The 53920-nt window shown below is 44.0% G+C and overlaps 2 protein-coding genes and 1 long non-coding RNA gene across 3 annotated transcripts; 1 reads left to right on the top strand and 2 right to left on the bottom strand.

Moving 5' to 3' along the window:
- Positions 1-2747: 2747 nt before the first annotated feature.
- Positions 2748-5246, bottom strand: LOC138774959 (uncharacterized). The gene is made up of 3 exons (XR_011360444.1): positions 5167-5246; positions 3990-4074; positions 2748-2932 (listed from the first exon to the last, which is right to left on the bottom strand). It is a non-coding gene; the product is annotated as an uncharacterized lncRNA (long non-coding RNA).
- A 15360-nt stretch (positions 5247-20606) lies between these two features.
- Positions 20607-36765, top strand: LOC138774957 (ribosome biogenesis protein WDR12). The gene is made up of 13 exons (XM_069955728.1): positions 20607-20902; positions 23356-23450; positions 25402-25496; positions 25987-26093; positions 26192-26307; positions 26738-26892; positions 28490-28535; positions 29386-29471; positions 29662-29802; positions 32505-32610; positions 33014-33146; positions 33409-33481; positions 35694-36765. Exons 1-13 carry the CDS (start codon positions 20748-20750, stop codon positions 35769-35771), a joined length of 1386 nt encoding a protein of 461 aa, XP_069811829.1. The 5' UTR covers positions 20607-20747; the 3' UTR covers positions 35772-36765.
- Positions 36766-39746: 2981 nt separating this feature from the next.
- LOC138774958 (MAGUK p55 subfamily member 4-like) lies at positions 39747-45173 on the bottom strand. The gene is made up of 3 exons (XM_069955730.1): positions 45096-45173; positions 40935-41069; positions 39747-40047 (listed from the first exon to the last, which is right to left on the bottom strand). Exons 1-3 carry the CDS (start codon positions 45171-45173, stop codon positions 39865-39867), a joined length of 396 nt encoding a protein of 131 aa, XP_069811831.1. The 3' UTR covers positions 39747-39864.
- Between the last annotated feature and the right edge of the window lie 8747 nt (positions 45174-53920).

Below are 53920 nucleotides of genomic sequence, written 5' to 3'. Positions count from 1 at the left end.
ATTCCTGATCTATAAAATGATTCCTGCAGATTGGGCTCATTTTCAACATGATAGGTTCTCTTTATTCCTCCTTCACACGTCAGGAAAATCTGCAGCCAATCACTGGTTCTTAGTCTCATGCTATCTACTGCTGAGGCAAGTGATAACCTGCAGGGTACATGGGCATGGGAAGGTTAGTATGGCAGATTCTTTCTTTAAAGACAATAACAAGGTTGTGATTCAGAACACCTTTAAGGTGTCATAGTGGCATCATTGTTCATGTGGGGGACTCCCAAAATTAACCATTGAATCAGGACCCATTAGCCTTTAGCTGTGCGCCCAGTAAGCAGAGTTTCCCTGCCACACACCCTACAACAGCCAAATATTATATGCACAAGCCAAAAAGACAGAAATGGCTGCACATCGCACCCATGGCTGACACGAAAGCTTATTCAGCTACATTTAAAACCAACATCAGAAGTTAGTATATAATTTGCCAAACCATATTGCCTCATGTACCACGTGCAGGTCTTCTAATACACATGAGTCCCTAACCAAAAAACATCACTGTGCCGGTCAGCGACCACAATCCCCGCAAAACGTGCGCAAGCAGAGAAGGGGGGCCACGGAATGGCCCTGCAACCCCATTGTGACAGGACCAGACCCCAAAAGGCCCCCCCAGACCCCACAGGCGCCACCGGCGGAAAAAGTGGACGCCAAGCAACACAAGTGTGAACAAGCTCTTACCTCTCTCTCCATTCCTCTGCAGGTAGAATGGGAGAATACTAAGAGATCCTCCCCTTATGTACACAGGTGCTTCCTGCTAATTTGGATCACATGGGTCTTACAAAGCACGAGTGCTAGCCAAATATTATATAGATGTGTGAACTTAATGGGGTAAGGTTGGTTACAGAGCTTATTAGACAGCTCAATAATCGTGTGGTCTAGCTATGTTCGCCCAGCCCTTTACTTTAAGCAGCTGCTGGCTGTGCATCTACTACTACATGGAGAGATGTGCGGATGACTGAAGAATATTTTTAAACATGTTGAAAGACAACAATCATCTGATGAGCGATTGTTTGCTCCCTAGTCCGCTCACCGTTGTCTCTATTATACAAAGAGGTAATCACCCCATGTAATAGGACCTTTACTTTTGACAACTAAATGTTTAAAGCGTAACTCTAATTTAAGCAGCAAAAAAATGAAATTTCTCAAATAAAAAGCCCATGTGATACGCTTTAAAAAGAGCCCTAACCTGCGTTGATAGCTTGTGCGCTTGCTGAGATATCACCAGTTGTTTGGCTCAGAGGAATAAATGAATTTTTCTCCTGGCTGAGAGATAGTGGGCGTGGCCTATCCCTCATCTCTCTGGCTGGGTCCCTCCATTCACTGACCAGCACCTTAGCAGATGTATCACACATAGCAGGGTCAGATAGAGCCCCAGCATACAGTATCACAATATAAGATTAGATACAGCCCCAGCATACAGTATCACACACGATGTGATTAGATACAGGGCTGCATAACAGTAAGGTGTGGGACACTGAAGGGGAGTGGGGGCTGGGGGACCACAGTACTCTTCCCTCTTATTTACTCCGATGTCTGACAGGAACACATAGCAGGAGGACAGCGTTGCTCTCCTGCTTACTACAGGACTGAGGAGAGCACCAGCACTGAAAGGGTGTCAGCCTGAACGGAGGAGGGAGGGGGAGGGGACCGGAGTGCTGCTCTTTCTATGTATACAGATACCAGATCACATAGGAAGAAAGTGCAGGAATCGGGGGAGGGGACATAACAATCAAAGATACCGGAGACGTGCCTGAGCTGCGGAGGGGGCTGCCGTCCAGTGCAGGATGAGAGGAAGCAAGGGAGGAGTGACCTCTGAAGTTCTCCTGTGTTTGAGCTGTCATGAAGCACATGGCAGGGAGAGTGCTGGGGTCTCCTGCTTACCATAGGCTTAGTAACAATCACGGAGCTCCAGCAGTGGCAGCAGGGTGATCAGGAGACAGGAGAGGGATGATGCCTCCAGGGGTTGGGGGAGGGGGGGTCCTGTCCTCTCCAGGCATGCATTTATATCTGAATGACTTCTTGCTATGTGCCCGATGTGTGAATCATCCCCGAGCACATAGCAGGCAGAGCGTACCTCTCACCTCCTCACTGCCTGTCATGTGACTTGCTGAGAGCCCGTACCTAACTGCCACTTAGGCAATGGACGGATTTTCAGGAGGCTGGGACAGTTTTGCACAAGTAATAGAGAGGAAAACACACAGCTAAGGGGACATTCCGCTTCATATATTTAAAAAACGGTTCAATTTAGGTAAATGATCTAAATTGCAAATATTCTTATAATGGCCTAAACTAACTAAAACTAAATTGTAAAAATATTTTATAGTTGCGCTTTAATTACTGTTTAGTCACAAATACCAAATTATAATTTCTACTCGAAGGCCACATTCACGCATCTATAGTGCAGCCCAGGGCGGATGACTCCACTATGAATGTGCATAAGCAGTGCTCCGGGCTTCAAACAGTACTACATTGGCAGTATATTGAGATAGAGATCTGTGCGACAAATCCCGGTCCACACTACAACATGTAGTTTTTTGGGGGGTTTTTTTGTGGCACAGATCTCAGCCCTGTGCACATGTAGGGATGCACGAATGGGGCGATTAAAAAACACTGGTCCTACGGATGTGTGAGTGTGGCCTAAAGACGGGGATTTGTTCAACCACAGTTAAAGATATACAGATATACATTGTGTACCTGCATTAATAAAGGGGATGCCATCATAAGGGACATACTGTGACTTCCACATAAGCCGGGTGGCAGGTTTGGCTGGGCTTGGAGATTGTCTGGTCCCCCATACACTCATTGTGTGTTGCTTGTGAAGACCTAAAATATTCATCAGTTCAGCCTCACTCAAACAGTAACCACGATAAGAATCTCCAATTTTCTGAAAGATGGAACATCAATGGAGAATATAAGGTCAAGTTCAATAATCTGACGAGTCATTCTTGTGAAGGAGCTGTAACTATCAGACACATTTTTAAAAAGGGTCTGATTTTTCAGTGAAATACATAAAGCTACAAATTTTATTATTTTTTCAAATGAACTCGTGTCCGAAAGTTATACAGATTTGACAGAAAGGGTACGTGCACACTACAGATTCCCGGCGGATCACCCTGCGCGGATTCTGCAGCTAATCCCCGCTCGCTGGCGCGCGCATCTCTGCTGTTCCCATAAGCTTCATTCTATAGTTTGCCAGAGTCTACCATCTGCACAAAGAATGAACCTGCTCATTCTTTGGGCGGATGGCGGAATCTGGCAAACAATAGAATGAAGCCTATGGGACCAGCGGAGATGCGTGCAGCTACCAGCGGCCACGAACGAGTGTGAGCTGCAGAATCCGTGGCGGGTGCAATCTGCAGAATCCGCTGCGGGTGTTCCTTCGGGATTCCTTAGTGTGCAAATCCCCTAACTGTCCAAAGCAGGAAAGTTTTTCTGTGGAAGTTTGCTCCTGCTTTGAAAAGTTTCTTTCACGGACAGAGGTGGCAGCAGAGAGAACTGTGTCAGACTGGAAAAAATACATCCCTTCCTGGACGACATATGGCAGCTGATAAGTACTGAAAGACTTGTAAATACAAGTAAATTACAAATATATATAACTTTTTTATACCAAAAACTTTTTATAAAAAAAAAAAAAAATAAAAAAAAAATTCCCTGGACTATCCCTTTAAAGAAGTATTCCCTTCTCAGCTTCTTACCCCATCCATTGGATAGGGAATAACAAGCTAATCACTTGGAGTCCAACAATCACGGATCCTGTAAACAGTTAGTGCTCCATTTATTTTGGGGACAATTGCGTCCCTGTTCTCGGAATAGGTGGGGTTCTTCACGATCAGACTTCCAGTGATAAGCTTGGTATCTCCTATTCAATAGATAGGGGACGATAGGCTGAGATTGGAATGCCCTTTATATGTCTTGCTGCAATCTTGGCAAAGCTAGCTTACCTCACAACTCCTAAGTCGGCGTGCCCAAACAGGAATGTTAGGTGGAAGTGGTTGAAGAGGTTTTGGAAACTGTTCTACAGATAACCTAAAAAAAAAAAAAAACAGGTTTAAATCATCTTTCTATGCATAAACCTAAAAGAACAAAATCAAGAGTCAGACTTTAAATAAACACAAAATGGTGGTGAAAAATAGATAAAGTGGTCGGACAATGTCGTCGGATTCACATGAGCATAATACAGGGGTGGTTTTGTGCCCACATTGTTGCTTAAGTCCTGATCCAACTCCAGATCTATTGACTTGAACTAACATCATTGTAGAACAGCATGCTGTCTGTTCAGGTCATTAGACCCCTGATCAGACTGTGCCTAGTGACTGTAATACATGCAGACAATTGTATTATGCTTATTTGAACTTAGCCTCAGTGTATGACCACATTCAATGAATGGAGTAGGACCTCCCACATGACTACTCAGCCCAGAATGAGCAGAGATTTCCATGATTATTAACATGTTATCCTGGAACCATAGATGAATCTGCACAGCTCCTTCTGCTCTATAACATGATGCCTGCAGATTAGACTGCATCTATTATATGACCGGTTCCTGTGTACTAGTTCTCTCCATGTGTGAATCTGGCCTTAGAAACAGCTGTTCCTCCTGACTCCTCTGTAAATGTGCAAATCTGCAAAGGGTTGACCCAGCGTGCATGATTTTTCAGGCAAACGATAATAGGTTACTGCCAGACTTCTCTGGTAGCAGATTACCTCCTGTGATAGCAAAGAATAGGACACACAGACATATAATATGCAGAATACTTCTTTAACTTAATATCTGGCAGAGTTGGGAAACCCCCATATATAGTAGATAATCAGCCAATTTCAAGACATTAGCAGGTTCAGATTATCCATTGTGTATAAATCACCTTTTCTACTGAAGTTGCTCATGTGTATATGCATTACTGTTGAGCAGGGTTATGTGTCTGTCTCTTCTTCGCTAAGTGTACGCAACATCTCATACACACACTGTGGCAAATATCAGTAGTGTGTACATTTGTTTTCATGATTTTACGTGTAGAATGAAAATAATTGGCAGATAAACTAAATGTAAAACTAAATTTATACCAGTGTAATTTTCACCATGACTACATAAGTACGACAGCCTGATTTTTTATTTTCTACCTGGCAGCTGATTTCTTAGATACATCAAGTGCAGTGCCGGAGTGGATGACGAGGCTGCCGGTGCCTTCGGGGACAGCATTCCTGAGATATTTTGTACAGTCTGCAGAGTCTCTCTTGTCTGGTTGTGTTCTACAGGCTCTTTAAACCATTAAAAACAATTGTGCGTTAGAAACACATTAAATTCAGCTTTAGACGTCCATATTATGCTGGGGAAAAAACTCTTCAGGTAGAGAATGTAAAGTCTAAACATTAAACCATATGTGTCTTAAATAGGTTACCCAGGATTAGAAAAAGTCATCTATTTTTATCCAAAAATAGAACCACACCTGTCCTCAGTTTGTGAGTGATATTACAAGTCAGCGCCATTCACTTTAATACAACTAAGTTCTAATACCGCACACCCAAACAGGAGGACATAAGTGGTGCTGTTTCTGGAAAAAAAGAAGCAATGTTTTTCTAAGTCTGGTTAACTTCATAATTGAAATACATGGACAACAAATAATGTAATTAACTTGTTATGAGGTTAAATTGGTTCACTATTGAAACTTTTAGGTTATGTTCACACGCTGTACAAACAACGGCCGTTCCATAATGCTACTTATGGCCAGAATTTATGATTATTAATTCCGGACGTAGGTAGGGTTAAACAACGGCCATTCATGACGGAACATTTGTACGTAGTTGGAACATAGCCTTAGGCTATGTTCTCACAATGCACTATTTTTTTTTAAAGAACGGTCGTTGTTTTCCATTAAAGCAACGGCAGTTCTTTTTATACTGCAAAGATATGCACTGAAGACAATGAAACAACATTGTTTTCACATTATGTATTGAACAACAGCCGTTGATTTGAGTGCTAAACAATGGTCGTTGTACAATGCATTGTGTAAAAACAACGGACGTTGTTGCATTGACTTTAGTGCATATCGTTGCAGTATCTAAAGAACGACTGTTGTTTTAATGGATAACAATGGCCGTTCTTTTAAAAAATAGTATGTCGTGTCAACATAGCCTTATACTGTTTTATGCCTATTGCATGGTTTGAGGGGGCAGTGCAGGACAAAGATTTTCAAAGTAGCTCTCTCACACCACCTTGGAAAGATGGCTTTTCCTTCAAGTCAATATTTTACTCTAACCAGGAGTCTCAGAACATGACCAGGCATAAATGTCAAGCCAAAAATCCCTCCAAAAGGAAAAGAATACCCATCTGCAGACAGATGTTTTGGGGTTATTGCCCTTCCTCTCCATACATATCTATGCTCTCCTTAAGTAGAATTGGGGTCCCTTTGGTCCAATGACAACCGACCTCTCAACAGCCAGCTAGCACCCTGCTCTGTACTGACAAGGGGCAATAACCTCAAATTAGCTGTCTGCAGATGGGTATTTTTTCCTTTTGGAAAGATTTGGGGTTTGGGTTTGGCCCATTCATGTTCTGAGATTCCTAGTTGGAGTGAAACACTGACTTGAGGAAAGTCATTCTTTCAATGTGGTGTGTGAAAGATTTTATGCATATTCTTTCTTCCCAAATTCCTAGTGTAGCATGAATGGCCTGTAAGTCTCCATACATCTTTATGACTTTCTCATCAAGGGGAAGTAGTATTCCATTGTTCCCAAAGATATTCCAAGTACACCAAAGAGAAAATCCATGTGCCATGTACAGGGAATTATATATTGGTGTCACTGGTTATTTCTGTATATAGGTTGCTTTGTGCAGTGGCAGTATGATGGCAATATTTCACTGCATGTTGGTAACTGTAAGATACATTTAGATTTCCCTACATTTGCTGTGAATGCACCGAACATTATATATGCCTATGTATTTTGTTTTGCATTATTGCAAATATTATACTGCCCGACTGCTAAAAATACTCGCCAGAAATGCTTTGAGAAGTGTTTGTTCTCTGCTGGATAAAATATAGTGTGACTTCAGGTTACATGTCCTACAGGGCTATTTGCAACAGTTCTCTGCATTGGTAAAAGGGGTTATGCAGTTTGTATACACTAAAGACTTTTCAACAAAAAAAAAATAATATATATATATATATATTTTTTAAATAAAAAGGATCGGTAATTTTTTTTATCCTGGATAACCTCTTTGAAAGTGTTTCACTATTCATTAATGAAAAATATTTCAAAGGGAAACTATCAGCAAATTAAAAGTATCTAATGTGCTGATATGTCCCTATAGTGCACAAAGTGCTGAGAATGAAGGTAAATTTCTTACCTTGATCCTCACTGCCGTTTTTGGGATATTAGTAGTTTCATCCATATGCCACTGTAGGATTTGGTGAACTGTAGGCAGAACTACCACCCTCAGTGCTCCAATCTTCCTCCAGCTAGCCCCCTCCCTCTAATAAATATTGGAGGGACACTCTGCAGTGATGTCACCCATCATTACAGGGCATCGGATGAATATTAATTAGGTGGGGGGGCCAGCCGAGGGCAGATTGGTGCACTGAGGGAGGTAATCCTGTCCCCAGTGCACCAAACTACCTAACTAGCATATGAAGGAACTACTAATATCCCCAAAACAGCAGTGAGTGTCAAGGTAAAAAACTTACCTTCATCCTCAGCGCCCCATGTTTTATAGGAATATATAAGCAGGTTATATAAGTTGAGAACACTTTTAAAGCAGCATTTGTCCTTGAAAGTTGTCTTACTCATTGTTACCTTGAGGAATAAGAAGCTGAGCTGTTGTCTGGTTGGAGGGAATGACATTGACATGAAACACTTGTCCGTTCTCTGATTCACTGGCTAATATCATCTTTAGCAAATAGAAAAACAGAACAGGAAACTGATCAGTATACAGCAATATAACAATATACATAACTATCTTCCTAGGACCTAGTGGAATGACATTCAGGAAGTATAACATTATAAAGAAGTAATGCATTTCATGGAGTATTATGCTTATCTACCCTGTCATCCATCTGCAGTAGACTACAGGAATATATTGTACGGTATAATTATATAACTATTACAAAATTCACTTACCATCTGAGGGCTGGTGCCGGGCAATGCCTGAATTTCATAACGGATGGCATTCCCATCTTGATCTATAAAGTGATATTGTTCAGTAAGGGTTGAGATCTGCTGCTGTGAGGCATCCTAAAGAGAAAATGCATGCTGTATAGTAAGTAAAATAACATGTAAATGGGGTATCCCTTATTGTTCCCCTGATGTAAAATTGTGTGTATTAACCTTTAAGTTTATTCATAATGTGTATGTGTGATGTTGTGTAGCGTCCCACATTTGTGCACCTATAGCCCTTGTGTTGTAAAATAACAAAAGGATCCGTATTACTATACAAAGTGTACAAAGTTTATTAACAGCGTGCAAGGTGCAAGGCCAGGTATATACAAAATATAGCACCTCACTGATGCAATATAGTGAATAATCTTTATTGCCACAATTGTACACTTAAACCCTAGCCAGGATCTTTTTCAATGTTGCAGTGGAAGTCGTAGTGGAAGCGCTCCTGGAAGCGCTCCCTTCATCAGGAGGAGGGCTTCTGATGAAGCCAATGTATGGGTGAAACTAGTTGAGGGGCTGTGCAGTTTATTTTAAGTGCATTGCTCTCATAGCCCAGTTAGATATTACTATTACTACTAGTTAGTCAGTAGTCTGCAGCTACTATGACTATATAAATATAGGTACAATCCACTCTGGAAGGCTAGGGAAGCTATGTGATTTTAATGAGCACAACTTTATACGTATTATTTTCTATTTGAAGGCCATTAAAAGTTACGTTTTACTCAGTGGTAGGTGTTATTGGATGTGATTTGGGCTTTTGGCCCTTACAAGTTGGCTCTGGTATTGATACCATCCATATTACCTAGGGCACATTATTTTTGTCAGTTCACAAAAAGGCTGACTTAAGGCCCTATTACACAAAATGATTATCGTCCTTATTCAACTAATAATCGTCCCGTGTAATAGAAGGCAACGATCAGATGACATGAACTATGTCGGCTGATCGTTGCTGTCGTTTGTCTTTCAACATGTTGAAAGACAAACGACCTAGATAGCAGTGATCTGAAGCTGTCGCTCCACGGAACAAGAGCAGCGGCAGCGGACTGCCGCGATCCTCTAGCGATCACCCGGCATGAGTGCTGACAGCGTCTGTTTGCTCCTTAATATCGCCCCGTGTAATAGCTTTACTGACCTCGAGTTCCAGTTCATGCTCTCCCGACTGGGTGTCTGCATTTGTGCAAGTAATTAGCAACTCTGTGGGGTGTGCCATTGTGTCACATTGTAGCCCACTGCTCTCCATTTCTGTGTGACCTGCGGATATAAAACAAAACATTAGGTAGAATTAGGTAGGATCTTAAAAGGGTACTCCAGTGGAAAAAAATGTAAATTAACTGGTACCATAAAGTTATACAGAGTTGTAAATTACTCCTGTTTAAAAAATACTCAAGCAAGCCTTTCAGTACTTATCAGATGCTGTATATCCTGCATGAAGTGGTGTATTTTCTCCAGTCTGACACAGTGCTCTCTTTTATTTTTTCAAACATATATTTATTCAGTTTTGCAGTTTTACAAAATAAAAAGGTCAGTTGGCGAAGGAAACCTCACGCCTCGTTCCTTCTGGGCATATGCAAACATTAACCCCTTAAGGACAGAGCCAATTTCGATTTTTGCGTTTTAGTTTTTTCCTCCTTGTGCTTAAAAGGCCATAGCACTTGCATTTTTCCACCTAGAAACCCACATGAGCCCTTATTTTTTGCGTCACTAATTGTACTTTGCAATGACAGGCTGAATTTTTGCATAAAGTACACTGCGAAACCAGAAAAAAAATTCAAAGTGTGGTGAAATTGAAAAAAAAAAAGCATTTTGTTTATTTGGGGGAAATGTGTTTTTACGCCATTCGCCCTGGGGTAAAACTGACTTGTTATATATGTTCCTCAAGTCGTTACGATTAAAACGATATGTAACATGTATAACTTATATTGTATCTGATGGCCTGTAAAAAATTTAAACCATTGTCAACAAATATACGTCACTTAAAAATCGCTCCATTCCCAGGCTTATAGCGCTTTTATCCTTTGGTCTATGGGGCTGTGTGAGGTGTCATTTTTTGCGCCATGATGTGTTCTTTCTATCGGTACCTTGATTGCTCATATATGACTTTTTGATCGCTTTTTATTACATTTTTTCTGGATTTGATGCGACCAAAAATGCGCAATTTTGCACTTTGGGATTTTTTTGCGCTGACGCCGTTTACCGTGCGAGATCAGGAATGTGATTAATTATAAGTTTGGGCGATTACGCATGCGGCGATAGCAAACATGTTTGTTTATTTATTTATTTACTTTTATTTATAACCTGGGAAAAGGGGGGTGATTCAGACTTTTATTAGGGGAGGGGGCTTTTTACTATTAACAACACTTTTTTTTTTTACTTTAACACTTATACTAGAAGCCCTCCTAGGGGACTTCTAGTATAAGTGCTTTGATCTCTCATAGAGATCTCTGCAGCATAGATATGCTGCAGAGATCCATGAGATAGGCACTCGTTTACTTCCGGCTGCTGCAGTCAGAAGTAAACGAGTGCCGAGCCGGGGACGGCGCCATCTTGGAGCGGTCCTTGGCCGGCTTCAGAAACGGAGATCGCTCCTCCGGGATAACATCCCGGGGGAGCGATCTCCGCCACTAGACACCAGGGAACGGCTGAATCCGGTAATCGGATGCAGCTGTCATGTTTGACAGCTGCATCTGATTACTGTATTAGCGGGCACTGCGATCGGACCGTGCCCACTAATACCTACGGTCCCGGGCTACAAGCGGCACCCGGGACCGCCACGGTTCAGAGCGGGGTCGCCGCGCGGCCCCGCTCTGAACGTTCTTACCGGCATCAGGGCGTAAATTTACGCCCGATGTCGTTAAGGGGTTAACAAGGCAGTTTAACACAACAAAATATAACAACATCTGGTCTGGTAGGGGTAATTTGGCACCCCAGTATTTAAACAAAGAGGGCTCTGTCCCCTTCAGTGCTGCCTGTCATAATGTAGCATGCAAGTAGGATACAGAATGGGTTGACATAGGAGTCCGTATATATACTGATATGGGATTGGATGTCGACTCACTCTGCCGGTCTCGCAGTCTGGAGGAAAGGAACCCATGTATCTGTCGAAAAGCCAGGAAATGGTTCGGTGGGATAGAGGTTTCCTGTGCTTCTGCAAATGACAGATACCTGTGTTGCGAGGCTTTCATTAAATCAGAGGCAGCTTTTACTCCCCTCATTTTCCAGATCCGGAACATTGGGTTGAGTTGTCCCTGTGTAAATTCCGGGTGTCGTCACAGGTCCATATGTAAACTCACTAGAATGGGGAGACCCAGGAGCTTCCAACTATGTTGCCAAGCTTTAACTGTGTCCCGAAGGAGCAGGCTTTGTTAAACTATTGGGGGCAGGGCGGCATATCTTGTATGTAATAGGCTATTGAGTGACCAAGGGGTCGCCAGTTGAGACTCCAACTCATAATTAGAGTATGAACTGAGCTTTTTTTGAGAAATACGGGGCCGTTTCAAGGCCCATATAAAAGTGCTGAACGCTTTCATAAGCAGTTTAACATCAGTGTGCTTAAGGAGTAGTGGGACTGTCTGCAACAGGTAGAGAAGTTTGGCAAAGCCCATTGTTTTCAGTAGGGATACACGCGCTAGTAAGGAAAGAGGCAAATTGGACCATCTCTGGAGATCTCCCTGGATTTTCTTAATAATGGGGGGGGAAATTCATAGTATAGAGGGAACTCGGGTCGCTTCCCACCTTGACTCCTAGGTATGTAATCGAAGTGGGGGCCCATTTCAGTGAAAGATGTAGGTCAGGTGGGGGGGTGGCGTGGTGTCCGCGGGCACAAGGCTAACAGTTTGCTTTTATCTACATTGACTTTAAAGCCCGAGTGGCTACCAAATTGCTCTAGATACCGTAGTACAGCTGGCAGATCTTTTCTGTAATAATTTAAAAACACCAATAGGTCCCCTGCAAAAAGCGCTACCCGCTGTTCCCCCGCTCCAATCCCTATTCCTCCCACATCAGGCGCAGATTGCAGTCTGCGGGATAATGGTTCTATAGCCAAGTTGAAGAGCAAAGGGGACAGCAGGCACCCCTGGCGTGTCCCTTTAAAGAGAGGTAAAGATGGGGAGAGGAACCCCGGGATATGGATCCTCGCTAGAGGCGTAGAGTATAGACTCTGTATATATGTGAGGAAAGATCCAGTGAAACCCATCTTTCTTCCCCATTACCTCCATCATCCATCCCCAGCTCACACTATCAAAGGCTTTTTCGGCGTCAATGGACAGGAGAGCTGGAGATAGATGACTTTGAGGCTTGAATCTGATCTCGTCAAGAACTGCCAATACTTTCCTGACGTTCATGACTGCTGCCCGCCCTTTGATAAACCCCACCCTGGGCAGGTGAAATAAAGTCCGGCATTACCGGGGATAACCTATCCTCCATAATCTATGTGATAATTTTTAAGTCCAGGTTAAGCAAAGAGATAGGGCGGTAGGATCCCAGGAGTTGCGGGTCTTTTACGGGTTATAAGAGTACTTTAATATATGCCGTGTTTGATGGGCCTGGGATGGGGGTCCCCTCTAGGTAAGTTTTATAGACAGATAATAAGGTGGGGGAGATCTCTTCATTCAGAATTTTATAGAAATCCCCTGAGAACCAATCAGGGCCCTGGGCTTATGTGTTTTGAGATGTTTTATGACTCCCCGATATTTCCTCTAGTGTAACCGGGGAATTTAGAAGGGTCACTTGGTCCTCCGACAATGAGGGCAAAGCGCATCCCAACCATTGGGCCTTGGTGTTATCAGGGGACAAGGTGGGTCTGGCATACAGAGTTTGATAAAATTCTTGCAGGAGAGACACAATTTTTCAGGGTGATTGTGTGTGGTTCCCTTGGTGTCCTGTAATGTATTAATTTGTTGTGAAAGGGGCCCTTGGCAAACCTGGCTAAAATGCTCCCTGCTTTGTTACCATGCTTGAAAAGAAGTGCATCGAAATAAGATCTGTTAAGTGCCTATTTCCTTTCCATCCATTGTTCATAATCCTTACGCGTTTGTTGCCACTCCTTCCTAGCTTGGTCAGGCGGGGCTGTCAAAAAACAGGTGTACGCTCGCCTAAGGGAGAGGCTAAATTTGGTTATATTGGCTGTAAGTTTCTTTTGGAGAGCGTTTTTATAAGCCATAATTCGGCCCCGCAGGACAGATTTAGCTGCGCCCCAGAACAGTTGTGGTTGGTCAGCATGAGCTGAGTTATGGGTTGAGTACTCCAGCCAGCATCCCTTTAAGAGGGCTTTAAACTCATCATCCTTGGCTAGCCCTATAGGAAATCTCCACAGAAAGTCCCGCCCCCTAGGAATAGTCGTTGCAAAAGCGCACAGTAATGGGGCATGGTCTGAGATTACCAAGTCCTCTATAGTGTGGGACAACAATTTAGGGAGAAAGGTGGACGATGAGAGTACATATTCGATTCTGGACCAAGAATCATGGGGAGCAGAATAAAAGGTATACTCCCGTGAGTCTGGGTGCAGGTGTCGCCGCGTGTCAGACAGTCCCACATTCTGGGTCATTAGTTCTAACGGTGTGGGTCTATGGGGTGATGAGGGCGGGTCTGGACGTTTATGTGACCTATCCTCCATTACCGACATCACTTCATTGAAATCCCCTGCCACCAATTTATTGGGGGTAGGGTCAGCCAGGAGTCTGGAGGAAAGCCTAGTAAAGAAAGCAGTGTTATTCCCATTAGGGCCATAAACATTATACACCATAACGTCATCAGACTGTAGTTTCACATGTAGGGAACATAGCCGACCCTTGTCATCATGTTCAGAACCCAGCACTTTGCCCCGGAAAGCTCTGCTAATCAGGATCCTTTTTTGGGGAGACCGGAGCCCCTTTATATTCCATGAGATCAGGCGCAGCATTGACTCTGCTTAAGATGTGAAGCCTGTTGAAACTTTTCGAGGCCCTTCCTCCCGCCAGCATCCCCATCCACCCAACTCCCAACAAAATTAACTTGACAAGCTTCTCTGACGGCTGCGCCACAAGCACAGTGATCAGAGAGCAACGTATGCTGACTTCACTTTTTCCCATGCCGAGAGGCATCGTTTTACATATGTTACCGTCCCTGAGCCTGCCGCCGCCGCCCACCACAACCGGCAGCCGACACAGAGAAGGAAGCATATTAGGCAACAACTATGGTTAACGATATAGCAACTCAGTGTAGAAAAAGAAAAAAACAGTTAACTAGGGGGCCAGGCAGGCAGTGTCCCAGAACGTAGGTCGTGGATCTCCATCATGAGGGGACACCACGGGGAATCAGGGTGGTAGGGAGGATCTCCTGCGCCGCTGTTTTTTTGGGGGGCAGAACCACTCTGAGCCTCCTGGGGAAGCGGGGTCACCGACGAAGGATCATCATAAAGTTGTAAGTCCTCTCTGACTTTATCCGGGGATCGGTATGTGGAATAGGAGCCATCTTGGTGAAAAACGCATAGTATTGCAGGGTGCAGCAAGGCAAATTTGCTATTTCTCCGATATAGAGCAGAACAAACAGGAGAGAACATTTTGCGTTGCCTGGTGGTTTCAGCAGAATAATCCGCAAAGATAAGTAGCTTGGCATTCTCATATATTATGGCTTCACGTTGGCGGCGAAATGCTTGGAGGATTTCTGCCTTGTCAAAATAGTCCAAGTACTTAACAATGACCTGGCGGGGACAGGAGCGCTGCTGGAGAGTCGGCTGGGAGACCCCCTGATCAGCACTCCTCCGGTCTGGTCTGAGTCTGTGCGCCCGCTCCACTTTACAATCATGAGAGAGGCCCAGGAGGGAAGGTAAGTTGGATTCGCATAGCGAGGCAAGATCCTGCTGGGCCCCCTATAACCCGTAGGTTGTTCCGCCTCGAGCGGTCTTCAAGATCTTGTAGTTTATGCCATAATTTGCGGTTCTCCGCTATCAGATCCTTAGAAGTAGGAACCAGGGAGTCCATACCTTCCTCGAGCTGCAGAATGCGGGTCTCCGCCTCATCTAGGCGGTCGCCCTGTTGCGTGACCTCTGCCTGTAGATGCTTCAGGGCGGCATTAACAGTGGCCGTGAGTGTGGACTGGATCGTGGGTGAGAGGCGTTTAGCCACCGCAACGGCCAGGCGTTCATAGTGGATGTTCAGAGGGTCCTCTCCGTCCGACACATCATTACCCGATCGGCCTGGGGAACTGTCTCTACGCTCTGCAGCCGGCGGCTTACCCGCCATCTTGGCGCCCTGCATCTTCTCCCTCACGGGCTTCCGCAACGTATTGTCGTGCTCCTTGGGACCCATCGCCTGCACAAAGCGGTTCATGCAGCTTCTCTGAGTTGTTATGGTGGTAATTCACCTAGCTGTTGGCTGTTGTGCGGGTTTGAAGCGGCTTAACCGATGCGGCAGGCACGGTGCTGTGTCTCCGAGCGTCTTCACCACATGGCGCCGGAACCGGAAGTCGACACAGTGCTCTCTGCTGCCATCTTTGTCCATTTGAGGAACTGTCCAGAGCAGTAGACAAAGGTGGCAGCAGGGAGCTCTGTGGAAGACTGTACACCACTTCTTCCAGAGTATACAGCAGCTGATAAGTACTAGAAAGCTTGGAATTTTTTTCCTAATAGAAGTAATTAACTTATCTGTATATCTATCTGAGAACCACTGCCCTAGAGGACCTGTTCTGTAATGCACGGACAACTTCACATCTGAATACATTCTGTGTAATGCTCATTCAATGCTCTTATGTTGCAGGGAGATTATATGCTTACTGCCGGGTTTCTACACACACAGATTGCAGTTGATCTCTCGGGTTTCTAGCAGTGTGTAGGTTGTGCACAGCTTTTGTCAGAAGGTCCTTTTATCAAAGAAGGATCGTCCAAGTAGAGTGCCTATTTAAAATGGATGTGCATGCAAACTACTTTTCAACAAGTCATGAAGACACTTCAGAAGATCCCTTTCTCACCCAGGTAAACCCTATTGGACCATGGACTACAATGACCATGCAATGTTCATCCCAAGTCAATAGATGTCATAGGAAGCCAAAGTGCCAAGGCACTCTGACTGCCCACAGTGCGAATGAGCCTTTCAGACATGCTGTATACCTTTGACAGAAGATTCTGATGCGTGATACTATATAGGCATACAGTGGCATATCACCCATAGGTCCCCATATGCCAAAACGACACTCACAATTGTGGGCAACCCTAGGGATATGCTTAGCGTGTTAGCCTATGATGTGATGAACATTTCAACCTATGAATTAACCATGATACTGGTAGTGTCAGGGGAGTAAAGTAAGTATGTTTTTTTTTTGTTATATGTGTCCTCCGTACCTCACTTTTCCTCCTCCCCTCCCAACTCTATATACTTGTATGGGCATCATGCAATCTGATCCCTTAGGGAACTTTGTTCTCATGTACTACCCTGCCCCATTGCCAGGCTACATCTGTCTTGGCTGAAAGGCACTTCCTGCTGTCATCTCAACAAGCAGAAACAACCTTCTCCGCCAATCATTAGCCAGAAGGGTCAAGAAGACAGCAACAAGTGCTGTGTTGCTGGGACAGACACAGCAGGGGATGGGAGTGGACATGGATAACTTTATTTTATTTATGTGTATACACTGATTTCAGTGACAGACTGATACCCAATGTGTTTGGGGCCCCCAACAGGTGATGATGGGGAAAACCAATGATTAAAGTGACTCTGTACCCACAATCTGCCCCCCCCCCCCCAACCACTTGTGCCTTCGAATAGCTGCTTTAAATATAAGATCTGTTTTGGGGTCCATTAGGCAGGTGATGCAGGATGCAGTTATTGTCCTAAAAATCAACTTTTAAACTTGCAGCCCTGTATCAAATTGGTGTGGCCTAGAGTGTCTGTTCATTAGGGCCCTTTTACACAGAAAGATTATCTGACAGATTATCTGCCAAAGATTTGAAGCCAAAACCAGGAATGGATTTGAAAAGAGGAGAAATCTCAGGCTTTCCTTTATTTCCTGATCTCTGTTTATAGTCCATTCCTGGCTTTAGCTTCAAATCTGTGGCAGATAATCTGTCAGATAATCTTTCCGTGTAAAAGGGCCCTTAGGCTTACTAATCCCCACCCTCCTAATCATTAGAAATGGCCCTGGCAGAATTTCTTCTATTCCTCACTTATATGAACACAGCACATGTGCCGTTTTCAGACAAGTGGTGATTAGGAGAAATCCTGCCTGAAGCATTCCTAATGGTGAAGAGGGTGGGACGGAGAGGCGGTGCAAGCCTAATGCACAGACACTCTAGGCCACGCCAATTTGACACAGGGTGCAAGTTTAAAATTGCATCACCTGCCGAACGGACCCCAGGACAGATCTTGGATCAAAAGCAGCTATCCGAAGGTACAAGTGGTTTGGAGGGGGTCAGATTGTGGGTACAGAGTCGCTTTAAAGGGGTTTTCCGGCGCTAAAAAATTATTCACAGAATAACACACATTACAAAGTTATACAACTTTGTAATGTATGTTATGTCTGTGAATGGCCCCCTTCCCCGTGTCCCACCACCCCCACCCGTGTACCCGGAAGTGTGGTGCGCTATACTCACCTTGTCACGTGCCGACCACGGTCTCCGATCCACAGCAGTGATGTCTTTTTCGGGCGGACGGCGGATCTTCTCGAGTGCCGGCCGCCCTCTGCAGTGTCATCCGAAGCTCAGCCGCGATTGGCTGAGCATAACTGTGCTCAGCCAATCGCAGCTGATGAGGTGGCCGCGTCATCAGCCGCGATTGGCTGAGCTCAGTTATGCTCAGCCAATCGCGGCTTAGCTTCGGATGACGCTGCAGAGGGCGGCCGGCACTCGGGAAGATCCGCCGGCCGCCCGAAGAAGACGTCACTGCTGAGGATCGGAAACCGTGGTCGGCACGTGACAGGTATGTATAGCGCACCACACTTCCGGGTACACGGGTGGGGGTAGTGGGACACGGGGAGGGGGCCATTCACAGACATAACATACATTACAAAGTTGTATAACTTTGTAATGTGTGATATTCTGTGAATAATTTTTTTTGCACCGGACAACCCCTTTAAGCATGTTGAATATCTTCCTTTTTAAGGAAATAAACTGCCAGAGCAATCTGACAGTGGCTTTCTACAGAACGCATTCACACTCAGCTGGGCTGGTCATGTGCAGTTTAGCTTTAAATCTTTAACTGGAATGTGTCAGAAAATAACTTACTGTTTAAATTATGGGTTTTTTTTTATTTTAAACATTTTTAAATTTAGTGATTTTTTTTTAATTTTCAATTTTTCTTTCATATATTTATTATAACATTATATTATATAAATAATCCTAAAATCTCGCAGTTTTCATTCTCAACTCTACAGCTAAAACTAAGCCGAGACTTCCTGTTGTATCTGTAGTGATAAGAGGAGGCTGCTGTAAAGTAATCTGTACAGCATTACAGCGACATGTGACACCTGTAGATAGATAGCATCAATACAAGACAATAGCAGCTCCATGTAGAATAAACTATTTACAAAGTACGCTCGGGGATGTTTCACAATCATCTCAAGGGGACACGCTCTGTCTATTGTCGTCTAGGTCTATGAGAATGGCTGTAAAGCAGGTGACTAAATGCTGTTAAAAGCTGAGCTGTTTCATGTACAAAAACTGGAAAAAAAATAGTCAGAAAATAGAAACAGATTAGGAAAAGAAGAATTTTCAGTATCTGACTGTAATCAGTAAAAGAACACCTGGGCAATACATGCCCACACAGGCCCTTATGGTGCTTTTAGGGTATAAACCCACACATTGTATACGCAGCGTATTTACTGCTGCGATACGCAGCAAACACGCAGCAAATACGCAGCAGATTAGATCTAAATAATGGTACTTTTACACAGTGCGATAATTCGCCCGAACGCACGATTAACGATTTTGAATGAACAAGTTTTTTTTATAACGATCAGCGTTTAGACGGAACGATACATGGTACGGAAAATTCGCTATGCGATCGTTTTGCGATCCTTTAAGCCTCTCTCACACATAGGGGAAATCGTTGAGAGAATGTTTACACTGAACAATCTGCGAATTTTTTGCGAACGATCTACGATGATTTGTGAACATGTTAAAAAGATCAAAATGAACGATTTTTTACTCGTCGTTTGATCGTTCGCTGCGTTTACACGTACGATTATCGTTCGAATTTGACAGTTATCGTGCAAAAACGAACGATCGATCGTCCCGTGTAAAAGTACCATAACTGAACACAGCATCAAATCTGCTGCGTATATGGTGTGTGGGTTTGTACCCTTACACGGAGCGATAATTCGCCTGATTGCACGATTGACGATTTTGAATGAACTGTGTTTTTTATAACGATCAGCATTTAGACGGAACAATACATCGTACGGAAAAATCGTTTTGCGATCGCTTCAGCCTCACACATAGGTGATATCGGTGAACGACTGTTTAGACGGAACGATCTGCGAATTTTTTGCGAACAACGAACGACAATTTAAGAACATGTTGAAAGATCAAAACGAACAATTTCTCGCTCGTCGCTTGTTCGTTCGCAGCATTTACACGGACGATTATCGTTTGAATCCGATCGTTATTGCGCAAATTTGAACAATAATCGTTCTGTCTAAAAGCACCATTAGGCTGGGGCTACATGGGAATTGTAGTTGTGCAGCAGCTGGAGGGCACTGTGGCAGATGTATAAGATGAATGGAGACTCTCCCCCCCTCCAGTGACACCACCACAGGCAGCAGGATAGTCTCAGCCACAGCCATTCATTACAGTCACATTCACGTCAATGGCATCTCAGCCCTAGCACAGCGCACTGTCCCCATCCCGGACAGCGATACTAGCTGCCAATAACAGCAAAGGCTCAGCGCCGCCATACATCTACAGTGACTGCGGCTACTTGGCAATGTTACATATGCGCCACCTATCACTCAGCACCGCCATATTAGAAGACGGCTAAACAATAAGCTAATGAGGCAGGGCACCGCTCCGCCACCCTCCCCGGGTCACCACACCGCTCCGCCGGAGCACAAGCCCGCTCCCTGCCCAGCACACAGCTCTATAAGGGGGGAGGGGTGGGACCCAGCCACCAAAGGACAGAAAATTCAAAACGAGTCTACTCAACCTCGTCTTGGCTTTCACAGGCACCACCATGGAGACCAGGACACCCGCGCATGCGTACACCGACACAAGCGTGCCCTCCTTAGGCCTTCGCGGCTTCCGTAGGACCCGTGGAACGCAACTGGGTACTTAGGAAGCGTTCCGGAAATTGAGCTGGAACGCACCGGAGAACGATTCGTATTTAAAACTGACATTGCAGATAATTCTGACTTCAAAATCTGTCAAAAAATAAAGACGTAAAATGATTATTTAAGCTAAAATAATTATATTTATTGTGTCTATGAGCATAGGCAGCATGTAAAGAGAAGGAAGATGCCTATATTTATTGTAGATGTAATTGTAGTATAAGCAGAGTAGAAGCATGTACTGTGGAAAACCACTGCTGCGTACACACGGAATAAGTGGTTGGTTTATGTGAGCACTGCCCCTTTAAGGACAGACCGGATGAATGGATCGGCTGATCGGCGCTCGGCTAGCCGGCCTGCTGTGTGTAACACGTGGTCAGTGTGCGCCGGCTGCTGAGCCTGTGGGAGCGTGCTGTGTAGTGTCCGCAGTGTCCGCCATGGCGCAGCTCCAGGCACGGTTCTTCACCAGGAATAAGAGGTGAGTACGGTGTGTGAGGTATACTGTATACTGATCGGGCCCGATAGTCTGGTGCTCCCTGTTATCAGCCACTTAGGGAGAGCTGACTGTTGTGACGCCCAATGTGATTGAATCTAGAAAAATCTTTGCCCCAATGATCCTTTATATCACAAGTGTCCAGGTCTGTTACCAGCCCATCCCTCTACCCATGTGTGACAATGGTTGCTGCTCTCATTACAGCCTTCAGATCCTTCCCTGGAGGCATAATCATGTCCTGGGTGCAGATGGCATGGGTGGCAGCTGTAATATACAGCCGCCATGATGCTGCAGTGGTAGGGATCTGAGGTGTAATATACAGCCGCCATGGTGCTGCAGTGGTAGGGATCTGAGGTGTAATATACAGCCGCCATGGTGCTGCAGTTGTAGGGATCTGAGGTGTAATATACAGCCATCATGGTGCTGCAGTGGCAGGGATCTGAGGTGTAATATACAGCGGCCATGGTGCTGCAGTGGTGGGGATCTGAGGTGTAATATACAGCCGCCATGGTGCTGCAGTTGTAGGGATCTGAGGTGTAATATACAGCCATCATGGTGCTGCAGTGGCAGGGATCTGAGGTGTAATATACAGCCACCATGGTGCTGCAGTTGTAGGGATCTGAGGTGTAATATACAGCCATCATGGTGCTGCAGTGGCAGGGATCTGAGGTGTAATATACAGCGGCCATGGTGCTGCAGTGGTGGGGATCTGAGGTGTAATATACAGCCGCCATGGTGCTGCAGTTGTAGGGATCTGAGGTGTAATATACAGCCATCATGGTGCTGCAGTGGCAGGGATCTGAGGTGTAATATACAGCCGCCATGGTGCTGCAGTGGTAGGGATCTGAGGTGTAATATACAGCCGCCATGGTGCTGCAGTTGTAGGGATCTGAGGTGTAATATACAGCCATCATGGTGCTGCAGTGGCAGGGATCTGAGGTGTAATATACAGCCGCCATGGTGCTGCAGTTGTAGGGATCTGAGGTGTAATATACAGCCATCATGGTGCTGCAGTGGCAGGGATCTGAGTTGTAATATGCAGCCGCCATGGTGCTGCAGTTGTAGGGATCTGAGGTGTAATATACAGCCGCCATGGTGCTGCAGTGGCAGGGATCTGAGGTGTAATATACAGCCGCCATGGTGCTGCAGTGGCAGGGATCTGAGGTGTAATATATAGCCGCCATGGTGCTGCAGTGGCAGGGATCTGAGGTGTAATATACAGCCGCCATGGTGCTGCAGTGGCAGGGATCTGAGGTGTAATATACAGCGGCCATGGTGCTGCAGTGGCAGGGATCTGAGGTGTAATATACAGCCGCCATGATGCTGCAGTGGCAGGGATCTGAGGTGTAATATACAGCCGCCATGGTGCTGCAGTGGCAGGGATCTGAGGTGTAATATACAGCCGCCATGGTGCTGCAGTGGCAGGGATCTGAGGTGTAATATAAAGCTTCTAGTATCCTAATGGGGACAAAAAGAGATAAAGAAGTTCATTGCAGACACTGTGCAGCAGTGCAAGGGGTTACATCTTGTCCTGTGGACATGAATTGGAAAGCATGGGATACAGTGTGGCGAGTACAAGTCTGGCTGTGGAGGATGTTGGAAGTAGAATTCCATTGGTTGATCTAATATTGATGGTGTATCCTTACAAAATGCTGGATAATTCCTTTAAAGGGAACCTGTCACCCCCCGTGCCGGGGTGACAGGCTCCCGACCCCCTGTTAGAGCCCCCTATACTCACGTGGTCCCGCTTCTGGAGATGGTCGGGTCACGGAGATATCGGCGCCCGAAGCCCGGCGCGCGCACTCCTCAGATGAGTCCAGCGCTCATAGAGAATGACGGAGCACTGGACTCTCCTGTCATTCTCTATGAGCGTTGGACTCATCTGAGGAGCGCGCGCTTCGGGCGCCGATATCTCCGTGACCCGACCATCTTCAGAAGCGGGACCTGGCGGGATCACGTGAGTATAGGGGGCTCTAACGGGGGGTCAGGAGCCTGTCACAGGTCCTCTTTAAAGTTATTTTTCCAAAATAGATACACCAGAGTAATCAGAGAATGCCATAAATATTTGTGCTGGGAATACCCCTTTAAAAGGTGCCTGTCACTGTGCGGCCACACTCCACAGCTCAGTGTGAGGAGACGCAGCTTACGTTGGGGGATTGGGCTTAGCCAGATTTGGGAAGGGGGAGATAAAAAAGCTAATAAATATACCCCCTTTCATTGCTACTGTGTTGGCGCGGTGCCCAGCACTTTCTGCATTTGGGGTCAGCACGTGGCATTGTCTGCTCAGCCAGTCAGTGACTGAGGTGGGACACCCTGATGCTTGTGGCTTAGGTAGCAAGGAGGTGATGACAGGTTCCATGCTATTATATTTGCAGTGAGGTAGGACATATAAGAACAGGTAGGACAATCATTCAGTGACATGTCACCTTTCATTTCAGGTATGAGATCGATGATGTTCCCTTTTCCATTCCAGCTCCATCTGAAATTACAGATCTCAGCAATATCATCAACAAGGTGCTCGAAACCAAGAACGGTATGTCTGGGCAGTGGGCTACTTATGTTGTGTATTAAAAGGGTTCAGGACTTTAAGGAATTTCCTTAAACACTTAGGCTATGTGCACATTGATGAATCAGCACTGATTTCCCCACTGAAAATTCAGCTCGAAAAATATAGTGCAGAGCCAAATTCCATTGAGTTCAATGGAATTTGCACTGTGCAGTTCACACAGCGGAATTTTCTGCCAAAATTCACATGTCAATTCTTAGGGCAGAATCCATGGCGGAATCCCATCAAAATAAATTGAGCAGTGATTTTCTGCTCTAGAATTTTTTTTTATTGCAGAAATTCAGGGAGGAATTGGAAAAATGAATGAATTTGATTAAATGAAAAATGAATTAGCATGGAATTCCACCAGCATGGAAAACATTCTGCGCTGATTCCTCGGTGTGAACTGACTCTTATGGTATGTGCACACTCAGGAATAGGTGAGGAGTTGGGAGCAGAATCTGCTCTTAAAGCTACTCTGTAGCCACAATCTGTCCCCCCCCAAACCACTTGTACCTTCGGATAGCTGCTTTTAATCCAAGATCTGTCCTGGGGTCTGTTCGGCAGGGGATGCAGTTATTGTCATAAAAATAACTTTTAATCCGGCAGCGCTGTGTCTAACGCCCGGGGCTTACATTTGTGTATGCATTAGGCTGGCTATGCTCAACATTTACTGCTGTTTAAGCTTTGCACAGGTATATTAACGATCCAGCCCATGTTCATTATACAAACAGGTGGGGAATAGGGAGCAATCTGCCTGGAGTATTCCTAATGATGAGGAGGGCGGGAAGGAGGGACAGAGGGGTGGTGCCAGCCTAATGCATATACAAATGTAAGCCCCGGCCGTTAGACACAGCGCTGCTGGGTTAAAAGTTATTTTTATGACAATAACTGCATCACCTGCCGAACGGACCCCAGGACAGATCTTGGATTAAAAGCAGCTATCTGATGGTACAAGTGGTTTGGGGGGGTCAGATTGTGGGTACAGAGTCGCTTTAATTTCAGCTTGAATTTCCTTACATAAAATATGAACAGAGCAATGTCCCATTGTGTTCAATGGGATTTTCGCTCTGTTGTTTACACGGCAGAATTTTCTGCCGTGAATTCCGCTAGAGGAATCCTACAGAAGTCAATACGGCTTGCATTCTGCTCAAATATCGCTCCTATTCTGCCAGTGCTGAAGAGGCAAAGAAATTCAAGCAGAATACTTTCCTGTTCAATTCCTCACTTATTCCTCCGTGTGTACATACCCTCCAGGGTAAGAACTTCGACCATGTTTTCGGCATAATCAAGTTGCAAATCATTTCTATAACTCTTAGTTGTACAAAAAAGTGCAGCTTTTGGCTGATTTACGCCACACTCACCACTTGTGACAAGTGGGCAAAGTGGGGTGGAAAAGAACATGGCCACAGCCTGCCAGACTTTCTATGATTTGCACCTGTGACCTTGCTCAAAAAGCCTGAGCGGTCATAGGTGTCTGTGTACAGTGCAGGGCCAGAGCCTCTTGATATTGGATTTTAACTGCCTGATCCTTTTTACCCTTGGGGAGGTAAGCCACAACTGGAGCTTTCTGGCAGTGGCTTTCTACCCCTCCATTAGGACACATGCACACACTGACAGGCCTGTGTGTGGATGGAGGAATCGGGAAACAAAGCTGTCTGTCATCTTCATCTCCCTCACCAATCTATTTGCTAAGTTCTTAGGGGTATTACGGATGCCTCTGTATTGTTCTGTATTTTTCTCAATTATAATAGATTTTCACAAATAAAAGGTAAATGTCAGCCGAACAAATGTTTTTACAAGTATCCAACACTTGCAGCACTCAGTAGCTGAGTATCTTTGACCCAGTTTCTTCATGACGTGTGTGTATATGTATGTGTGTGTGTATGTATATGTATATATAAATATATATGCGCCACTTCTATTTTCTTCTCTGCAGATGAACACTCTCACGTGGAGTTTGACTTCCTGGTCAGGAGCCAGTTCCTTCGGCTGCCGCTTATTAAACACATGGAAATGGAAGGCATATCAACTGTAGGTGATCCCGCTTTATTTATACCTGGCTGACATCTATAGGGGGGTTTGGCGTATGGAGAAGATGTATGACATGTTTGATCCCCCTGGTGCACTTGGCTGATCATCACATGACCTGGACATATGTTGATATATATCATGTACTGGGGCAGCATGAAGACTTTTTGTAGTAATGCGTTTATATTATTATTAGCACATAAGGTTGCATTTGTTCAGACCATACTGAGGTATCTGCTATACAGGAGTCTCGTGGATTTCTCAAGCGTTCAGAGAATAACTCCTTTATTGCTTTCTAAGTTTGGTGTCATGAAGAGCCCTATCCTCTGTATAAATGAATACTCCCCTGAATGATATTATAATATTCGGTAGGGTTATTTTGGTGACTTACAAACCCTATAGTGACAGAAGTTTTGGAATAATTACATCAGTTCAATAATATAAATGTTTATTGTATATACATTTGATATTGTCTCCCTATTGGTATTTATAGGAAGAAGTGGTTGAAATTGAATATGTTGAGAAGATTACAGCCCCCCAACCCGAAGAATGCATGCTTCATGATGACTGGGTCAGCTCCATAGCTGGAAGTGAAGAATGGTGCGGCAAGCTCCGTTTTGGTTGACGTCTTTACTTTGCCATCTTCTTTGTCACCTAATAATTAATCTGCAGCTTTTTTTTTTACATTTTGTGCTTAGGACTTTAACTGGTTCTTATGACAAAACATGTAGAATCTGGTCTGTGGAGGGGAAGCCACTGATGACTATTGCTGGCCATACTGAAGTTGTCAAAGATGTTGCCTGGGTGAAGAAAGGTAACTATCATATTTCCTTCTATTTTCTGCCTGTAATCATAGAACTTTTACACTTAGATTTATGTACATGTAAGCTGGTAATGCACCTTAGAATGAGGAAAGAGAGGCAGGACCTCTACCTTTTAAGCATAATATAAAAGGTTCAGGAGGAAAGTTTTTTTAGTAATAAAAAAAAAAAAAACACTTAACACGCACAAGAACAAGGGGACACAATCTGAGGTTAGTTCGGGGAAAATCAGGAGAACCAAGAGAAACAAACTTTCAGCAGGTGTGGTTGGTAAATCCACAGTAGCTGAATGTACACCTGCTTGGGATAAACATATTATTTCCCTTTTCTGTCTTAGAAAGCTTCAGTATGAGGGCAGACTAGATGGACCTAGGGGTCTTTTTAACAATTGTTATGATGTTCGTGAACTGTTCTTCTCCCTAGACAGCCTGTCCTGTTTGCTGCTGAGTGCATCAATGGACCAGACTATTCTTCTTTGGGAGTGGAATGCTGAGAAGAATAAAGTAAAGGCTCTTCATTGTTGCAGAGGACATGCTGGCAGTGTGGACTCTATAGCTGTGGATGGCTCAGGCAGTAAAGTGAGTCATTATATTGATTCTTTTCATGTAGCAATGATTTGTTGTAAATGCAAAGAACTTAAAGGAGTATTCTGATGTCAGGTAAAAACATGTAATGCTGCAGAAGCACTTGGCATCATTTACCTTTGTGTTCCAGTTGTAACCCCATTTATTTTGTGTGTCTGTAATTCTCTCCCTTACCGTGTCCTGTTACAACTTCCCTGTTAAAGCGACTCTGTACCCACAATCTTTCCCCCCCTCTAAACCACTTGTACCTTCGGATAGCTGCTTTTAATACAAGATCTGTCCTGGGGTTCGTTCGGCCGGTGATGCAGTTATTGTCCTAAAAGATACTTTTAAACTTGTAGCCCCATGCCAAACAGGAGTATCTGTGCCCTAACTTTGCACCGTCCCTCCTCCCCACCCTCTTCATCATTAGGAATGCCACTGAAACATTTTCTCCATGCTGAACATTGCACAGGTCCTTAACAATCCAGCCCATATGCCGGGCTGACACAGGTGGGGAATAGGAGACAATCTGCCTGGAGCATTCCTAATGATGAGGAGGGTGGGGAGGAGGGACGGAGAGGTTGTGCAAAGTCAGATCACAGATACTCCCGTTTGGCACGGACTTCAAGTTTAAAAGTATTTTTTTAGGACAATAACTGCATCACCTGCCGAACGGACCCCAGGACAGATCTTTGATTAAAAGCAGCTATCAGAAGGTACAAGTGGTTTGGGGAGGACAGATTGTGGGTACAGAGTCACTTTAAGCGCTACTACAACTCCCAGAATGTATTTTGCCTGAGCTCTTCTTCACAGCCCTCCCACCCTGCCTACTCGCCTCCCACAGCACTCCTGTCAGTTCCCTACCGAGAGCTGCTGCATTCCTCCTCACAGCAAAAGCTGATGTATCATCCCCTGTCTGCCTGTGGCATGATGTAAATACACCTTCTTCCCTAAATGTCCCAATAAAAATATGTATGTGTATAAAAGGGAGTTGGTGATGTAGCCTGGAAGGGCTGGTCAGAATTAATGACATCACTCCGGGGGATGGGCTAGAACTCAGACAAGATCCAGCCAAGTCCTGTGAGACCGCAGAAGATATGTTGAGCTGGGGAGCTTGAGACAATACCACACTGTGTAGTTCATTCTATTTGAATATCCTGTCAGGGGTGAATTGCGCAGAAAGCATGCTGAAGCCAGTACTATTAGTAATAACACTAATAGTAAGTTAAACTAATAGTTTTATTCAAAAATATTTTTTTGGATTTTATTTGCAAATGTGCTTGGGTAATACTAAAAAACCCAGTTGCACTCACCAGTCCTGCTCTCCCACCACCACCTTTCTGACAGAGTCTCGCTCAGCCAGTTACCGGCTGTGGGGGCAGTTAAACAGGATTGGCTGAGCAGATAACTCCGTCAAGACCGAAATGCTGCACAGCAGGACCAAGCTCCATCAGAATGGTGGTGATGGGAAGCAGGAGTAACAAGTCTGTCTTTTATATGCAAATGTCCCCAACAACACCTTCAGCCCTTATGTCTTTATGCTTAATATTTAAGATGATTAAAACAATATTCTTGTCAGTGATTTAACATAACCCTTTGTGTCATTTAGTTTTGCAGTGGATCATGGGACAAGATGCTGAAGATCTGGTCTGCGGGTAAGTCATAAGCACTGGATCATTTATTTGGGTTTTAGCTGTAAACCTATGTTAAAGGGGTTATCCAGCGCTCCAAAAACATGGCCACTTTCCCCCTACTGTTCCATTGAAGTAAATGGAGCTTAATTGCAAACTGCACCTGAACTGGAGACAACAATAGGGGGAAAAGTGGCCATGTTTTGTAGCGCTGGATAACTTTAAAGGCACATTATATACTGGAAAGGGACTGGCAATCTGAGAACTAACAGGAGTGATACTGTGCACTTGTGAAAATAAGATTATTCCACTTCCAAGGCTAGGTTCACAATATTTCTGGTTGGTTTTTACTATGATTTGTGCAAAATACAACAATTGCTGCAATTTTGCCCAAATTGCCAAGAAAAACCGCAATGTGAACACCGCTTCAGAAGAGGCATATAACTAGTATATATCTTGATCCCATAGAGCAGGAAAATCAGCATCCTCATACAAATCTGGGTAGGGAGGAGGGGGATAAGTGATTATTTAGAAAGAATCTGATAGGTAATTATGTCATCCTGTAGTTCACAGGAAGTCAGCTGACCTTTGACATATTAGACACTGATTTTCTGTGGGTCAGCCTGGTGACCACATGACTAATTTACAGTAATGAAATGTATGACTGCAGCTGTTCTGGAATGAAACAGATGGCACTGTTCTACTAGTGATGGTCAATGCACTATATAAGTGGGAAAAAATAGTGCTTTTTTTTTTTTTTTACAGCAACAAAAAATGATGCCTTTAGGAAGGGATAAAGTGTAAAAAAAAAAAAAAAAAAACTACAAAATACCTAATGGTCAGAACCAGAGTTGTAAAGTTTGTGATATTGCAGTGCCCACAGATGAAGAAGATGAAGTTGAAGACAAATCAAACCGCCCAAGAAAGAAACAGAAAACCGAGCAGCTTGGATTAACCAGAGTAAGTTTACATGAGGCGGAGGCCCAAGCATTGGTTTTCTGAATGATAATATTGAAGCTGATAAACAGTAAAATGTAGTGTGAATACTCAGTGTGGTGCATGCTAAGAACTGGGGACTGGGTATGACAAGTGGAGGCACATAACAAAGCTGCAAGTAAAGATTTACTGAGGATATCCTTTCTGATTTTAGACCCCAGTTCTTACTCTCTCTGGACATAATGAAGCCATTTCATCAGTGCTGTGGTCTGATGCAGATGAAGTTTGCAGTGCATCGTGGGATCACACTATCAAAGTGTGGGACGTTGAAGCAGGGGAAGTTAAAACCACTTTGGTAAGATCTGCATAACATCGTACAATGTTTTTATGCTTTGAAATGACTTGACACGCCGCCGTTATCTTTGCACCGCTGTGCATATTCACAGTTCTTACAGATTCCGTAAAATTATGGCTATTTTCTTTCACAAACAGCAGCTTTTCAGTCCTTGGTTTGGGTAGGGTTTTGCAGCTCAGTTCCATTGCTGCTTTTGCAAAAAAAAAAAATTCTGGATAACACTTTTAAAGGAAAACTCAACCTAGTAATAAAAGGAAATAGAAGATAAACTTGTCACCACTGTTTGTCACTTTTACATATTCCTGGAACACACCATTAAAGTATTGGACACCACAGTGACAGTGAGGAGGCTACTGCTGCATCTACTTGTCATACAGGCAGCACAGGACAGGGAGGAGGCTACTGCTGCATCTACTTGTCATACAGGCAGCACAGGACAGGGAGGAGGCTACTGCTGCATCTACTTGTCATACAGGCAGCACAGGACAGGGAGGAGGCTACTGCTACATCTACTTGTCATACAGACAGCACAGGACAGGGAGGAGGCTACTGCTGCATCTACTTGTCATACAGGCAGCACAGGATGGGGAGGAGGCTACTGCTGCATCTACTTGTCATACAGGCACAGGACAGTGAGGAGGCTACTGCTGCATCTACTTGTCATTCAGGCAGCACAGGACAGGGAGGAGGCTACTGCTGCATCTACTTGTCATACAGACAGCACAGGACAGGGAGGAGGCTACTGCTGCATCTACTTGTCATACAGACAGCACAGGACAGGGAGGAGGCTACTGCTGCATCTACTTGTCATTCAGGCAGCAAAGGACGGGGAGGAGGCTACTGCTGCATCTACTTGTCATACAGGCAGGACAGGGAGGAGGCTACTGCTGCATCTACTTGTCATACAGGCAGCACAGGATGGGGAGGAGGCTACTGCTGCATCTACTTGTCATACAGACAGCAAAGGACAGGGAGGAGGCTACTGCTGCATCTACTTGTCATACAGACAGCACAGGACGGGGAGGAGGCTACTGCTGCATCTACTTGTCATACAGACAGCACAGGACAGGGAGGAGGCTACTGCTGCATCTACTTGTCATTCAGGCAGCAAAGGATGGGGAGGAGGCTACTGCTGCATCTACTTGTCATACAGGCAGGACAGGGAGGAGGCTACTGCTGCATCTACTTGTCATTCAGGCAGCACAGGACGGGGAGGAGGCTACTGCTGCATCTACTTGTCATACAGGCAGCACAGGATGGGGAGGAGGCTACTGCTGCATCTACTTGTCATACAGACAGCAAAGGACGGGGAGGAGGCTACTGCTGCATCTACTTGTCATACAGGCAGCACAGGACAGGGAGGAGGCTACTGCTGCATCTACTTGTCATACAGGCAGCACAGGACAGGGAGCAGGCTACTGCTACATCTACTTGTCATACAGACAGCACAGGACAGGGAGGAGGCTACTGCTGCATCTACTTGTCATACAGACAGCACAGGACAGGGAGGAGGCTACTGCTGCATCTACTTGTCATACAGACAGGACAGTGAGGAGGCTACTGCTGCATCTACTTGTCATTCAGGCAGCACAGGACAGGGAGGAGGCTACTGCTGCATCTACTTGTCATACAGACAGCACAGGACAGGGAGGAGGCTACTGCTGCATCTACTTGTCATACAGACAGCACAGGACAGGGAGGAGGCTACTGCTGCATCTACTTGTCATTCAGGCAGCAAAGGACGGGGAGGAGGCTACTGCTGCATCTACTTGTCATACAGGCAGGACAGGGAGGAGGCTACTGCTGCATCTACTTGTCATACAGACAGCACAGGACAGGGAGGAGGCTACTGCTGCATCTACTTGTCATTCAGGCAGCAAAGGACGGGGAGGAGGCTACTGCTGCATCTACTTGTCATACAGGCAGGACAGGGAGGAGGCTACTGCTGCATCTACTTGTCATTCAGGCAGCACAGGACAGGGAGGAGGCTACTGCTGCATCTACTTGTCATACAGGCAGCACAGGATGGGGAGGAGGCTACTGCTGCATCTACTTGTCATACAGACAGCAAAGGACGGGGAGGAGGCTACTGCTGCATCTACTTGTCATACAGGCAGGACAGGGAGGAGGCTACTGCTGCATCTACTTGTCATACAGGCAGCACAGGACAGGGAGGAGGCTACTGCTGCATCTACTTGTCATACAGGCAGCACAGGACAGGGAGGAGGCTACTGCTGCATCTACTTGTCATACAGGCAGCACAGGACAGGGAGGAGGCTACTGCTGCATCTACTTGTCATACAGGCAGCACAGGACAGGGAGGAGGCTACTGCTGCATCTACTTGTCATACAGGCAGCACAGGACAGGGAGGAGAAGGATAATATAAGATAGATGTACAGCAATTGCTTAATAAACCTTTCAGTAACCCCATATATGCTAATATATAAATTATAAATAAATATTTGTGTTCCACAGCGCTGGATTATTCCAGATATTGGCTGACCATTGTACAGTGTGATCTCACACTACGTTTTGAGCCATATTATGCCGGAGAATTTTATATCATGCTGTAGGGTTAAAATAACATCCCCATCTGCTAAGGTGTTTGGTGTGCTTGTATATTGTGTGGTCATCTCATTGGGTTATATATATTGTCAGCTATTATTATATGTCATGCATTCATTCTTTTGTTATCCACCAGACTGGAAGCAAGGTATTTAACTCTATCTCCTACTCGCCACTGTGCAAACGACTGGCATCTGGTAGTACTGACAGACATATCCGCTTATGGGATCCAAGAACTAAAGGTGAGCACCTCTTCCAATGAAATGACAATTAGAGGGGACAGTGACATCTTGTTCTTCTGCTGGCCCAGCATCCTTTGCACTTTTGCACTTGTTCCAGCTTGTCTTAATAAACAAAGCTTTTGACGTGTCTCTGGGACATTTGAAAGTTTTGTTAAGGGTACAAACCCACACACCATATACGCAACAAATACGCAGCAGATTTGATGGTTTTGATTTGATGCTGTGTTCAGTTATTTAGATCTAATCTGCTGCGTATTTGCTGCGTATCGCAGCAGTAAATACGCTGCATATACGGTGTGTTTGTTTATACCCTAAATGGCACTTAAAGGTTCAAGAGATAACAAAATTAAGCAATGTTAATCATTAAGGTAAGAGACATTATGGATTTTGCTTTTCTCGACAGATGGATCCCTGGTTCTGCTCTCCTTAACTTCTCACACAGGCTGGGTAACAACAGTGAAATGGTCACCCACCAATGAGGAGCAACTTGTCTCTGGATCTCTTGATAGGATTGTGAAGCTCTGGGACACCAGGAGGTATGAGTCCATGAAGTCATATCCTATGGTGTAAAGTAGAATTGTCTTAATTTCCCCTAGCAACCAATAAGATTCCACTTTTCATTCCTCACAGGTTGTTTGAAAAATAAAAAGTGGAATCTGGTTGCTAGGGGCAACTAAACCAATTCTACTTTACACCAGTTTGATAAATCCCCCCCATATATCTATACAATTGCTTGTTCACAGTATACCCTTTATACCATGGTATTTAGCAGTGCTGTTCTTTCTGCTCACTTCTCAGTTGTAAAGCTCCTCTTTATGATCTTGCTGCACATGACGATAAAGTTTTAAGTGTGGACTGGACAGAACATGGGGTAAGCACCATAACACGGGACATGCACTTTTCTTTACTTGTTTAGTCTGCTTTTTGAGCCATACCAGGAGTGGATACAATGGAGAGAAGCATCAGTCTTGCTGTCATGTTTTCTTCTTTTTGCATCCACTCCTTGCTTCCAGCCTTAAAGCGTAACTGTCATGTTTTTTTTTATTGCAGAAATCAGTAGTATAAGCGATTTTAAGAAACTCTGTAATAGGTTTCATCAGCCAAAAAAGCCTCCTTCTGTACTCAAGAAGCAATTTCCCAGCCTCCCCAACCCCTGACTTCTTATCTGTGCATTATCAGGCAAACACGTCTTCATTACAGAGAAGCCAGTGAAGACGGGCTCTGCTCTCTCCATTGTAAGCCTATGAAGGGGGAGGGGCTGAGGGAGATGAGGGAGCAGGAAGAGGTGACATGAAGGTCAGCTGTTTGTAGACTCTCTGGGCACCTAAAACGCAGGATTCTGGGGTCAGAAAGGTCAGTGCTTATCTATGAACTTACTGAGAGAAGATTGCAGGGTGTTGTGCTGTGCAGGACTGCTCCGTGCTCAGTCACTCCTAACAGCCCCTCCCCTCTCCATAGCAACATAATGGAGACAGAAATCCTGCTTCATTTGATGTGAGGGGGGAGGCTGGGAGATTGCTTTTTCAGTACAGAAGGAAACTCTTTTAGTACATAAAACCTATTACAGAGTTTCTTAAAATCGCTTGTACTATAGATATTTATTGTTTTCAGAAAAATGACCCTGAAATGACAGTTACGCTTTAACCTCTTAAGGACATAGGACGTATGCGTACGTCATATGTCCTCACTTGCACTTCAAAGCGGGGCCGCGCGGCGGCCCCGCTTTGAAGTGCCGCGATCCCGGGTGCCGCGAGTAGCCCGGGACCGCTGCTATTAGCGGGCACGGTCTGATCGCCGTACCCGCTAATTAGCTAATCGGAGGCAGCTGTCAAAGTTGATAGCTGCCTCCGATTACCGGAGGCAACGTTTCCCTGGGGTCTAGTGGGGGAGATCGCTCCTCCGGGACCTTGTCCCGGAGGAGCGATCTCCGTTACTGATGCCGGCCGGGGACGCGCCCAAGATGGCGCCGTCCTCGGCTCGGCACTCGTTCGTTTTCGGCTGCAGCAGCCGAAAGCAAACGAGTGCCGATCTCATGGATCTCTGCAGCATATCTATGCTGCAGAGATCTCAATGAGAGATCCAAGTGTATATACTAGAAGTCCCCCAGGGGGGCTTCTAGTATATGTGTAAAAAAATAAAAATAAAGTGTTGTTAATAGTAAAAAGCCCCCTCCCCTAATAAAAGTCTGAATCACCCCCCTTTTCCCAGGTTTTAAATAAAAGTAAACAAATAAATAAATAAATAAACATGTTTGCTATCGCCGCGTGCGTAATCGCCCGAACTATTAATTAATCACATTCCTGATCTCGTACGGTAAACGGCGTCAGCGCAAAAAAATCCCAAAGTGCAAAATTGCGCATTTTTGGTCGCATCAAATCCAGAAAAAATGTAATATAAAGCGATCAAAAAGTCGTATATGCGCAATCAAGGTACCGATAGAAAGATCACATCATGGCGCAAATAATGACACCTCGCACAGCCCCATAGACCAAAGGATAAAAGCGCTATAAGCCTGGGAATGGAGCGATTTTAAGGAACGTATATTGGTTAACAACGGTTTGAATTTTTTACAGGCCATCAGATACAATATAAGTTATACATGTTATATATCGTTTTAATCGTAACGACTTGAGGAACATGCATAACAAGTCAGTTTTACCCCAGGGCGAATGGCGTAAAAACACATTTCCCCCAAATAAAAGAAATGCGTTTTTTTTTTTTCAATTTCACCACACTTTGAATTTTTTTCTGGTTCCGCAGTGTACTTTATGCAAAAATTCAGCCTGTAATTGCAAAGTACAATTAGTGACGCAAAAAATAAGGGGTCATGTGGGTTTCTAGGTGGAAAAATGCAAGTGCTATGACCTTTTAAACACAAGGAGAAAAAAACAAAAACGTAAAAACGAAAATGGGCCATGTCCTTAAAGGGTTAAAGGGGTATTTCAGGAAAAAAAACTATTGATAAACAGTAGTTGATCAGCAGGGTGCAATATTTGTATAGTTTGTATTTGAATTAATTTATAGCGTTTCTTCTGCTGTAGAATGATTCCTAATTCCTTTTTTTTTTTTCGTTCTTTCTACAGCTTATCCTTAGTGGAGGAGCAGACAACAAATTGTATTCCTACAGATACACAGCGCCACCTTCAGATGTTGGTGCATAACAGCATGGACTGAACAGATTTTTGTTGCTGCTGCAAGTACTATTGCAAATGAAGCTGTTTGGTGAACCAGGCCTTTTAAATACTATAGTATATTTGTACAGAAACATAATGTGTATTTGCCTTTTTTTTATTATATCAGGCCCAGCCTTGAGTTGTCTTGTCACCATTTATCTTCTGTATGCTGAGCGGACAGAAGTTACTATCTACGGATGCGTTTACACTATGGAATCAAGACTGATCACCCGCTGCTTGCGCACATCTCAACCCATGCCATAGATTCCATTCTATGCACAGACTGATTTGGACGGACGGTGGAATCCGCATGTGCATAGAATGGAGTCTAAAGCATAGACGGAGATGCGTGTGCGAGGCGAGTTACTTGCTCAGATTCTGTAGTGTGAACTCACCTTAACTGTCTCCCAGTAGTCCAAGATGGGAATAGCAGCAATTATAAAGGATGTAAACTGTGCAATATGATCTGCATTTACAATGGTTGTGCATTAAACTCTCACACTGTAAGCTGGAAAATTCTTATATCTTTATCTATAAAATAGAGTGTTGGTGCCTTAATCCCACCCTTCTGCTGCAGTACATTACAGTATATTCTTGCTGCCAAAACTGAAGGCTAACTATCCATGCCACAAACTTCTGATGTGTCATAGGGACACGTCTGAAGTCTAGATCGGCAGGGGTCTAGGTGCTGATGCCTCCACTGGCCAGGACTAGTGGGCAGAAGCCCTAAGCACTGGGCCCATTTGTTTTTCTTGGTGCTGTTTCCTGAGCATGTGATTGTATAGGTCCTGCCCATTTGTTTTAGAGTTCTAAAAGAATTGCTGTCTTGTAACCCCCCTGTGCTGAACTAGGTATGGTTTAATACCTAACCACAAGTATACAATGCCCAAAAAGAGAATCCAAGGCAGCAGAATGTAGAAACTATGTAGAACTTTATTGTAAACTCATGTTAAAAAAGATAGGGTATCGTTGTCTTTTTAATATAAATGTGCAGTAAAGTACTACATGTTGTTCACACTCTGATGCCATGGATTTCCTTATTTTGTTTTGGAGATTAGTGGGAGTCCATGGAGGTCGCCCACCAATTTGGCTTTTCAGGATTCTGTGTCTGTATACTAATTTTACTTGTTCTCAGTTTAAGTATCTTTTTTAATCTTTAATTTTGTAAATACAGATTACAGGGGGTTTTTTTTTGACATTTTACAAATTCTAACAGGACAAAGCTATTGATCTGAGTATACAGGGATTATATAAATATTATGTTACTGATAGAGAAGATATGTTTAAACTTTCTTGGAAATAAATACAAAATCTCGTTAATGTATGCCTGTCACAAAGTACTCTTTTGCTGCTTGAAGTTTGGGTATCCAAAGAGATGACCATGCTGGGGTTGTTACTTTGTGCGATCCATGTTCAGAATGAATTGGGGTCACACATTACCGACCTGGCGTGGTCATCTCCATGGATATCTGAGCTTCCAGTGGCAGATTGTGTGCCGATCGTCTCCATTGTACCATCTACCAGTCTATTTTGTGCAGCCGCTGTTTGCTAAATAGCGGCCACACGAGATAGACATGTCCGTTTTCTTTTCTGTGTGGCCGCAGTGTGTATACACTGTGGCTGGGATTCCATAGGGGTTAAACAACGACCATTGTTTAAAATATATATATATTTAGTGTGAACAAGGCCTTAATGCGTTTACACATGGGCCATGCAGGATGCAAATATTTTGCTGACCAAGTTTAGCGCTGTAGTGATATAATAGGCTGTACTCACTTTTCCTGACCGCCAACCCTCCCACTGCAGTTTCGGTGACTCCCAGTTCCACCAAAAACCGGGAGCTAGTTGGTGTTTCAATTTGAGAATTACACTGAGCCTTTCTTGGGCATGGAGGCCGGAGAAAGGCTCAATGTAATCCTTAAGCCGAAACTGCTGAATTGTTTCTGTCTTCCTGAACTACTGCATGATCAGTTGTGCTTACGTAAAGGAGGAAGCGTTGTTTGTTCCCTGCTCACCAGGTCCAGGCCACCTCTTTTCATAGGCGACAAAAATGTATCCTTACAAAGAGCATTTAAGTACAGAGATATTTGACTACAGTATACACTCACCGGCCACTTTATTAGGTACACCATGCTAGTAACGGGTTGGACCCCCTTTTTGCCTTCAGAACTGCCTCAATTCTTCGTGGCATAGATACAACAAGGTGCTGAAAGCATTCCTCAGAGATTTTGGTCCATATTGACATGATGGCATCACACAGTTGCCGCAGATTTGTCGGCTGCACATCCATGATGCGAATCTCCCGTTCCACCACATCCCAAAGATGCACTATTGGATTGAGATCTGGTGACTGTGGAGGCCATTTGAGTAAAGTGAACTCATTGTCATGTTCAAGAAACCAGTCTGAGATGATTCTAGCTTTATGACATGGCGCATTATCCTGCTGAAAGTAGCCATCAGATGTTGGGTACATTGTGGTCATAAAGGGATGGACATGGTCAGCAACAATACTCAGGTAAGCTGTGGCGTTACAACGATGCTCAATTGGTACCAAGGGGCCCAAAGAGTGCCAAGAAAATATTCCCCACACCATGACACCACCACCACCAGCCTGAACCGTTGATACAAGGCAGGATGGATCCATGCTTTCATGTTGTTGATGCCAAATTCTGACCCTACCATCCGAATGTCGCAGCAGAAATCGAGACTCATCAGACCAGGCAACATTTTTCCAATCTTCTACTGTCCAATTTCGATGAGCTTGTGCAAATTGTAGCCTCAGTTTCCTCTTCTTAGCTGAAAGGAGTGGCACCCGGTGTGGTCTTCTGCTGCTGTAGCCCATCTGCCTCAAAGTTGGACGTACTGTGCGTTCAGAGATGCTCTTCTGCCTACCTTGGTTGTAATGGTTGGTTATTTGAGTCACTGTTGCCTTTCTATCTGCTCGAACCAGTCTGCCCATTCTCCTCTGACCTCTGGCATCAACAAGGCATTTCCTCCCACAGAACTGCTGCTCACTGGATGTTTTTTCTTTTTCGAATCATTCTCTGTAAACCCTAGAGATGGTTGTGCGTGAAAATCCCAGTAGATCAGCAGTTTCTGAAATACTCAGACCAGCCCTTCTGGCACCAACAACCATGCCACGTTCAAAGGCACTCAGATCACCTTTGCTCGGTTTGAACTGCAGGAGATTGTCTTGACCATGTCTACATGCCTAAATGCACTGAGTTGCCGCCATGTGATTGGCTGATTAGAAATTAAGTGGTAACGTGCAGTTGGACAGTTGTACCTAATAAAGTGGCCGGTGAGTGTATATTCTGCTAAGTCAGTGGTGCACAACTCATGGGCTTCCAACTACAATTCCCATTCTGCCTGGACGGCCAAGTGGTACATCTACAATTCTGTATTTAATAATCTACTAAATGTATAATTATATTAGGTACCAGAGTCTTCCCTCTCCCATTTTCATATAAGATTGTGATAGGTGTATATGCAAGACCACTATTCTTCCTGACCCTCTCCTATTCAATATAAATGCTCAGTAGAGATGAGCAAACCTTGAGCATGCTCGAGTCCATCCGAACCCGAACGATCGGCATTTGATTAGCGGTGGCTGCTGAACTTGGATAAAGCCCTAAGGCTGTGGAAAACATGGATATAGTCATTGGCTGTATCCATGTTTTCCAGACAACCTTTATCCAAGTTCAGCAGCCCCAGCTAATCAAATACCGAACGTTTGGATGGACCCGAACCGAGTTCGCTCATCTCTAATGCTCAGCTATTGGGAATAAGCTGATGCCAGATACCCCCGACGTAGGCTTATTTTTTTCCCCCCTGAAAGGATCCAGCCTGTTAAAGCTAACATCATCAATCTATGCCACACTCATCTCTCCACCCCCCCCCCCAAGCTTTGCTGTCAATAGAGAGTAAAGACCCTCCCATATACATTGGATGGTCATGTGGCATAGCAAACAATAATTTATATATGCATCTTTACTCTCGATAAAACGAACTAGTCCCTTGTCAATTTCATAGGACTTGAACAGTTTTAGTCTTTGAAGAAGTACTGTGAGATGTAAAATATTTAGTCTGAGCAGATCCAAGATGCTGGAATCCATTGTGGCTCATCCTGAGCACGACGGGCGATGGACAGGAGCTGGACTGTAGCAGACTGCAGATCATCATTCACCAACACTTGGTCAATAAATTGGCTAAATTGGTCTTCAATCTTCTTTGCTGCTTCTTCTATATCCTGAAAGTCTTCTTCCTGCAGGTGGAACAAAATAAATGAGGGATCACAGATTTTCCTGACTTTGAAGTGGAAGTCTACAATAAATCCACATTGTTGCAGAACTTTTTTAACACCATAAATCCGTTGTGGGAAATCCATACGAATAAGGCAAAATGTGGTGCAGATTTTCAACTGCAGGAAATTTGCAGGATTCTACTATATGTTGCCGTACCCTTAATGGCAAAAACAGTACCACCCCTTCCTCAGGTTGTGTGTGTTACCATTACAATCTAGCTGCACAATAATAGATCCAAGCTGAGAAGAAGAGTGGCACCCCTTTAAAGCTAAAAGATCAGCTGTTGATTAATTGAGGCCTCATTCACATGTCAGTATATTTTTGCACAATTTTCTGTTTTATTTTTGCAAGCGTTACGAAATTAATGTCTGCAACATCCGCAATAAATACATATCTCAGACTTTGCCTGTAATTGTACATCAGCAATTACGGAAGAATTTTGCAGTCATGTGAATGAGGCCTTGGGGGCATTTACACGTTCTGTAAATACGGATAATGAGCTACAGAAAGGAGTAAGGAGCTCTTGGCATCATTCACTACTTTCAATGTGCCCTAATTGCCAGAAGCATTTCCATCACTTCCATGACCCTAATAGGCCAATATCATGTGACGTTCCACAACTGCTTCACATTAACTTTTCACTGCCCTACAGGACGGTAGGGTGGTATCTGTATCCACTACCATAATTCAATTATATTATACTGGTTATTTTATGTCTTTGTTTTGTCAAACCACAAAGTGCTGATGGGGTTTCTACTATGATACAAATGATAAATCTGCTTGGACAGAAAACATATACCAATTATAATGTTAAAAAAAAATATATACCAAATAATGGTAACTGTACCTTATACTTCAGGTTCACATAGTAATCGGTGAGAATGCTGGAGTTTCTTCTTGTCTGCCTCATACAGTTTCGGCTTGGTGGTTTAATAAATATTATGTATGGTTTAAGTTCATGGTTTCGAGCTCCTGTAATACCCTGTAAATAAAAGGACAAAAAGTAAGCAGCATATCAGGGCTTATTTATCAATCCCAACTGTTGCTCTTGTGACATTGTTCCAAAAGGTAAAACCTACATGCACCGTGCACACCTATAAATACTGTGCATGATTTGATCCAATGGAGTACCTTCCATAGAGGCAGTTCTTCCTGCTTCTTATTAAACTTTTCAGTAAAAGAATAAAATTCTATACCGGCAGCCTGCACTAGATGGCGCTCAATGCATGCTTCAATGGAAGCTGTATAAATCCCTACGTACACTGGCGGAACTACCGCCGTAGTGGCCGCTATGGGGCCCCTGGCACAGGCCGAGGCCTTGGCCCCCGAAGCTGACCGCCTGCAGCACCCGGTGGCCGAGCGGGCCTCCCGGGTGTTAAGTGTTCTAATTGACAGCGCGAGAAGCCATAGGCTTCCCGCCCTGTCAATTACTCTTGTGACCGCAAGCAGTGTTTTGCTTGCGATCACAAGAGTGTCGGCCCCCGCCGGATGAGCAGCTCCCTGGTCGAGTCCCATGCAGCGTCATCACTGAGCTCAGTGTGCGCCGCCGCGGCTGGGACTTCCGGGTACAGAGAGCATGTCACTCTCTGTACCGGAAGTCCCAGCCGCCGCGGCACACACTGAGCTCAGTGATGGCGCTGCGTGGGACTGACCAGGGAGCTGCTCATCCGGCGGGGAAGAAAGAAGAGACCAGCGACCGACGGGGGAGCGGTGTGGTTTGGTGAGTTCTGTTTTGTTTTTTTCTTTTTTATCAGAGGGGAACAGTGGGGGCTATATGGGGGAAGGACAATAACAGTGGGGGCTATATGGGGGAAGGACAATAACAGTGGGGGCTACATGGGGGAAGGACTACAACAGTGGGGGCTATATGGGGGAAGGACAATAACACTAGGGGCTATATGGGGGAAGGACAATAACAGTGGGGGCTATATGGGGGAAGGACATCAACAGTGGGGGCTATATGGGGGAAGGACAATAACAGTGGGGGCTATATGGGGGAAAAACAACAGTGGGGACTATATGGGGGAGGACAACAACAGTGGGGGCTATATGGGGGAGGACAATAACAGTGGGGGCTATATGGGGGAAGGACAATAACAGTGGGGGCTATATGGGGGAGGACAACAACAGTGGGGGCTATATGGGGAGGACAACAACACTGGGGGCTATATGGGGGAAGGACAATAACAGTGGGGGCTATATGGGGGAGGACAACAACAGTGGGGGCTATATGGGGAAGGACAACAACACTGGGGGCTATATGGGGGAGGACAATAACAGTGGGGGCTATATGGGGGAGGACAACAACAGTGGGGGCTATATGTGGGGAAGGGGATGCACAATACTGGGGGCTATATGGGGGAGGACAACAACAGTGGGGGCTATATGGGGGAAGACAACAACAGTGGGGGCTATATGGGGGAGGACAACAACAGTGGGGGCTATATGGGGGAGGACAACAACAGTGGGGGCTATATGGGGGAAGGACAACAACAGTGGGGGCTATATGGGGGAAGGACAACAACAGTGGGGGCTATATGGGGAGGACAACAACACTGGGGGCTATATGGGGGAAGGACAACAACACTGGGGACTATATGGGGGAAGGACAACAACACTGGGGGCTATATGGGGGAAGGACAACAACACTGGGGGCTATATGGGGGAGGGACAACAACACTGCTGGCTATATGGGGGTGGACAACAACACTAGGGGCTATATGGGGGAAGACAACAACACTAGGGGCTATATGGGGGAGGACAACAACAGTGGGGGCTATATAGGGGAGGACAACAACAGTGGGGGCTATATGGGGGAAGAACAACAACAGTGGGGGGCTATATGGGGGAGGACAACAACACTGGGGGCTATATGGGGGAAGGACAACAACACTGGGGGCTATATGGGGGAGGACAACAACACTGGGGGCTATATGGGGAGGACAACAACCGTGGGGGCTATATGGGGGAGGAACAACAGTGGGGGCTATATGGGGGAGGACAACAACACTAGGGGCTATATGGGGGAGGACAACAACACTAGGGGCTATATGGGGGAGGAACAACAACAGTGGGGGCTATATAGGGGAGGACAACAACAGTGGGGGTTATATGGGGGAGGAACAACAACAACACTAGGGGTTTTATGGGGAGGAACAACAACACTGGGGGCTATATTTGGGAGGAACCACAACACTGGGGGCTATATGGGGGAGGAACAACACTGGGGGCTATACGGGTCTGGGGATGCAGAAGACTGGGGGCTGCCTATGGGGGGTTGCACGAGACTGGGGGTTGCCTATAGGGGGATGCACAAGACTGGGGGCTGCCTATAGGGGGATGCACAAGACTGGGGGCTGCCTGTAGGGGGATGCACAAGACTGGGGGCTGCCTGTAGGAGGATGCACAAGACTGGGGGCTGCCTGTAGGGGGATGCACCAAGACTGGGGGCTGCCTATAGGGGGATGCACAAGACTGGGGGTTGCCTATAGGGGGATGGACAACACTGGGGCAGCCTATAGGGGATCACAAAAACTCTGGGCTACCTATAGGGGGTGCACAACACTGGGATATCTATATGGGGGATGGACAACACTGGGGGATACCTATAGGATGATGCACACACAGAGGTAGCCATATACTATCAGGCAGGGATAAAGAACCTTGGCTCTCCAGCTATTGCAAAACTACAGCTTTAGCTTTGACTGTCCACGCATGATGGGAGTGTAGTTTTGCAACAGCTGGAGAGCCAAGGTTCCCTACCCCTGGTATAGGGGGATGCACAGAGGTTGTCATCTACTATAAAGGGACACAGAGAGGGAGGCTCCCTACTATAGGAGATGCAGAAAAGACCATCTATATGGAGGACTGAACAAGGGACCATCTATAAGGTGTCTACACAGAGCGGGGCATATTAGGGATATATATATATATACACACACATACACTACAAAGAGTCAGGGTTACCCACTAAATGAGGGCTTAAAGGGGTCAGTGCAGTTAGTAGAGAAATGAGGATGGTGACAGAGTGAGGAGCCTAATATGTTTTTCTGGCAGATTCTGTGGATTCGTGGCTCGGAGAAGTTCTCATAACGGCCCAGGGTAGACGGAGAAGATGATGAAAAGGGGAACTCCAATCAGAGAAGACGTCCCTGTGAGTCAGCTGATGTTACTGCACTGTAATTTGTATGGTGTACAGATTCTGTGTAGAGCTGGGTGTGTTGATGGCATAGTGGTCGGTCAGAGGAGGGGGGCCCCAATCAAGTTTGCTATGGGGCCAATCATTTCTAGTTACGCCCCTGCCTACATAGAGTTTCCACAGTGGTGGTAGCAGACAGCAACCACACTGCCCAATATTTACCAGTCTTGTCTGAGGCAGAAACTGTTGGATTTGCTCATAGCTCTGGGCAGATCAGATTGATAAATTCAGTGTATTCATGCACAGTTGCTATAGCTTGTTTGTGGACCTATGGGATGAGTCCTATTTTGGTGAAAGGCCCTATTACACGGGACTGTGTAATAGACAATGATAGAAAAATCCTCTATGTGTCGTTAATTTAGATCTGACCCTAAAATCATTGGTGATAGTTCGCTAATCGTTTGCTGTAATTCCACATTTGTTCACTAATCAGTCAGTGTAATTGCCTATTGTTCCTTTTTTTGCTGGGATTAGATGGAGTAAACGATTGTAGTAAGGATCCTAACTAACGACTATCCTTCTGTGTAATATGGTGAACGATTTCAGGTTAACGTTAAACAACCTAGTTTTCGATTAGTCATTAATCGTTAAAAATCGCTTTGTCTAATAGAACCCTAATTCTTAACAGAACAGATTCATGAAATAATACAACCACAGCATGCACTACCACATAAAGTCTACATAGAAGAACATTTTAAGAAATGATTATGAGACTCTGGACACATGCTGATGATTGGTTTGGTCTCCCATTGCTTCTGAACGTAGTTGTGTTATTATAAATGTATATATCATGTACATTACAGCTCTAACCTGTGGCTCCAAGTCAATTACACATATTTTCCCAGCATCCAGTACTTCTTTTACTGTGTCCACACTGGTACCATACATATGGCCTTTGTATTCTCCATACTCCAGGAAACTGGTTAGAAATAATAAAAGGAATTTTATTTAACCTCTTAATGACACATTTTAATTTTAGTTTTTACCTCTTATTCTCAGAAAGATAAATCCCTTTTTTTTTTCCATGAATATGCACCAACATATAAGGTCTTGTGTTTGGAAGTTGAACTGTTTAATAGTATCCTTTATTGTATGGCATATTAACATAGGAAACATAAACTAACATGTTAACCGCAATATGCGAGTCAGTACAATGAAGGGGATAAAAATTTTATTTAGTTTTTGTTATGTTTTACTATTAAAAATAAACTATTTAAGACATTGACTTGCCATATTCTGACATCTATCACTTAAAATATATTTGTAGTTTATTTTTTTTATTTTTTTACTAAATTTAACATTTTTAATATATTTCAATTTACTTTGCAATCACTTAAACAGTACACTGCAATACCTTTGTATTGCAGGGTGCGGTCATTCTAATTATAGCAGCTACAGAGAACTTCTGAAGGCAATAGACATGACAGGACTGGCTAGTGTCTTCTAATCTAGATGTCCCAGCTGCTATTGACTCAAGCATCTAGGGGGTTAAATGGCATGATCACCTTTGTAGCCAGTTACTGATGGCAAACATCCGCTGCTCATAGTATCCAGCACCTTTATATATAGAGTGGACTTAGCTCCTGAGCCTCCTGCATACTTCCATAGCATATATACATCATACATGTATGGCAAGTGTTGTCAAGGAGTTAACACATGCAGCATTTTTCTGTTCTATAAAACACAATGGGTGTCAGGTGTTTGGCTGCATTGTTAATGCGTTTGTATGAAATAATAAACTGCAGCACTATCTCTGGATAAACTCATCCGGCACAGAGTTTTTTGTTTTTTTTTAATCTTAGGATACTGAACAACCCCTACTATTCCATACCTGTGGCTGTATATCATACTTTCGAAGGTCTCTTTGGATACAAAGAAATATTCTCGACCATTCTCCTCATAGCTCTTCTTGTGGCGAGTAGTGTCTGTTGTAATATAGATACTTCCATGTTAGTATTGCAGTGTGTATTGTTATTTACTAACAATTTATGTTTCTGTGTTGGCGTTAAATCAATTTTTTTTATGATTTACATCCAGAAATAAACTTGGGCTGGGTTCATATTTGCATTGGTGACTTTGTTCAGGGCATCCATTGCAAAAGCTTCCTACTGACTTTGCTGGTATCTGTATATTTGACAGGACAAAGAAAATTGTGCTTGCAGCTTTTTTTTTTTTTTTTTCCACTCACATCCTGATAAATAAATGAAATGTGCAACAAAGCCCCCTGAATGGAGCTCCAATGCAAATGTGAATCCAGCCTTACCCTTCCCTAGGATCAGTCGATTTACCATTACCTGAGCTGACCATGAGGTCTTGTTCAGACATAAGATGCACAAAACAGTGACGGTTCTGGCACTCCAATGAAGATTAAAATGTAGATACTTTATTTCATAACAAACGTTAAAACATGGTGTACCTTGCAGCATGTTTTAACGTTTGTTATGAAATAAAGAATCTACATTTTAATCCTCATTGGAGTGCCAGAACCATCACTGTTTTGAGCATCTTGCGAATACCACAACTAGCCATCGTTGGAACCAAGCACCCTTCATTATAGACTGTGTCCAGCATTAATTTCTAGAGGTGAGCTGGCTACAATCACTATTATTCAGACATACACTTCTCAGCGCTGAAATTGCTACACATAGAAGGGCAAGCCATAAGATTAAGCAAATCCAGGAAGAAGCAAATCCTAAGAAGAACCTAGCTGTAAACTGTGGCATGTGCAACGGACTTCAATGGCAGAACCAAAGAAAAACATTTTCAGCCATATAAAATAGGTTCAAGTCAGTTTAGTATAACTGTGCCATGCCTCTTGTTTATTGACGTGCTAGTTATGACCACTTATCACAAACTGAGAGTAACACAATCCTTGATCAGGAAGACTTTGGTTTATCAAACAGGTTACATAAGCCTCAATGTCAAAACTGTTTCTGTACAAACCATCAGAAGGTGCTTGCATCACATCGGGCTATGAGCCAGTTGTTCAGATATAGATGCTCCATTGATCTCATGACACCTCTCTATCATGGTGCAGCGCAAAATGGTACTATCACAGGAGCTGTTTTTTAACATGAAAATGGCAGGCCCCATGTTTCTCTTAGCCTTAGATCAGCCTAAATATCCTACCATGGTTTGCAGCTTCTCTAGATTTCTGGGGCATCATTGGTCGGCAATTGCAAAGGGAGCAGCCAGCCGCAGATCTTTATAATTTGTGCGCCCAAGTGCATTCAACATGGCAGAACATTTCTCAAACAATTATTAAAGGGGTTATCCAGTGTTAGAAACATGGCCACTTCTTTCCAGAGAGAGGACAACATTGTCTTCTTTGGGTGGTGTTTTGCAACTCAGTTCCATTGAAGTGAATGGAGCTTAATTGCAAAGTACACCTGAATTGGAGACAAGAGTGGTGCTGTCTCTGGAAGAAAGTGGCCATGTTTTTCTAACACTGTATAATAATGTGACTGATAGCATGCAAGATATGTAAGTGCATGTATTTTTCTCACTGACTAATCAATGTCTTGGACTGACTGGGATGGGACACAGTGATCACAGAAGATTTGTCTTTGAAATAGCAACAAGCAGAGAACGGAAGCTGTGTGAGTGAGTGGGTGAGTATTATTTATTTTTACAGCATCCCCAACAACATATTAAAAGGTTAATAAACTTTAACAGCTCTTTAAATACCTAGGTGACATTGCCATCAGAATACCCCCACTAAGTGCCCCTATATGTAACATTGCCTGATGAGTGTAATGGTGTAGGTGCAATGGTATATCTCTAGTTGTCTATTTTATATTGTCATTTTGTTTTTGATTGATGTAGAGCTCTCTGAAAATCCACTTTTCCTTTTTAGCCATAGAGTTAAACTCTACAGCCTACAGTGTGTTCACAAAGATTTATAAAGATCTTACTGAAGTCAATGGGAGCTATAAATAATAAATATACAGTCAGCTCAGCCTAATAGAGGCTGCCGACAGGTTCACCAACTCTGTAAACCTCCCCTGTGTACAGTTCTGACAGCAAGTGAAAATGAGAACGTTCCCATGTGCAAAAGATACACCACAACAATATGTGTATGTTACAGAGCTAAGACGAAAGGACACGGTGTACACATGACCCCGCTACATACACAATGGACGCTTATTTCTATGAGAGCCTTTTCTGATGTCTCAGTTCAATGATAGTGCTCTAATATATATCTTAGACAGGACTGTTAGCACTTACGTGGCACAGGGCTGTGAAACATGCCGGGATTTAGTCTAATAAGTTGCTTTCTTAATCATTAACACCAACTCCTGAAGGCCCTGCAAGGAAGAAATTGTGATTTATTTACTAAAATGGTAACTTGTAATAATCTATGGGAATGTTATGCTGCAACCACAAGAGATAATGCACAGTATGACAAATATAATGTATGTTTACATGCATGTATCTGAATTCCCCTCTCTCTACACATATGGACTAACCTATTAGAACAATAAGTCTATGACGATCACAGGGCCTCCTCTGATATCTTACAACCTCTTCATAAGGAGCAGCTAAAGTGTGGTAACAGCTACTTGGACATCGGGAGTAGCAGGAAGATTGGGTGCTGTGAGACTTTCTGCGGCAAAGGCGCATGCTCCTCCGAAAACCAGCTGTGGAGAGGACAGGTCAATGTTATTACACCAACAATGCATACAGATGTGCCCTTCCTTAAAGGAGAAAAAATTTTATTACTAGTATTGTATTGTCCCTTAAAAGTTATACAAATCACTAATATACACTTATGACGGGAAATGCTTATAAAGTACTTTTTTCCTGCACTTACTACTGCATCAAGGCTTCACTTCCTGGATAACATGGTGATGTCACGCCGCAACTCCCAGAGCTGTGCGGCTGTGGCTGCTGGAGAGGATGATGGCAGGGGATGCTCAGTGTCCCTCCAGTGCCCTGTGTCCCTCAGTGTCCCCCTGCCATCATCCTCTCCAGCAGCCACAGCCCACACTGCTCTGGGAGTCGGGTCGTGACATCACCATTTTATCCAGAAAGTGAATGGAGATGAGCGAACCAGCCGAGGGTTCGGGTTCGTATGAACCTGAACTCTCGGCTTCTGATTCCCGCTGTCTGCCCGCTCCGTGGAGAGGGTGGATACATGCCTGAGGACTGCCCTGGAAAACCGGGATACAGCCTATGGCTATGGCTGTATCTCAGTTTTTCAGGCGGTCTTCAGGCTGTATCCACTCTCTTCACAGAGCCTGCAGACAGCGGAAATTAGAAGCCAAGAGTTCAGGTTCATACGAACCCGAACCTCAGTCGGGTCGCTCATCTCTAGAAGTGAAGCCTGATGCAGTAGTAAGTGCAGGGAAAAAAAAGCACTTTATGTGCATTTCCTGTAATAAGTGTATATTGGTAATTTGTTTAACTTTTGGGGGGCAATACAATACTTTAATAAAATTTTTTGCCAGACTTCTCCTTTAACTTATCTCTAAGCTCAATATATTCTAAGATGTATGGTGTGAGACTACAGCTTTTCACCACAACATGATCTCCTGACGTACTCTTACTAAGTGTGCGCACTCTGTTTCTCTATGTGTCGCACTCTTGGATGTTCTGGTAGTTATGGCCTGATATTGGTTTATGAGTTCTTCGATTAGTTGTAATATACTAAAGCAAAGGTAAGGGTGGAATCATCTGTAAAGGATCCAGTTAACAATGTTGAAATCCCTATTAGGGCATATAGATGAAATGTAGGTGGTCTTCCACTCAGGACCCTTAGCCTTGAGAGCTACAAATTATTATTATTTTTTCAAAATAGGATGCCGACATATATGTATACACAGGTACCCATTGAGTCTAATGGTCCCAAATGTAATCTTTAGTGATGAGTGAATAGTATTCGATCAAATAGTACCCCATTCACGCTATTCGATTGCGTTAGAATATTTAAACGATTACGCTGTAAAAATTCGATTCGCCCTCCCATCGCCCCCCTGGTGCTTTTTTCCAGCCAATAAACATGCAGGGTGGAGGGACAGGCTCTAGGAATAGGCAGGACTTTAAAAAAAAACAAAAACAAACAAACAACTAACTGTGATTGGCTGGCTAAACTATGTCACCTCCGCAGTATGCGAATAGGGAATTTCAGATTCGTGTCACTTGCTGGTTGGAGCTAGAGAGGGACAGGCTGTATACCAGGGAGAGAAAGCTTTTAGGTGAAGTTAGGAAGGAAGGGACCCCCAAATGCTCGTTAGGGCTAAAAGTATAAAAAACTGAGATTTAGAAGCTGTGAGACAGGCAGTGTGTTCAGACATCTACTGAAGGTGTATACGGCTGTATACTGAGAGTGTGGGATAATAGCTGTTATCTTGCTACTACTGATACATACGCAAGTGCGTACTGATAGACCGAAACATACACTACTCCTTTACTTTCGGAATTTGTTCGTGAATGTTCGGAGTACACAAACCGATCACAGAGGTTTTTTTTTGTTTGTGTTCGGGATCTGAACCGAACATTGGGATGTTTGCTCATCACAGGTATGCTTCCCCCTGCTGTCCATATGCATTCCAGAGGTGTTGGCATCATTTCCTGAGGTGTCATTGAGCACTTGGTGACCTCCTAGTGGTCGAATATTGATTTCCATGTCCCAAGTATTTTTCTACCATAGACTATAATGAGATTCAATATTTGTTCGCATATACGAATATCAGGAGCTATTTGAATCGAATTTTAAATTATCAAATATTTTACTATTCGCTCATCTCTAGTAATCATCTATTGTTTATATTCAGGTCATTTTCTGAACGTATAGGTAGTTTAGCCTTACATCTAAAAGCATGTTTGCTGCAACCTTTGGGTCCCAGGCCAATTAGGGTTAAAGTAATTTTTCCATTAATAACTCCTGTTACACGATGCCAGGCTAATATACCTTGTGTTTCAATGCTATAACATTTTTAAGATCTCTGCTGGCTATTACAGGATACATTCTAGTTTGAAGTAGAATGTAGCTTCTTTGAGTTAGCTATTAGTAAGAAGCTAAAAACCTGATCTGATCATGTCCATCTGACAGAGAAGGCCATAATATCCTGTGATGACGTATGGTAGTTGAAGATGGACAGTTTTCATATAGTTCCCACCTCCTGACAGCAAGCAAAAATTTTAAAGGAATTTAATGAGTTACTGTTAAAAGTTTTGTTTGGTCGGGGTCTCAGTGCTAAGATTTCACTAATCTCTAGATATAGCATGTGACAGTGCAGGTTGCTTCCCAGCTGCTCACACTATTCGTCTCATTTCTGGAATTGGGTCCCCTAGACTTATGATGGAGCCTAACTCCTGCAATGAGAGGGATTGAAGAAGCAAGCGAGGGAGTATAAAGTTGGTTACATATCAGTGGTGGTCTCTGCACTGAGACCCCGACCAATCAAAATGTTTTTTTTGTCTTCGTAAAATAGATGAAAAGAAATATGGTCCAGCATCCAAATGACATGAATTATTTTATTGCAACATTGTAGCCCAAGCAAAAGGCAACTTTTCAGCCCTTCAGATAGTATGTGTTTTTCTCAAGGGTCAAAAAGTTTCCTTTTCCTTACTATGATGGACAGGTGTGGTTCTGTTTTTGCAAGAGAGTGGATGTGTTTTTTTCCTAAATCTGGCTAATCCACTAAAGTGTATCTATAAATTCCATGGAAACATACTAATTGAAAATAGTAATGTGCACCACAGTGAGTTAAAAAAGACACAAACTGTCAGTAACTACATAATAGGATCTGTCCTTATATTATGGAATAACAATGCTTTTTTTTAGACCTACATGTGTACTATATTTATTTTTCCAACCTTGTTTCATTGAACTGCTCATATTTATTAGGATGTGGGGATCCCCATGGACAGTGGTTAATCCACATTCCTTTGCTGTAATAACAAGTCTCAGACATACCAATAACATATGGCTGTCCATCACTGCCATATTCTTCCTCTTCTTAACATGCATGGGAAAACAGGAAGGGGTGAGAAAGGATGTTATTATAAATTCTGTCATTCTTTACCATTACATCAAATAAAATTCTATATAGCATATAAAAGGATTGTGGCCCACCTGTGTGAGACAAAAACCGCTGTAATTTGCCCAAAGCAACCAATATCAGTTCAGGTTTTACTTTACCAGAGTTTATTCAAAGAAACCTATGATCTCAGTTCTATCCAGTAAAAAATAAAACAAAAATAAAAAAAAAGGTTTATCTTGAGCACACCCTCATAACCAGTCAGCCTCAATGTATCAGCATCCACCTTCTTCTTGGAATACAACTTCTTGGCTCCAGAGGAGGTCTGGATCGGGAAATGCCACCTCGGCTAATTACTGGTTGCAGCAGTGTCCCATCTTGGCCAATGACTGACTGAGGCAGCCCATCCTGCTCCTGAGCGTTTGTTTCAAAAGCAAGAAGAAGAGAGAAGACCAGAGAACCAAATGGAGGGACCAACATGGGACTAGGTAAGTACGGTATATTTATGCTAACATGGGGGGAGATTTATCAAACATGGTGTAAAGTAAAACTGGCTCAGTTGCCCCCTAGCAACCAATCAGATTCCACCTTTCATTTTCCAAAGAGTCTGTGAGGAATGAAAAGTGGAATCTGAGCCAGTTCTATGTTACACCAGTTTGATAAATCTCCCCTCTGGTGTACAGTCAAAATAAAATGAGCCCTAATCTGGGCCTTCTCCACTAGGCTCATGACTGCAATTAGAAAGGAGAGAAGCTTCATTTGAATCCGAGCATTCAGCATTTGATTACCAGTGGCTAAAGAAGTTGGATGCAGCCCTAGGGAGTCCTTATGGATACATGTTTTTCAGGCAGTCTGCATCCAACTTTTTCAGCTCATCTCTTTCCGCAATGCTCAGCTATGATATTCATATTGCCATTGTGAGATGCAGCTGACCATAACATTTGCAAGGCCATTGGCCAGCTCAGGCGTTTGCTGCAGGCTAGAGGAGCACAGAACACATTCACCAGGAGATCAGTGTATGTTCAGTTGATTTCGCATACAGCGAGGAAGGAATGATCATAGACTGTAACTAAACCATCATTTACTTCTGCTTATAGTTTGCTTTAGTTGTTGTATTTTTGGTCAAGGCAATGGCCATATTCCTTGCCCCAAAGCATAAAATAACACTGATAAAACAACATTAATTCCTCCAAAATACTCATGAAGTAAATAGATCATCTTACCTCCTTTTAATTCCTCTGGTAAGATTAAAGGCCAAAGAGAATTCATATAAAATAACACCACCATAAAAGAATACATAGAAGATATTATGTTTAGGAGGTACAAACATAAAGGGCATATCTTATAGGACTTTATGTGCATACCAGCTGGCATGGCTCAGTAAGCAGAGGGTATACACAGGACAGCACTATACTGAGGACATAGTCCTTACATGCTCAATGCTAAGATTACATTACACAGATTGACATCTTAATGTTCAAACAGCTCAAGATATATTAATATCAGAAAGCTGGTAAAGATATTATACAAGCACCATTCCTCATACATGATCTTCATTACTTCCAATACATCAGTTATATAGGCAAAATAAAATACACATGCAACTAAAGTCAAAAAATGTTTCTTGTGCACTGAATGTAAGACATATTA

This window comes from Dendropsophus ebraccatus, unplaced genomic scaffold (assembly GCF_027789765.1).
Source record: "Dendropsophus ebraccatus isolate aDenEbr1 unplaced genomic scaffold, aDenEbr1.pat pat_scaffold_1152_ctg1, whole genome shotgun sequence".
Classification (NCBI taxonomy): domain Eukaryota; kingdom Metazoa; phylum Chordata; class Amphibia; order Anura; family Hylidae; genus Dendropsophus; species Dendropsophus ebraccatus.
Note: the sequence above shows the minus strand (reverse complement) of the source record. Positions and strands in the feature narration are given on the sequence as shown.

Coding starts and splice junctions, on each gene's coding strand:
- LOC138774957 (XM_069955728.1), top strand. CDS start 20,748: ATGGATCGGCTGATCGGCGCTCGGCTAGCCGGCCTGCTGTGTGTAACA. Junction 28,536..29,385: donor GCTGAAGATCTGGTCTGCGG/GTAAGTCATAAG, acceptor GTGATATTGCAG/TGCCCACAGATGAAGAAGAT. Junction 32,611..33,013: donor ATGGGATCCAAGAACTAAAG/GTGAGCACCTCT, acceptor TTTTCTCGACAG/ATGGATCCCTGGTTCTGCTC.
- LOC138774958 (XM_069955730.1), bottom strand. CDS start 45,173: ATGTATGGTACCAGTGTGGACACAGTAAAAGAAGTACTGGATGCTGGG. Junction 41,070..45,095: donor TAATTGACTTGGAGCCACAG/GTTAGAGCTGTA, acceptor TTTTATTTACAG/GGTATTACAGGAGCTCGAAA. Junction 40,048..40,934: donor ATGTGAACCTGAAGTATAAG/GTACAGTTACCA, acceptor TTCCACCTGCAG/GAAGAAGACTTTCAGGATAT.